Source organism: Oncorhynchus keta, chromosome 24, assembly GCF_023373465.1.
Source record: "Oncorhynchus keta strain PuntledgeMale-10-30-2019 chromosome 24, Oket_V2, whole genome shotgun sequence".
Classification (NCBI taxonomy): Eukaryota; Metazoa; Chordata; class Actinopteri; order Salmoniformes; family Salmonidae; genus Oncorhynchus; species Oncorhynchus keta.
The window spans coordinates 18,828,930-18,889,877 of NC_068444.1; the positions used below are offsets into that span (position 1 = coordinate 18,828,930).

At 42.7% G+C, this 60,948-nt stretch overlaps 1 protein-coding gene and 1 long non-coding RNA gene across 3 annotated transcripts; both read right to left on the bottom strand.

Moving 5' to 3' along the window:
* Positions 1–11,672: 11,672 nt before the first annotated feature.
* LOC118402623 (uncharacterized) lies at positions 11,673–12,684 on the bottom strand. Its single transcript, XR_004829514.1, has 3 exons — positions 12,471–12,684; positions 11,934–12,222; positions 11,673–11,795 (listed from the first exon to the last, which is right to left on the bottom strand). It is a non-coding gene; the product is annotated as an uncharacterized LOC118402623 (long non-coding RNA).
* Positions 12,685–25,429: 12,745 nt separating this feature from the next.
* Positions 25,430–52,627, bottom strand: LOC118402793 (potassium channel subfamily K member 1). Of its 2 annotated transcripts, none has more exons than XM_035801051.2 (3): positions 52,031–52,617; positions 48,147–48,542; positions 25,430–28,925 (listed from the first exon to the last, which is right to left on the bottom strand). In XM_035801051.2, exons 1-3 carry the CDS (start codon positions 52,440–52,442, stop codon positions 28,654–28,656), a joined length of 1,080 nt encoding a protein of 359 aa, XP_035656944.1. In that variant the 5' UTR covers positions 52,443–52,617; the 3' UTR covers positions 25,430–28,653. The 2 variants fall into 2 exon arrangements, with proteins under 2 accessions (XP_035656944.1, XP_035656945.1); XM_035801052.2 differs by having other exon boundaries at positions 28,910–29,036; positions 52,031–52,627.
* Between the last annotated feature and the right edge of the window lie 8,321 nt (positions 52,628–60,948).

The following is a 60,948-nucleotide window of genomic DNA, read 5'->3' on the forward strand; positions in this document are numbered from 1 at the left end:
AGAGCCACCTTTTGCTGCAATTACAGCTGCAAGTCTCTTGGGTACGTCTCTATAATACTCCAATCTCCGCTGTGGAGCTTGGCAGATCCTTCAGGGTTCTCTTTGGTCTCTCTGTTGCCTCTCTGATTAATGCCCTACTTGCCTGGGCCGTGAGTGTTTGTGGGCAGCTCTCTCTTGGCAGGTTTGTTGTGGTGCCACATTTTTTAATAATGGATTTAATGGTGCTCCGTGGGATGTTCAAAGTTCCTGATATTTTTTTAATAATCCAACCCTGATCTGTACTTCTACCCAACTTTGTCCCTGACCTGTTTGGAGAGCTCCTTGCCGCTTGCTTGGTGGTGCCGCTTGCTTGGTGGTGTTGCTTGCTTGGTGGTGTTGCTTGCTTGGTGGTGTTGCTTGCTTGGTGGTGTTGCTTGCTTTGGTGGTGTTGTGTTGCTTGGTGGTGTTGCTTGTGGTGTTGCTTGTGGTGCCGCTTGTTTGGTGGTGTTGCTTGCTTGGTGGTGTTGCTTGCTTGGTGGTGTTGCTTGTTTGGTGGTGGTGGTGTTGCTTGCTTGGTGGTGTTGCTTGCTTGGTGGTGTTGCTTGCTTGGTGGTGTTGCTTGCTTGGTGGTGCCGCTTGCTTGGTGGTGTTGCTTGCTTGGTGGTGTTGCTTGCTTGGTGGTGTTGTGCTTTGGTGCCGCTTGCTTGGTGGTGCCGCTTGCTTGGTGGTGTTGCTTGCTTGGTGGTGTGTTGCTTGGTGGTGCCGCTTGGTGGTGTTGCTTGCTTGGTGGTGTTGCTTGGTGGTGGTGTGGTGTTGCTTGCTTGGTGGTGTTGCTTGCTTGGTGGTGCCGCTTGCTTGGTGGTGTCGCTTGCTTGGTGGTGTTGCTTGCTTGGTGGTGCCGCTTGCTTGGTGATGCCTTGCTTGGTGGTGCTTGTTTGGTGGTGGTGTTGCTTGCTTGGTGGTGTTGCTTGCTTGGTGGTGTTGCTTGCTTGGTGGTGTTGCTTGCTTGGTGGTGTTGCTTGCTTGGTGGTGTCGCTTGCTTGGTGGTGCCGCTTGCTTGGTGGTGTTGCTTGCTTGGTGGTGTTGCTTGCTTGGTGGTGCCGCTTGCTTGGTGGTGCCGCTTGCTTGGTGGTGTTGCTTGCTTGGTGGTGTTGCTTGCTTGGTGGTGTTGCTTGCTTGGTGGTGTTGCTTGCTTGGTGGTGCCGCTTGCTTGGTGGTGCCGCTTGCTTGGTGGTGTTGCAGACTCTGGGGCCTTTCAGAACAGGTGTATATATAGTGAGATCATGTGACAGATCATGTGACACTTAGATTGCACACAGATGGACTTTATTTAACTAATTATGTGACTTCTGATGGTAATTGGTTGCACCAGATCTTATTTAGGGGCTTCATAGCAAAGGGGGTGAATATCTATGCAGGCACCACTTTTCAGTTTTACATTTTTATTTATTTTTTTCATTTCACTTCACCAATTTTGACTATTTTGTGTATGTCCATTACATGAAATCCAAATAAAAATCTATTTAAATTACAGGTTGTAACGCAACAAAATAGGAAAAACGCCAAGGGGATGAATACTTTTGCAAGGCACTGTACTGTGTACTAATCGTGCAGCATACTATTTAGAACATACTATTAAGTAGAAATGTTGAGCACCTGCATAAGGTAAGTCTGAATACCAACTACTGAGAAGTGCATAGCAAAGGCATAGATTTACTATGTCTGAATTGGACCCTTAAAGCTAAATTTAAAACATAGTATGTTTGTATACCGAAAAAGATTACTATTTATAACGCAAGGTCAGGTTTTCGGACACTACCAGAGAGAGGGGGAAAAAAAGAGAGAGAAAAGAGGGCGAGAGAGAGAAAGAAAAGAGGGTGAGAGAGTGAGAGACCAAGAGAGAGAGAGAGAGGGATGGGGTAGGGGGAGAGAGAGAGAGAGCGGGATGGGGTAGGGAGAGAGAGAGAGAGGGGGGGGGCAAGATGGGGTACTAAGAGAGACAGAGTGAGAGGGGTAGGGGGAGAGAGGGGGGGGGCAAGATGGGGTACTAAGAGAGACAGAGTGAGAGGGGTAGGGGGAGAAGATGGGGTACTAAGAGAGACAGAGTGAGAGAGAGACAAACAGAGAGTAGCCAAGCATCATAGAGGGAGAGATCCTGCAATGGATTTATATCCAGTATCAAGTGCACCTTCTCACCAAAGGAGAGGTCTAATGTTAGGTCTGTGTTTGTGCGTGTGTGTGTTCGTCCATGTCCTGTTTGTTTTTATGAGCAGTGTTTATTGAGAACAGGTGAAGCTAACCCAGAGATACATATATGATTTCTTTAGCATCAGCACATATCTCTGTGTGTGTGTGTGTGTGTGTGTGTGTGTGTGTGTGTGTGTGTGTGTGTGTGTGTGTGTGTGTGTGTGTGTGTGTGTGTGTGTGTGTGTGTGTGTGTGTGTGTGTGTGTGAGAGAGAGAGGTGGCACCCCAGTTTCAAAAGTGGTGTGGCAAACTCCGTACGTGTCTTTTCTTGGGCCTGGAGTTCATCGGGTAAAACTGTGGGTACTATTCGTAGGCTATGACATGGTCCAACGTTAACTTTTTTCCTCACAAACAGAATTTCTACTTGTCCGGACATGGTGTAGTATACTGAGATCATGTGACAGATCATGCGACATTTAGACTGCACACAGGTGGACTTTATTTAACTAATTATGTGACTGCTGAAGGTAATTGGTTGCACCAGATCTTATTCAGGGGCTTCATAGCGAAGGGGGTGAATATCTATGTAGACACCACTTTTCAGTTTTACATTTTTTGAGAATTTTTTGAAACAAGCCATTTTTTTCATTTCACTTCACCAATTTGTACTATTTTGTGTGTCCATTACATGAAATCCAAATTAAAAATCCATTTAAATTACAGGTTGTAATGCAACAAAATAGGAAAAACGGCAAGGTGCAAGAATACTTTTGCAAGGCACTGTATGTATGTGTGTGTGTGTGGGGGGGGGCAGCAACTGTTGTAATTTACAGCTCTTCATTTATAGTGACCAGTTAACTCCGAGGGAGGAGAGATGAGACTAAATCACACTTTCATGTGGCGCCATCATTTGGTGCATCTCAAATGGCAACCTATTCCTTATGTAGTCCATTACTTTTAACCAGAGACCTATGGGGAATAGGGTGTAGGGAATAAGGGGGTGCCATTCGAGATGCAAGAACAAAATGCCACTTACCAGACTGTTGATCAGAAATACAGAGGCTGTGGGAAGAGACCAGCGCCATCTCAACTGTGACTATTTGTCTATGAAACCAGAGAGAGGAGGACAGCATAAAGACCCCTGCGGACATGTTTACTTCATTTTAAAGGTGCTTTTAGTAACTTCCATTTTGTCTCCAGAATCTTGAGGTGTTAACACATTCAGCCAAGAGGCAGAAATAAAACTAAGAAACGTATCACATGGTTTCATTTAGAGTGGACAGATTAGGATTTTTCAATACCGATAGCGATTATTGGAGGACCAAATAAAGCCGATACCGATTAATCGGCTGAGTGTGTGTGTATGTATATATATATATATATATATAGTTGTAATAATGACAATTACAACAATACTGAATGAACACTTTTATTTTAACTTAATATAATACATAAATAAAATCAATTTAGTCTCAAATAAATGATGAAAAGTGTTCAATTTAGTTTAAATAATGCAAAAACAGTGTTGGAGAAGAAAGTAAATGTACAATATGAGCCATGTAAAAAATCTAAAGTTTAAGTTCCTTGCTCAGAACATATGAAAGCTGGTAGTTCCTTTAACATGAGTCTTCAATATTCCCAGTTAAGAAGTTTTAGGTTGTAGTCATTATTGGAATTATTTGACTATTTCTCTCTCTACCATTTTATTTCATATACCTTTGATTATTGGATGTTCTTTATAGGCATAATCTCTGGAGTTGAAAGGCTTGAAGTCATAAACAACACAATGTGTGAAGCACAGCGAAGAGCTGCTGGCAGACGCAGGAAAGTGCTTTTTGAATGAATGCTTACGAGCCTGCTGCTGCCTACCACTGCTCAGTCAGACTGCTCTATCAATTATCAAATCATAGACTTCATTATAATATAATAAACACACAGAAATACGAGCCTTAGGTCATTAATATGGTAAAATCCAGAAACTATCATTTCGAAAACAAAACGTTTATTTTTTCTGTGAAATACAGAACCGTTCCGTATTTTATCGAACGGGCAGGAAACCATAAGTCTAAATATTGCTGTTACATTGCACAACATTCAAAGGTATGTCATAATTATGTACAATTCTGGCAAATTAATTACGGTCTTTGTTAGGAAGAAATGGTCTTCACATAGTTCACAACGAGCCAGGCGGCCCAAACTGCTGCATATACCCTGACTCTGCTTGCACAGAACTCAAGAGTAGTGACATAATTTCCCTAGTTAAAATAAATTAATGTTAGCGGGCAATATTAATTAAATATGCAGGTTTTAAATGTACTTGAGTATTGATTTTAAGAAAGGCATTGATGTTTAGGTACATTGGTGCAACGACAGTGCTTTTTTTGCGAATGCGCTTGTTAAATCACCCGTTTGGTGAAGTAGGCTGGGATTCGATGATAAATTAACAGGCACCGCATTGATTATATGCAACGCAGGACAAGCTAGATAAACTAGTAATATCATCAATCATGTGTAGTTAACTAGTGATTATGTTAAGATTTATTGTTTTTTTATAAGATAAGCTTAATGCTAACTAGAAACTTACCTTGGCTCCTTGCTGCACTCGCATAAGAGGTGGTCAGCCTGCCACACAGTCTCTTCGGAGTGCAATGTAAACAGCCATAATCAGCATCCAAAAATGTTGATTACCGATTGTTATGAAAACTTGAAATCGGCCCTAATTATTCAGCCATGCCGATTAATCTGTCGATCTCTTGTTGCATTTGTCAACAACCAGACCCTCAGCACTTTAATTTTGAAATAAAATGTACAGCCTGAGCATCCACCCTGAAAGTAAAATATAACCCGTTAAAATTAATACATTTGTCATTTCATTAAATGCTATTTGATATATTTTGTAACTGATATGGTGTACTGCCAATGTCCAACCAAGTCTCTCTTTAAAATGAATATGCATTATGTACAAGAAAGTTGAAATGACATACTGTGAATAGTTCCAACCCTATATCAGCCACCTAGTACTGTGCTAGCACGTTTCATTTGAGACAGTATGTGACCCCTGACGTCTTTCTTTAGCAACTGATTGTAAAGTTGAGTTACAGCAGTACAGTTTGAGAAGTCAGGCAGAGTTAAGCCTGTCCTGGTTTGTGCCACGATCTACAGTAGCATTAAACATGATCAGTGTTGGGGAGTAGAGAACTACATTTACAGTGCATTTGGAAAGTATCCAGGCCCCAACCTCATTCTAAAATGGATTCAATTGTTTTTTTCCTCATCAATCTACACACAATACCCCATAATGACAAAGCAAAAACAGGTTTTTAGACATTTTTGCAAATGCATTTAAAAAACTGAAATATCACATTTACATAAGTATTCAGACCCTTTACCCAGTACTTTGTTGAAGCACCTTTGGCAGCAATTACAGCCTCAAGTCTTTTGGGGTATGACTCAACAAGCTTGGCACACCTGTATTTGGAGAGTTTCTCTCATTATTCTCTGCAGATCCTCTCAAGCTCTGTCAGGTTGGATGGAGAGTGTCGCTGCACAGCTATTTTCAGGTCTCTCCAGAGATGTTTGATCAGGTTCAAGTTCGGGCTCTGGTTGTGCCACTCAAAGACATTCAGAGACTTGTCTCGAAGTCACCCCTACATTGTCTTGGCTGTGTGATTAGGGTCATTGTCCTGTTGGAAGGTGAACCTTCACCCCAGTCTGACGTCCTGAGGGCTCTGGAGTTGGTTTTCTTGAAGGACCCCTCTGTAATTTGCTCCATTCTCTTTTCCTCTATCCTGGCTAGTGTCCCAGTCCCTGCCGCTGAAAAACATCATGATGCTGCCACTACAATGCTTCACTGTAGGGATGCTGCCAGGTTTCGTCCAGAGGTGACGCTTGGCATTCAGGCCAAATAGTTCAATCTTTGTTTGATCAGACCAGAGAATCTTGTTTCTCATGGTCTGAGAGTATTTTAGGTGCCTTTTGGCAAACTCAAAATGGGCTGTCATGTGCCTTTTAATGAGGAGTGGCTTTATGGCCACTCTACCAATAAAGGCCTGATTGGTAGAGTGCTGCAGAGATGGTTGTCCTTCTGGAAGGTTTTCCCCATCTTAAACTGGTCTAATAAAACTACACATTTTTAATAGTGAGTGAGCGTGGGCTATTGTGTGTAGATAGAAGAGGAACATTTTTATTTAATCCATTTTAGCTACATAGGACTACATACTGTCATGATAATATAATAACACATCCCACTGAGCAAAAACCGGTTGAATAAACTGTTTCCATGTCATTTCAACCAACAAAACAACAATGTGACGACATTGAATCAATGTGGAAAACGTTTGGATTTGCAAAAAGTCATCAACATAAGTGATTTTTGTATTTTCTTCACCCAACTTGCAACCTAAATCCAATTTTACACGGTGGCTTTTTTTTGTTGATTTCACGTTGAATTCATGTTAGCTAACAACTCAACCAAATGTAAATCAAAACTAGACATTGAACTGACATCTGTGCCCAGTGGGATGTCTCTGAGCAGACACTCTTTATTAAAGTGGCTGATATGACAGTGAGAGCATATCCTACATGTCTGTGTTCCTTATAGGATCTGACCCCATAATGAGGCTGACCCCATGTTCTTACAAACTGATCCACACAAGACCACATGATACTGTTGTGGTAATAATAAATTCCTCTTAGCAGACACCCTTTCTACTCCAAAACGAATGAAAATTTAAAATAAAAAAACATATGAAGAAATGTGACTTATAGATCTGTCATTCTTCAATGAAAGCAAGTCTAAGAAGAGGTAGATCTGTTCTGTCTGTTATTTCTATGCTTTCCATTTTTTTAAGTAGATTCTTTTGCATAATTTACTTTCGGTTTTGTACACGAGCTTCAAACGTCTGAATATACAGTGAGGAGAACAAGTATTTGATACACTGCCGATTTCACAGGTTTTCCTACTTACAAAGCATGTAGAGGTCTGTAATTTTTATCATAGGTACACTTCAACTGTGAGAGACGGAATCTAAAACAAAAATCCAGAAAATCATATTGTATGATTTTTAAGTAATTAATTTGAATTTTATTGCATAAGATAAGTATTTGATACATCAGAAAAAGCGGAACTTAATATTTGGTACAGAAACACTTGTTTTCAATTACAGAGATCATACATTTCCTGTAGTTCTTGACCAGGTTTGCACACGCTGCAGCAGGGAGTTTGGCCCACTCCTCCATACAGACCTTCTCCAGATCCTTCAGGTTTTGGGGCTGTCGCTGGGCAATACGGACTTTCAGCTCCCTCCAAAGATTTTCTCAGGTCTGGAGACTGGCTAGGCCACTCCAGGACCTTGAGATGCTTCTTAAGGAGCCACTCCTTAGTTGCCCTGGCTGTGTGTTTTGTCATGCTGGAAGACCCAGCCACGACCCATCTTCAATGCTCTTACTGAGGGAAGGAGGTTGTTGGCCAAGATCTCGCAATACATTTCCCCATCCATCCTCCCCTCAATACGGAGCAGTCGTCCTGTCCCCTTTGCAGAAAAGCATCCCCAAAGAATGATGTTTCCACCTCCATGCTTCATGGTTGGGATGGTGTTCTTGGGGTTGTACTCATCCTTCTTCTTCCTCCAAACATGCGAGTGGAGTTTAGACCAAAAAGCTCTATTTTTGTCTCATCAGACCACATGACTTTCTCCCATTCCTCTTCTGGATCATTCAGATGGTCATTGGCAAATTTCAGACGGGCCTGGACATGCGCTGGCTTGAGCAGAGGGACCTTGCATGCGCTGCAGGATTTTAATCCATGACGGCGTAGTGTGTTACGAATGGTTTTCTTTGAGACTGTGGTCCCAGCTCTCTTCAGGTCATTGACCAGGTCCTGCCGTGGAGTTCTGGGCTGATTCCTCACCTTCCTCCTGATCATTGATGCCCCACGAGGTGAGATCTTGCATGGAGCCCCAGACCGAGGGTGATTGACCGTCATCTTGAACTTCTTCCATTTTCTAATAATTGCGCCAACAGTTGTTGCCTTCTCACCAAGCTGCTTGCCTATTGTCCTGTAGCCCATCCCAGCCTTCTGCAGGTCCACAATTTTATTCCTGATGTCCTTACACAGCTCTCTGAGTCTTGGCCATTGTGGAGAGGTTGGAGTCTGTTTGATTGAGTGTGTGGACAGGTGTCTTTTATACAGGTAATGAATTCAAACAGGTGCAGTTAATACAGGTAATGAGTGGAGAACAGGAGTGATTCTTAAAGAAAAATTAACAGGTCCGTGAGAGCCGGAATTCTTACTGATTGGTAGGTGATCAAATACTTATGTCATGCTATAAAATGCAAATTAATTATTTTAAAATCATACAATGTGATTTTCTGGATTTTTGTTATAGATTCCGTCTCTCACAGTTGAAGTGTACCTATGATAAAAAATCACAGACCTCTACATGCTTTGTAAGCAGGAAAATCTGCAAAATTGGCAGTGTATCAAATACTTGTTCTCCCCACTGTACAATATTTTTGGTTATGGAAAAAATATTTCACAGCGGTTTAGATTGTACAATGATTTTCTACACATAAACTAATTAGGTGAACTATTCCATTTTTTTGCAACCAGGAAATGGTGGAGCTGTTTCTGCATAGTGCAAAAATAATATTCCCATCCAGAAATGAGCCATGGATCATGTACTGTAAATATAATGTAGCCCTACCTGTTAAATGAACCCTCCTGTCTTCCCTACAATGACTCAGCATGCATATTTCTCTCCCTGTGCCGTGCTCACATTTTGAATGCTCCTCGTATCCCTTTCCCGCCTAGAATATGACAGGCTGAATAATTGAATTGGCAAATTAAATTAAAAGTGGACAAGTTTTCATTAGATTAATTCCCATAAGCAAAGGTACCAGGTCTCAGCTCTACCTGGCTCTCGCTTGGATCAAAGGTGCCCCAAATGCCACCCCATTCTCTATATAGTCCACTACTTTGACGAGAGCTTTGTAGCCTTATGGATACAAAACTGTACTGCCATGATATCATACGGTACTTTAATAATATAATGCACAAAGTTTCCCCTCATCACAAATCTGGGATTACTCCTAATCCTAACCTAATGTCCTGTCCAGGGGTATACTTCTACATCAAACTGTGTCACGCTACAAAAACAGGAGATGCTAGATGCCCTATGGGTCGTTTTGGCTCACACAATTCTTACTTAACCTTAATCCTAACCATTAGAGAGAGGAAAACTCTGACCCTGTAACTAACCCTGAATCAGGTGGAACTTTGACCTACGATTTACGGGAGAGAACACAATACCACCATGATGTATGCCTTTGAATACATACAACAGCAGGTTTTAATCCACAATGTGCAGTACTGAATTATGTAGAATTATTTGCAGAGTTACCATTTGGTGATTTATATCAAAGCTATGCAATAGGCTAATGAATAGGCTACTGAATAGGCGACTGAATTGAATTGCATTGTCTTTGGGAGATATTGAATATATATATATAATTTGTTAATCACTTATTTTGTTCGGGTTCATTCATTTATTTACCCCCCCCTCCCCATCGATCCACAAACGTTGGCGCAACCTCCTCTTCTTTTGTCAATGCTCATCTTTGGTCTGGAGTTGGTATCTGCTACCATCTGCTGGACAGTCAGATAGACTTCCCTGTTGAAGTAGGGTGAGGTTGTCGTCACTAGGTGGAACCAGAGTACTTCTCCGAGTTCCCTACATCATCTATGTTATTATGTGAGTTTCTCCTAATACGCCCTCTGGTAAGGCCAAGGCAACTTCTACCCAAAGCTTTGTGTTAAAACAATAATTTAAGGCTAAAAAAATACCTGTCTTTGGTCTATGTAGTTGGAGGAGTTGGAGGAACGTCAGTAGGGTTCTGTCTCATGGACAGGCAGGCAGGAGGCAAAGGATAAGCTGTAAAAGTAGTCCTCATGGTTTTCATAACACAACGGTATTAATGATAACATGGTTAGAATAGGTAATAATGATGGCAAAGTAAATTAAATGAACGATGCAGGTATCATGGACAATATAGACACAGATATACAGCATTAATAGTATACAGTATATATTAATACATTTTTTAAAAGTTATTTAAGCATAAATTATCAAAGTTACCATAGATGATCTGTTAATTACCAAAGTTACTGAAGATTCCGGTAGTGGGTGAACCTATAATTCAGGGTAATAACAGGCACCTGTCCCATTCACAGATAGAGAGAGAGACTGACTTCCCTTTCAGTCGGTCACTTGGTATAATATACTATTGGGAGTCAACGAACAATCATGTTCACCTGAAAACTGAAATCACGCCCAATGAGCCAATGAATGCCTCAGAATTCCTGCCTTTCTGGCTATAATACCGGGGCTCGCATTAATTTCCTCAATTCTTCGCTCTTCAGCTATCCTGAAGGAAGAACGTCTCATGCAATTTACAAACTTTTCAAGCACACAAAGATTATGAGATTTGGCTTCGACTTAGGTGTCTGTTAGTGGGGATAGAGTACTCATCCCTCTAGATGTTTTGGATCTTGGTAATAACAGGCACCTGACAACCCCAGGTGCCTGTTATTACCAACCCCACTCCCGACAACCCCAGGTGCCTGTTATTACCAACCCCACTCCCGTCTCCAGTGCAGTGCCAGGGGTCAGAGTATTGGCCTATCTGAACCATTGGCTGGTCGTAGTGGAGTTGAGGGAAAGGTTGAGCTCCACACTTCTACGCTGGTTTCCCATATTCTGTCTTTGAAGATAACAGTGAATCACAAGAAAAGTTGTTTGAATCCGTCTCAGCGCATTCAGTTTCTGGGTCTCGTTCTGGACTCGGTTCTGAATCATGCGTTTTTGTCCCAACGGAGGAGGGTCACATTCCGTCTCTGTCTGGCACAGTTTCAGCTGGGGCATTCGGTGCCTTTACAGTGTTGCCTGTGGTTATTGGGTCTGATGGCCTATATGATAGCCGTGGTGCCTCTGGGACTTCTGTTTCACCTCTGGGTGATTGCAACGCTTCTGGATGCATCTCTCCACTACTATTGGTTGTTCAAGGTTTCCCTGTCATGCCTAAGGGTGTTGACTCCTTGGAAGGACCCGTGACTGCTGTTGCAGGGGGTTCTCATGGGTCGGGTATTGGTCCACAGGGTGATCACAACAGATGCATCCTTACTGGGACAGGGACACTGTGAGGGATTTGGTCAACAGCGCAAAGGTCACTGCATATCAATTACCTAGAGCTACTGACTGTTTTGCTAGAGCAGAGGCATTTCCTTCTGATGTTGGAGGGCCAGCATGAGCTACAGACTGTTTTGCTGGCACTGAGGCATATCCTTCTGATGTTGGGGGGCCAGCATGTGTTGGTAAGGTACGACAACAGGACAACGGTGGCGTACATCAACAGGCGGGGGGGTGCTCTCTCTATAACAACACAGGGTGAGACCCAGATGCAGACAAAGGAAGCAGATGGTTCAAGTCTCTGATATTTATTAATAGACTAGGATCAGGCAAGAGACAGGTCGAGGACAGGCAGAAGTTCGTAAACTGGGACAGAGTCTGATTGGTACATGATGGCAGGCAGGCTCGAGGTCAGGGCAGGCAGCAATGGTCGGAACCTGGAGGACTAGAAAACAGGGACAAGGAAAAGAGTAGTACGAAAAAACACGCTGGTAGGCTTGACGAGGCAAGACGAACTGGCAACAGACAAACAGAAAACACAGGTATAAAAACACAAGGGACAATGGGGATAAATGGGAGACACCTGGTGGGGGGTGGAGACAAGCACAAGGCAGGTGAAACAGATCAGGGTGTGACTCTCTCTCCTAAACCTGGCCCTGCTTGTTGAAGCAGTGAGCATTTCCTGTCGCTCTATGCGTTTCCTGATTCATGCCACCATGGAGAGGGTCCATTAGGAGGGTCTGTTGTTGATTCTGGTGGCTTCCCATTGGCCCAGACAACCCTGGTTGGCAGAGATCATCCTCCTGTTGAGCGGGGGGAGTTCCGTGTTGTGTCAAGATAAATCCTCAATCAATCAAGTCAATTTCAGAAACCTAGAGTAAAACGACATGCACTTTTATGACTCATTTGACACAGGGTTTGTTCAAAATTCCAGAAACCGTAATAAAAGGTCCCAGCTCAATCAATAAATATCACAAATTAATAATCACACAAGCAATTATGAATTGGATTAGATACCTCCAGCGCCCTTATCTAAACCCCTGCTGCCAATGCAATATTTTGTGTCTAATACAATTTTATGAGAATACAGCATTTAATAACAAGAAAAACGGTCTCTTACCTTCTACAACTATAAACAGTATTTTGTCGGCCCCCCTAAGGATGATCAGTATCTCAGTTGGTGATTCAAAATTCTAATAGCTACTTATAACTTCTATCAATAAGGTAACCTTAAAGATTCCTTCTAGAACTTTACTTTAACATTTTAAAGAAATAATAAAAATCTAAATATATATAAGCTAAAAAGCTACAGCTAAATTCTTATTCAGCAGACAATGGGTTCATTTAGCAAACCAAAATAGACTCTTCCGAACAAACAATTCCTGCATCATTTATATCCTAATGCTTGTCCTAATGATGCACTTATCGTTAACACCAGCTGCTCTAATGGCCTACCTCATTACTCCTCACCTAAAAACCCTTGTGGTTTTGCTGATCCCTCTACAAAATCTTGCACCTGCAAACTCGCTCCTGACCCTTAAAGGGGCTTTGTCAGCCAACCACTAACCACACCCTATGATCTCTAAAACCAGGCTCTAGCGAGCTGTGACGCAAGTAACCCCTAACCCACCAAGAATGATGCAGGTTCCAATACCAAATGATACAAGCCTCATCTCATAATGATCCAAGCCACGTATGACCAGGTTTTCCTGACTACTCCTTTTAGGTCTCTCCTTACTAGTCTGACATGGGGTTATTCTAGGTCAAGCTAGCACCCTTAAAGCTGCAATATGTAACTTTTTGGGCGACCTGACAAAGTTCACATGACTTACAGATATGCAATTTTCATTGATCTGTCATTCTCATAGAAAGCAAGCCTAAGAAGCAGTAGATCTGTTCTATGTGCATTATTTATATGCTTCCCCATGTTAAAGCTTGAGTTTTGCAACTTTTTACTTTGGGTTTGTATACCAGCTTCAAACAGCTGAAAATGCAACATTTTTGGTAATGTAAAATATATTTCACAGCGGTTAAGATGGTACAATGATTCTCTACACTATAATTGCTTGTTTAGTCACAACCTGAAATTAGGCAAACTATTATAATTTTATCAACCAGGAAACAGTGGAGCGATTTCTGCATATTGCATCTTTAATATATCTCTAACTAAACATCATCATCACTACTAGTTTTAAACATTAACACTTCTTATTCTCTTCAAATCAAGCTTTAATATTATAATTTCACTCAATTCTACTCCAGTTACATCTTTAACATTCAACATCCCATCATCCGATTATTTCATTTCATTTCACATTTCACTATCAATCTCCTACAAGCCCGATAGACATAGTCCAAATATACCCTAAAACAAGCAAACATCTCATCCTAAACCATTTTACTATATTACTTCAGTCACCCTTTAACAACCCCAATGTTTCCAACATTTAACATATTCAACATTTCATTATCATTTTTATTGCTTCTAAATTCCAATTAATATATTTTTCTTCTTTTCTATGGTCATTGTCAGTTTCCCTCAACCTTCATTCTCCTCTGTGCTCTGTGTGTGGGTGTGTGAGTGGGGCCTCCTGTCAGCACTTCCTGTCCATGCTTTATGCCACTAAAAAATGTCACAGAAAACTAGGCCCTTAGCCTGCCATTCTGACAGTCTTGAGGATCTATTGTCCCAGCCACACAGGAGAGTTTGGCACCGACAACCACAGACATGGGATCTGTGGGTTTGGCCCCTGAAGGTTGAATTTGACAGGGTTTACTCTTTACTCTTGAATGTGATTATGACTATACAGTTGGTGTCAGGTTAAATTAGCTCCTCCTTTTCAGAGCTATTTGGTGGACATTTTGATGTTCTTGCAAGAGATTTTTAAGCAGAGCCTTTCTTTTTCCACATTGAAGGTTTATATAGCAGACGTCTCATCGTGTAATGCATTGATTGACGACTCTACCCCGGGTGTCATTCTCTGGTGGTACAGTTCCTGAAAGGCGTGCATCGACAAAGACCAGTATCTAAGTTTATGGTACCGACATGGCTTTGGTCCTGAACGCTCTGTGTGAGCCTCCGTCTGAACCATTGGAGTCTGTGGATGTGAAGGTCCTTTTCTGCCAGACTGCCCTGCTCATGGCCTTGGTGTCGGCCAAGCACGTGGGGGATCTTTGCGTGAGATCAGTACACTCTTCTGTTTGGAGTTCACCGATGGTTACTCCAAAGTGATGTTACAAGCTTATGCAGCTTGTGCTCCCAAGGTTTTGCCTATGTCTTACAGGTGCCTGGTATTCGAGCTGTTCCCCTTCTCACCTCCTCCATTTGCTTCCAGTGAACAACAGAGGTTGAATGGCCTGTGTCCGGTGCTTGCTTTACACAAGTACACTGAACAAAAATCAGAGTGTTGGTGCCATGTTTAATGAGCTGAAATAAAAGATCCCATAAAAGGTCACTCTAAAACGTCTCTGTCACACCCTGATCTGTTTCACCTGTCTTTGTGCTTGTCTCCACCCCCCTCCAGGTGTCGACCATCTTCCCCATTATCCCCTGTGTATTTATACCTGTGTTCTCTGTTTGTCTGTTGCCAGCTCGTTTTGTTTGTGAAACCTACCAGCGTTTGTTCTCCTGCTCCTGCCTGTTTCTTGCTCCCGTTGTCTAATCCTTCCCAGTTTTGACCATTCTGCCTGCCCTGACCCTAAGCCTGCCTGCTGTTCTGTACCTTATCCCACCTTACCTGATGATTGACCCCTGCCTGCCCTGACCCTGAGACTGCCTGCTGTTCTGTACCTTACCCCACCTTACCTGATTATTGACCCCTGCCTGTCCTGACCCTGAGACTGCCTGCTGTTCTGTACCTTACCCCACCTTACCTGATTATTGACCCCTGCCTGCCCTGACCCTAAGACTGCCTGCTGTTCTGTACCTTACCCCACCTTACCTGATTATTGACCCCTGCCTGTCCTGACCCTGAGACTGCCTGCTGTTCCGTACCTTACCCCACCTTACCTGATTATTGACCCCAGCCTGCCCTGACCCTGAGACTGCCTGCTGTGCTGTACCTTACCCCACCTTACCTGATTATTGACCCCTGCCTGCCCTGACCCTGAGACTGCCTGCTGTGCTGTACCTTACCCCACCTTACCTGATGATTGACCCCTGCCTGCCCTGACCCTGAGACTGCCTGCTGTTCTGTACCTTACCCCACCTTACCTGATTATCGACCCCTGCCTGCCCTGACCCTGAGACTGCCTGCTGTTCTGTACCTTACCCCACCTTACCTGATTATTGACCCCTGCCTGCCCTGACCCTGAGACTGCCTGCTGTTCTGTACCTTACCCCACCTTACCTGATTATTGACCCCTGCCTGCCCTGACCCTGAGACTGCCTGCTGTTCTGTACCTTACCCCACCTTACCTGATTATTGACCCCTGCCTGCCCTGACCCTGAGACTGCCTGCTGTTCTGTACCTTACCCCACCTTACCCCACCTTACCTGATTATTGACCCCACCCTGATTATTGACCCCTGCCTGCCCTGACCCTGAGACTGCCTGCTGTTCTGTACCTTACCCCACCTTACCTGATTATTGACCCCTGCCTGCCCTGACCCTGAGACTGCCTGCTGTTCTGTACCTTACCCCACCTTACCTGATTATTGACCCCCCTGCCCTGCCCTGACCCTGAGACTGCCTGCTGTTCTGTACCTTACCCCACCTTACCTGATTATTGACCCCTGACCCTGAGACTGCCTGCTGTTCTGACCCCTGATTAGACTGCCTGCCCTGACCCTGAGACTGCCTGCTGTTCTGTACCTTACCCCACCTTACCTGATTATTGACCCCTGCCTGCCCTGACCCTGAGACTGCCTGCTGTACCTACCCCACCTTACCTGATTATTGTTGCCCTGTGAGACTGTTCTGTACCCCACCTTACCTGATTATTGACCCCTGCCTGCCCTGACCCTGGACCCTTTGCACCGTCTCTGTATTATTGCCACCTTCCTGCCTTTGACCTGTCCTTTGTCTGCCCCTGTATTAGAAATAAACGTTTGTTTCTTCAACACTGTCTGCATCTGAGTAATACATAAAATGTGATAGTCTCAAGTTTTGAGGGAGTGTGCATTTGGCATGCTGACTGCAGGAATGTCCACCAGAGCTGTTTCCAGAAAATGGAATGTTAATTTCTCTACTATAAGCCGCCTTCAACATCGTTTTAGAGAATTTGGCAGTACACCCAACCAGCCTCACAACAGCAGACCACATGTAACCACACCAGCCCAGGGCCTCCACATCAAACTTCTTCACCTGCAGGATCATCTGAGACCAGCCACTCGGACAGCTGATGAAACTGTGGGTTAGCACAACCGAAGAATATCTGCAAAAACTGTCAGAAACCATCTCAGAGACGTTCATCTGCGTGCTCATCATCTTCACCAGAGTCTTGACCTGACCTGACCTGTAGTTTGGCATCGTAACAGACTTTAGCGGACAAATGCTCACCTTCGATGGCCACTGGCATGCTGGAGAAGTGTGCTCTTCATGCATGAATCCTGTTTTCAACTGTACTGGGCAGATTAGCCTAGTGGTTAGAGCGTTGGACTCGTAACCGAAAGGTTGCAAGATTGAATCCCCGTGCTGACAAGGTAAGAATCTGTCATTCTGTCCCTGAACAAGGCAGTTAACCCACTGTTCCAAGGCCATCATTGAAAATAATAATTTGTTCTTAACTGACTTGCCTAATTAAATAAAGGTAAAATAAAGAAATGTCAGACAGTGTGTATGGGGTCATATGGCCAAGCGGTTTGCTGATGTAAACATTGTGAACAGAGTGCCCCATAGAGGTGGTGGGGTTATGGTATGGGCAGGCATAAGCAACGAATACAATTGCATTTTATAAATGACAATTTGAAAACACAGAGATACCGTGACCAGATCCTGAGGCCTATTGTCGTGTCATTCATCCGTAGTCATCACCTCATGTTTAAGCACAATAATGCATGGCCCCAAGTAGCAAGGATCTGTACACAATTCTTGGAAACTGAAAATGTCCCAGTTCTTCCATGGCCTACATACTCACCAAGCATGTCACCCATTGAGCACGTTTGTGATGCTCTGGATCGACATGTGCGACAGCATGTTCCAGTTCCTGCCAATATACAGCAACTTCGCACAGCCGTTGAAGAGGAGTGGAACAACATTCCACAGGCCACAATCAACAGCCTGATCAACTCTATGTGAAGGAGATAGAGTATGTCGCGCTGCACGAGGCAAACAGTGGTCACACCAGATACTGACTGGTTTTCTAATCGACGCCCCTACCTTTTTTTTAAGGTATCTGTATTCACACTCATGTGAAATCCATCGATTAGGGCCTAATGAATGTGTTTCAATTGACTGATTTCCTTATATAAGTCAGTAAAATCTTTTAAATTGTTGCATGTTGCATTTATATTTTTGTTCAGTGTATATGTATAGGACTAAGGATATCCACATATGTGACCAGCTTTTTGTCTGTTTCGCTAATTCAGCTAGGGGTAGGGCACTTTTGAAACAGCATCTTTCATATTAGATTGTGGAGGCTATCTCCCTGGTGTACGACAGCGAAGGACAAGGGCTGCCTAGCAGTGTGTGTTCTCACTCCACTAGAGGTGTGGCGGCTGCTTGTTGATATATTGGTGATATCTGCAGCGAGTTGGGGTTCCCGACATAGATTTGTGAGGTTTTATCGCTAGGACATAACTGTTTCCCAGTGTGGCTCATAATGTTCTTCAGCCACACTGTGTCAGGCAGCGGGCAGGTTGTATATTTATCCGGGTTTGAGGCTTGGACTTCAGCAGTATGTGAAGTGCTCATTATAAGGGTTACCACTATTCCCTGTGGGTTTGAGGCTTGGACTTCAGCAGTATGTGAAGTGCTCATTATAAGGGTTACCACTATTCCCTGTGGGTTTGAGGCTTGGACTTCAGCAGTATGTGAAGTGCTCATTATAAGGGTTACCACTATTCCCTGTGGGTTTGAGGCTTGGACTTCAGCAGTATGTGAAGTGCTCATTATAAGGGTTACCACTATTCCCTGTGGGTTTGAGGCTTGGACTTCAGCAGTATGTGAAGTGCTCATTATAAGGGTTACCACTATTCCCTGTGGGTTTGAGGCTTGGACTTCAGCAGTATGTGAAGTGCTCATTATAAGGGTTACCACTATTCCCTGTGGGTTTGAGGCTTGGACTTCAGCAGTATGTGAAGTGCTCATTATAAGGGTTACCACTATTCCCTGTGGGTTTGAGGCTTGGACTTCAGCAGTATGTGAAGTGCTCATTATAAGGGTTACCACTATTCCCTGTGGGTTTGAGGCTTGTGCTGCTGTAGTTCATTGACTCTGGTCGATGCTATGCAGCGCACATGTGCACTTTACCAAGTCACGACGGGTGTTCCATTGTTTTGGGCTTGCAGTTCCTCTTACAAGTTCTGACATTTCAGGCTCGCAAGGTAAGTATTATTCTTGGAACCGTGGGGTTTATGGACTTGGGTTGCAGTGGCAGCTTGTCAGTGCGCATAGCCAAGTTGCAGCAGGTTCTTGTTCCCTATATGGGGCTCTGACAGTTCAGGCCTCATGAGGCTCTGACAGTTCATGCTTCTCGGGTACGTTTTGGGGAAAAAGGTGGCTTCTGTAATCCCTTTTTGGAGCCAGTGGAACCTGTGCGTGCCTGGGCTGCTACGGGCCTCCTAGTTTGGTACCCTCTGACCTGGCTTGGGGTGTGATTGTTTGTTCCCATAGTATGTTATAACGAGTGATAAACTGAAAGGGAAATTACAGTTGTGAATATAACTACTGTTCCCTGAAGGAGGGAATGAGGTATTACATATTTTGGACCTACACAATCAGGTGATTTGGGCTCGCTAAAGAGCAATACTGAATTGAGGAAATTAATGCTCTCTCTCGCCAGGAAACGAGGCGAGAGAGAGAGAGAGACCATCTCTCAGTCTCACTCTATCTATATCAAAGGAAAATTCAACATTTTATATATATATTTATTTATAGGGGACAATGCACATTAATCAACATCAATATTACAATAATGCAACATCCATGTAAATGTGCCGGGGTTAGCCAAAAGATCATTTGCAATCGTAGTCTCAGGGCAGCTAAGGGCCTTAACTTATTTGGGACTGGGGGGCAGTATTAAGTAGCTTGGATAAAAAGGTGCCCAGAGTAAACTGCCTGGTACTCAGCCATTAAAGCTATAATATGCATATAATTAGTAGAATTGGATAGAAAACACTCTGAAGTTTCTAAAGCTGTTTGAATGATGTCTGTGAGTATAACAGAACTCATTTGGCAAGCAAAAACCTGAGAAGAAATCCAAACTGGAAGTGGGAAATCTGATGTTTGTAGTTTTTCAACTCATTGCCTATCGAATATGCAGTGTCTATGGGGTCATATTGCACTCCCTAAGGCTTCCACTAGATGTCAACAGTCTTTAGAACCTTGTTTGAGGCTTTTACTGTGAAGGAGGGGGGAATAAGCGCTGAATGAGTCAGAGGTCTGGCAGAGTGCCATGAGCTGATCACACGCGCACAGGTGAGAGCGACCATTGCATTTCTGCAATGACAAAGGAATTCTCCGGTTGGAACATTATTGAAGATTTATGTTAAAAACATCCTAAAGCTTGATTCTATACATCGTTTGACATGTTTCTACGGACTGTAACGGAACTTTTTGACTTTTCGTCTGGACCTAGTGTCACGCCTCATGAATTTGGATTACTGGGCTAAACGCGCGAACAAAAAGGAGCTATTTGGACATAAATTATGGACTTTATCGAACAAAACAAACATTTATTGGGGAACTGGGATTCCTGGGAGTGCATTCTGATGAAGTTCATCAAAGGTAAGTGAATATTTATAATGTTATTTCTGACTTCTGTTGACTCCACAACATGGCGGATTTGTTTTGTTTTGTTGTCTGAGCGCTGTACTCAGATTATTGCATGGTGTGCTTTTTCCATAACGTTTTTTTGAAATCTGACACAGTGGTTGCATTAAGGAGAAGTGGATCTAAAATTCCCTGCATAACAATTGTATCGTTTAGCAATGTTTATTATGAGTATTTCTGTAAATATCCCAGAGAAGTTAATCTGTCCATCGAATATGGGTTCTTCCCCAAATCTTGGAAGTCTGCTGCAGTGATACCCGTTTTAAAATCTGGTGACCCAACACTGGTGGAAAATTACCAACCTATAAGCATTCTTCCAATGCTATCAAAAGTAACTGAAAGATGGGTGGCTGATCATCTGACTGATCACCTCCTTCAGGGCAACTCAATACATCAAATGCCATTTGGATTCAGAACTAACAATTCTACCAAAACAGCCAATTGCTATTTTCTGGGCACCTTATTCATCCAAGCTACTCAATACTGCCCCCCAGTCCCAAAGAAGTTAAATCTAATCTGGACCTAGGTGGTGAAGTCAGTCTTTTTGGATCTTAAAAAGGCTTTTGTTACTGTGAATCATTAGGTCCTATCTTCCCTTACTGTGTCCACTGACGTGTCCACTGACGTCAGTAGTTGGATGTATTCTTATCTGGCAAACAGAAGTCAAAGGGTTTGTTTGGGGGACACTCAGTCAGACTCTCTTTACTATAACATTGGGGTCCCACAAGGGTCAATATTAGGCCCCCTTCTGTTTACCATTATATATAAATGATCTCCCACAAGTTAACATGCAGATGAATGCAGACGATACAGTTCTGTATGTACACAAAAAATAGACACCTAGCTGTTAACTGAAGCTATTGTACATGTTTTTAAATGGATTACTAATTATTGCCTTCATTTAAATGTCAACAAGACGGTTTGTATGTACTTCTCCAAGAAATCCATTGATTCTTCCCAGCGAGCTGTTCTTGTTAATGGAGAAAATCTGAAAGTTGTGTTTAACTTCAGGTATCTTGGTGTCATTTTGGTCTCCAACTTGACATTTAAGAAACGTGAAGAAGGTGATTAACACGGTCAAATATGGATTATCCAACTTTAGGTTTATAAGACATTTCCGTCTTCTGGAGGCCACACAACTATATATGCATGCTATGATCTTCTCACATCTGAGATTTTGCCTCACAAGCTGGTCACAAGCAGGAGCTACTATTCTGAAACCAATTGAATCCCTCTACAAATTGCGTTGTCCCTTTTCGACACGTTAAAATCGGTCAATCAGTCTTCTCTGTCAGAACTACAATATACTGGAATGCAATGCCCATAGACTTGAGAAGCTGCACTGATTATTGTACTTTAAAATTTAATTTGAAAACATGGCTCAAATCTATCCAAACCTGTACACGAGTTATCTGTGGTTCCTCATATGTAAGACGATGATAGATGATGATGATAGTGTTGTTGTCATTAGAATGATATATTATTGGATGTATTGTATTGATATTTTGTATTGTTTTAGTGAGTATATGTATTGTGACTGTGTTAACCTCTCTGTACACGGAACCCGGTAGCGGGATGAAATTCGACAACATACGGTGATCGCGACATAAATATTCATATTAAACATGAATGAAAATACAAGTGTCTCACATGTTTCGAAAGCCTAGACTCTTGCTAATCCAACTGCGTTGTCAGATTTAAAAAAGGATTTACTGTGAAAGAATACGATGCGATTATCTGAGTATAGAGCCCCATAAAAAACAACTATTTCAACCAGCACAGGCGTAACAAAATCACAAACTGCAATAAAATAAATAGTTTACCTTTGACGATCTTCCTCTCTTTGCAATCCCAATGCTCATTGTTACACAATGAATGGTCTATTGTTTGATAAAATCAATTTTTATAGCCTAACACAAAACATTTTATGAACCGCTTGTGTCGTGAATTACGTCTCATTCCATTTTCAACGACACACTTGAGGTAAATACACACACAGAACGTGACTTTTCCAGTCATGTTTGGTTTCATTGCAATCAACTGGTTTGTTTGTAACACAACCAAACCTGATGGGTCATTTCGCAGGACATATTGACTGAAAGAAACCGATTTGAAGACAACAAGTAATGATATCATTGTGCACCAATGATTTGCCCGCTGTTTCGTTGATTGACTGTATTTTAACCCAATGACCACTGATCGTCTTGAAATCTAGCTGGGTAGATAGCCAATGAGCTGAGGTAAACGGCAATATGTAATGTTTATGTGTTGGAAAACCAACCTATGTAGTAAACTCCAGCATAAAGAGGGTAATTCGCCATTGAAGTTTCATAACGGAAGGAGCAACGCATGTTGCGCACAGCATTGTTTTGGTAAAGCGCATATCCAGCTGTTTATATATCAATCAGTATGGCGACTAAGTCAGGGAAAGCTAAACATAAGTCTAGATATACAGATGTACACACAATTTTAGAATAAATTGATCGAGGACGATTAATTTAGCGATTCCCAAATGGAGGAATATTCTTTGAACGGAGAGGACATCATTTTGGACTGGTATGTTCTTCTCATGCTAATGCCGTTGTTTGAAATTAATAATATAAAATATTATTTGCGAAATGAAATAGCCTATTTGAGGCTATTGAGGGGATGGCAGGCCCACAACAATGGCCAAAGTGAAATGGAGACAGTAGATACAGCTGGCCTGTTGTAATATAATAAAGACAGTAGATCTAGCTGAAATGTCATAATATAAATGAGACAGTAGATCTAGCAGGTCTATAATAATATATTCAACCTTATGTTCCCTGTACTCTATATATACAGTGCCTTGCGAAAGTATTCGGCCCCCTTGAACCCCTCGACCTTTTGCCACATTTCAGGCTTCAAACATAAAGATATAAAACTGTATTTTTTTGTGAAGAATCAACAAGTGGGACACAATCATGAAGTGGAACGACATTTATTGGATATTTCAAACTTTTTTAACAAAACAAAAACTGAAAAATTGGGCGTGCAAAATTATTCAGCCCCTTTACTTTCAGTGCAGCAAACTCTCTCCAGAAGTTCAGTGAGGATGTGTCTGTGATCCTTTGCTCCTCGCTTCCAGAGTGCCTGCTGCTGTTATCCTCACAGAAATTATGACTGATAAGACAGCAGCTGATGCACTGAAGACTGTATCATTGTCAAATAACATGTTCTACCGTAGGATCGACGACATGGGCGTTGATATTGTTGAAAAATGATCATTTCTGTCCATTTTCTCTGCAGTTGGACGAATCGACTGAAGTTAGTGGGGAAGCCCAGTTGATTGCGTTTGTGCGATAGAGACATTTCGGCAATTAATGAGCACATTCTGTTCTGCTAGAAGCTAATGGGGAGAACTACAAGTAAGGATGTGTTTGGATTGGAAATTCTGTGTTCATGTGTGCATCAATGCCTGGGAGAGTGAAATGATTAATTGTCCACATAAAGTAAATCCCACTGTATCATTCACAGAGAGGCATTAGCCAGCAAGAGAATGAATCCTGAGTTACATTATGTTTTGAATGATGCAGTGAAAGTTATTCACTTTATCATCATAAATCCAGACCTCTGAACTGTACGTGTCGGGACGAGACACAGGCAGGCAGCGTTTCTCAGCCAGTCAATCATGAATCAGCTGGCATAATTTTGATGGATATAATATATATACACACAAAGAAATGTAAATTGAAAAAAGGTCAAACGAAACAAAGTGCAGCTAGTTTGCAGTCTTTCCAGCTTTCAGTTTGAAGATTGTGTTAGCTGTGTTGTTGGCTTGCTCCTCTGAACAACGGTGTCCTGATGAGTGAGCACATTTTCTTTGATTGTGTTAGCTGTGTTGTTGGCTTGCTCCTCTGAACAACGGTGTCCTGATGATTGAGCACATTCTCTTTGATTGTGTTAGCTGTGTTGTTGTGTTACGGTGCTGCACATTTTCTTTGATTGTGTTAGTTGTTGGCTTGCTCCTCTGAACAACGGTGTCCTGATGAGTGAGCACATTCTCTTTGATTGTGTTAGCTGTGTTGTTGGCTTGCTCCTCTGAACAATGGTGTCCTGATGAGTGAGCACATTTTCTTTGATTGTGTTAGCTGTGTTGTTGGCTTGCTCATCGGTGTCCTGATGAGTGAGCACATTTTCTTTGATTGTGTTAGCTGTGTTGTTGGCTTGCTCCTCTGAACAACGGTGTCCTGATGAGTGAGCACATTTTCTTTGATTGTGTTAGCTGTGTTGTTGGCTTGCTCCTCTGAACAACGGTGTCCTGATGAGTGAGCACATTCTCTTTGATTGTGTTAGCTGTGTTGTTGGCTTGCTCCTCTGAACAACGGTGTCCTGATGAGTGAGCACATTTTCTTTGATGGTGTTAGCTGTATTGTTGGCTTGCTCCTCTGAACAACGGTGTCCTGATGAGTGAGCACATGTTCTTTGCCAGGTGAAATCACGGCTCATTATATCATTATGTCTGTATCCAAATAAATCACTAAAAAAACAGCTTATGCAAAAGCACCTACTTTGCTGTTATTCTGGCTGCACTTTTTGATGTGACTGTAAGTTAACCGTGGTTGGCTAGCTAGCAAGCAAGGGATAAGAAAATTGTCAGCCAGTATGGCAATGGAACATTTAGATCTAACGACTGGGTTGCGTCCATAGATTCAGAACAAAAAGACTGAACGACTGGGTCGTGTCTCTGACAACCGACCCGATGAAACGAACGTCCAGCCGGCTTAGGTAGCAACGCTAGATTTGGGTTGGGACGATATCTTGTGGAAGGATGAAATAGAAATAATCAAAATAAATTTTTTATGAAAATGTCAATCAATATTTGAATATGTTGTATAAAAGTGATAATGCCCGAGAAGACGGTGTTTGGAGGATATATTGGCGAGGTTTGCCGGCCCTCGACTTAGTCTCGGACCTAACAACACCCGTGCCAATATATCCTCAAAACACCGGCTTCTCGGCCATTATCACTTATGTAGATGTCAGAGTGGAGTGCAATGACAATCATCGTAGCACAGTGATAAAGAAGTCATGACGAGAGCATGTTGGTGTTTCTCTACATATGTAATGGATTGAAAATAGAGCAATAGCTTTCAAACAATTTAACAGTAAATTTCCACGCTGCATTATGAGAGTCTAAATCTGCATTTATTTCTGAGAAACTAGACAGAGCACAATAATATACAGGTGTTGTTATTGCACAGATACACAGGCGACTGAAATAGCGCATGCACCACACAATAACATTGACAAGGACTTTGAAAGTTTTGTGTGCTATAAGACCAATGTGGCATATATATAAATCATTTAAAGAATAGACCAATGCATTTCAGACAAAATATTTATAACAGTAAAAATATCACTGCAACTGTCAACTCCCCTTAGCCATGGGGAGATTGTCATTCTCCCTTTTGACCAATTAACAAAAGTACCAACACGATTACATACAATTCCTCTGTTTGCTAAACTGGTATTCAAAACAAAACAATCTTGACAATGTTAAATAAAACAAAACATTCTTGACAATGTTAAAGGCTTCTACTCATTGTCATTGTGCGATGTAGAAGAGTTTTGTGGAAAGAACTACAGTCAAAACAAAAACCCTGAAACGTTCTTAGATGATCTATAAAACATAATTCTGCACAACACAACCATATGTTGAAAATTAAACGTCTACATTCTCAAGAATGGACAGCAGTTTCCTGTCTGGTACAATACAATCAGGTAGGATTTGGTGCTATAAACGAAGTCTGTCCCATCTGAAAAATGTACTCATATAGTATGATTGAGTAGTGTATGATATAGGCTAGTCTGTCCTACAGATGTAGGATCTTAATTTGATCTATATTGTCACAGCAAAATAATCCTGCAGCAACAGGATTTGAACGTTTAGTCCATAATGTTGCTTGATCAGTGGTTAGGCTATTAGCTGGAAAAAAGTAGGCCACATAAATCACAAAGCTCATCTTCAAATTCTCTGAAACAAAAGGGTCATCAAATTAAGATCCTAAATCTGTAGAAATAATATTACCAGTATGTACACAAGCAAATCAGCTGGTACTGTAGGCTACAAGCAAATTACTTCCAAATACAGGATGACATTAAGTCAGGAAAAATATGTACAAGCAAATCAATTAATGTTCCTTGATGGACATCTTAACTTAAATGTTAATATAGTACATTTTTTGTAGATCTTTGGACAATATATGTCAGATAACTCATTATGCAGCTATTGAAAATCAGTTTGAGGTTTGACTGCATTGCACTGTAAAGCAGTCCTGTCTGTCAATCAGTGTTTCCTATCTTCAAGTTTCTCACAATGACGCTCTCATGGAGTACCTTTACTTGAAATCATCATCTGCATAAATCATAAATACACTTTTGTAAACACTCCACTTTACATTCTCCAAAAATACTAGTCTCTTTTTAAATGTGGTTCAAAAACTGTTCATTCCAGAATCAAACAATGTCTTGTGTCACAGAGCAGTCCTTAAGTTTTATACAAACTGCCAGCCTACTAACATTACTTATGAATTCAGTTGTTAACCCTCTTTGTCCTCTCACTTAAAAGATGCACTATGCAGAAATCGATCCCCCATTTCTTGGTTGGCAAAATTCAGATAGTACACCTAATTTCAGTTTATATGGTTACAAAACAAGCAAGTATAGTGAAGAGAATCATTGTACCATCTAAACCACTGAAATTATGTATCATTTCCATAACTAAAATGTTTATTTTCAGCTATAAGCAGCTGGTGTACAAATCCTAAAGTAAAACTAAACTTAACGGGAAGCATAGACATAGCACACATAGAACAAATCTTCTTAGACTTGCTTTCAATTAAAGATCTATAACTTATTTATATGTGAATTTGGTCAGGTCGCCCAAAACGTTCCATATTGCAGCTTTAAATCTGAGGTACGGGAAATTACTTTTGTACTTTCCAGAACCAATTATTTTCATACAAAATGTTCAACCCAGTAATTTCCCATTTCCGAGTGGTGTCACATAAGATGAACAGTAACCTGCTGTGTTCAAATAATTTATGAAAATACACTGCAACAAAAAAAATGAAGGGTGCTTTGTGGTTCTATACATAATCTTTGAGGGACATGATATGAGCAACTGGACCTTTGTTTTAAATAGCAGCATTTCTTCTAGCAGCGTACCCTGCTTGGGGTCTGCCTCATTCTTGTTCCCCCTTTAAGTAAAAAAAAAAAAAGCTTTTATAAATTGTCACTAACGTTCAATAAACCACATATTACACAGTAAATCCCTTTCTTTTAGACGAATCAACATGATAAATACACAGTACAGCGCGAGACATGAAACATTTAACTACCTTAAAATAACATTGCAAGTTGTACTTTTAAACTAGCATCAAACAAATGTCTTACTGTAATTAATACACAGAGCATTTACAACGATGAAATGTGCTACTGTTGTATACCTGATACAGTTAACCTGAATAAATGCGTTCCATTAAACTGCTGTAAAATAGTACTTAAGGTATATGTATACAGACACATTACGGCACAATGTGATATTCAGTTACATTTTACAAGGTGGATGTCCCATTAAATGTTCCCTATGTGCTATTGTCAAGTCAGTTCTATGAAGCCCATAACTGTGCTTATGTATTACGACTGCCTTATAACTTGCGATGAGCGAGTTCATAATGCATTATAGATACAGTATGTGCTTAAATGTTATTCCATCCATGAGAACAGCTGATAGAACAGCCATGCTGAGCGAGGACTTTGACAATGAACTATAGCAGGCGTTTCCCTTATCATTAAGTTGACCAGCGTACATATCAGTTATACATATGAAGGCTATATTAAGTTTTTCCTATGTCAGTGAATACAGATCTTGTTAATGCAGTATAGCACAATATGCTCATTTTTCATCATTAAGAGAGTGATAGTTAAGTTTCTCATGGATGGTAAAGGGCTAAAAGACAATCGTTCAATTTCAACATTACTAACAATGGTTTGAAGTTGAGCTTTTGTTTTTAAAATGCATCCTTATGCTGAAGCTTAAGTTATAATGTAGTCACAAATATCCTTCTACGAGAGTCCTCTGTATCACCCTCCCATAGGTTGCATCCCAATTCTCTACCCTTTTCATTAAAAAACATTGAATTGGTGTAAGCATTCACTGGGGAGAGAGTTTCAGCTAACGTTAAAGTTTCACCTAGAAAATTAATGCTAGGCAGTGTACACTTCAAAAGAAGGATAGCAAAATGGGATGCAAACTTGGTTTCACCATCCCCCCTTCAGTACTCTCCTTTTCCTTCCCTATTTTCTTGCCTATTTCACCACAACATTTGTAACTATTTCCCCCCCTCTAGTTGATCATGGGGTCATCTCCACCAGGCGAGGCCAGCACGGGGCCACTAACGAAGGGTACGTCCTTAATCTTGTCCCCCTTGAGCGAGGTGGAGTTGGACTGGTGGGACACGGAGGTGAAGGACAGATGGTCGTGCTCCAGTATTGCCAGGCGGTCCTGTGGTTTCTCCTTCTTCAGATAGAACATCTTCCTCAGGGTCTTCAGCTGCTGCAGCTCACAGAAGGTCTCCAAGACAACCAGCATCACAACCAGGCCCAGGAGGAGGTAGACTGGAGAGAGAAAAGGAATAATACAGACAAGGGGTTACTAGAGGAACCATTATCAATCACAGAAGGTCTCCAAGACAACCAGCATCACAACCAGGCCCAGGAGGAGGTAGACTGGAGAGAGAAAAGGAATAATACAGACAAGGGGTTACTAGAGGAACCATTATCAATCACAGAAGGTCTCCAGGACCACCAGCATCAACCAGGCCCAGGAGGAGGTAGACTGGAGAGAGAAAAGGAATAATACAGACAAGGGGTTACTAGAGAAACCATTATCAATCACAGAAGGTCTCCAGGACCACCAGCATCAATCAGGCCGGGCAACAGGTAGACTGAGGGGGGCGGCAGAGATGGAGAGAGCGATGTTGCATTTCATTCAAATAAAATCTTTAGCAATATTTACTCATGGATTTCATGCCAATGAATTGAGAGGGAGAGATGAGTTAAACCAACACTAGCTGAGACGGAGAAAGGATGTGACCTTACCAGATGCTCTTATCCAAAGCGACTTAGTACATTCATCTTAAGATAGCTAGGTGGGACAACCACATATCACAGTAAGTAAATTTTTCCTCAAAGTAGCTCCCAGCAAAGTCAAAGCTAGTAAGATAAAACAAAATGTGCGTGTTAGTTCACAAAAGGGGTGCTGTGGGACTTTTTAAAGATGATCTTTAACGAGGTAGTCTTTCAGATGTTTTCAGAAGATGGGCAGGGACTAATTGGGGTGCCAGGACAGAAAAGAGCTTGGAACTGTGCTGAGCGGGAGCTGCCCTCCGGGTAGGGTTGCGAGGGCCAAGAGACCAGAGGTGGTAGAATGGAGTACTAAGGTTGGGTTGTATGTTTTGAGCATAGCCTGGAGGTAGGGAGGGGCAGTTCCTCTTGCTGCTCGGTAAGCAAGTACTGTGGTCTTGTAGTGGATGTGAGCTTCCTTGGGAATGTTGAAAACCAGGCAGTCTGCAGCATTCTGGATAAGTTGCAGGGGTTTGTTGGCACAAGCGGTGAGCCCAGCCAACAGAAAGTCGCAGTAGTCCAGATGGGAGATGACAATGCCTGGATTAGGACCTGTGCCCGCTTCCTATGTGAGGTAGGGTCATATTCACAGATGTTGTAGAGCATGAACTGCTTTGATATCTGCAGAGAATGACAGGGTGTTGTCCAAGGTTATGGCAAGGTTCTTATCACTCTGGGATGGGGACACCATGGAGTCAACCATGATGGAGAAGTCTTTGAGCAGGCAGGCCTTCCCAGGAAGAAGAGCAGCTCAGTCTTGTCGAGGCTGAGGAGGCGGGGCAACATTCAAGCGGAGATATCTGCCATGAGTGTTGCCATGTGGGTGTCAGAAGGGGGGAAGGAGAAAAGTAGTTAACGGGATTTCAGCCGTAAGAAGTTAACAGGATCGCTTTGACAACAGCCAGTGAAAGTGCAGGGCGCCAAATTCAAACAGAAAACTCATAATAGAATTCCTCAAACATACAAGTATTATACACCATTTTAAAGCTAAACTGGTTGTTAATCCCACCAGTGTCCGATTTCAAAAAGGCTTTACGACGAAAGCATACCATACCATTGTTAGGTCAGCGCATAGTCACAGAAAAACAGCCATTTTTCCAGCCAAAGAGAGAAGTCACAAAAAGCAGAAAGAGATAAATTAATCACTAACCTTTGATGATCTTCAGATGGCACTCATAGTTCATATTTATATCCAAAAATCTCAGTTTACATTGGCGTGTTGTTCAGTAATGTTTCGCTTAGAGCCACAGAAATACTATTCATAAATGTTGATGAAAATACAAGTGTAATGCATGGAATTAAAGATATACTTCCCCTTAATGCAACCGCTGTGTCAGATTTCAAAAACTCTGAGCAATAATCTGAGTACAGTGCTCAGAGACCAAAACAAGCCATACAGATACCCGCCATGTTGGAGTCAACAGAAGTCAGAAATAGCATAAATATTTACTTACCTTTGATGATCTTCATCAGAATGCACTCCCAGGAATCCCAGTTCCACAATAAATGTTTGTTTTGTTCGATAAAGACCATCATTTATGTCCAAATACCTCCTTGCTTGCGCGTTTAGTTCACAAATCCAAATTCACATGTCAAACAATGTATATAATCAATCTTTAAGATGGAACATTATTGAAGATTTATGATAACAACCGGACAATTCATTTGTCTTTAGAAATGAAAGGGAACGCAGCTCGCCCTCACGGCTGCCGCACGAGACTTAGCTCAAGACATTCTGCCAGACACCTGGTTCAAACAGCTCTTATTTGCTCCCCCTTCACAGTAGAAGCCTCAAACAAGGTTCTAAAGACTGTTGACATCTAGTGGAAGCCTTAGGAAGTGCAATTGGTTAAAATTTTACACTGTATATTGGAGAGGCAAAGACTTGAAAACCTCAGATTTCCCACTTCCTGGTTGGATTTTTTCTCAGGTTTATGCCTGCCATATGAGTTATATTATACTTACATACATCATTCAAACAGTTTTAGAAACTTCAGGGTGGTTTCTATCCAAATCTACTAACAATATGCATATATTAGCTTCTGGGCCTGAGTAGAAGGCAGTTTACTCTGGGCACCTTATTCATCCAAGCTACTAGATACTGCCACCCAGCCATAAGAAGTTAACAATTCCTGGAAGTGGCGCATGGATATTTATTTCCATTTTCAGTGATCAGATTTTCCTGCACTTTTCAATGAAACGCACATTCTGTTATAGTCACAGCAGTGATTTAACCAGTTTTATAAACGAGTGTTTTCTATCCACACATACTAATCATATGCATATACTATATTCCTGGCATGAGCAGCAGGGCGCTGAATTGTTGCGCGATTTTTAACAGAATGTTCGAAAAAGTAGGGGGTAGGAGTAACAGGTTAAGTGTGATCCGCATTGCAATGATAGGAGAAACCATATCATTGACGGAACAAAGAGGGCCTAGAAACGAGCCCTGGGGGACACCAGTCATGAGAGTACGTGGTGCAGACAGGAGCAGCCTGTAATCAGAGTGTGCGGTGCCTGAGATGACCAGCCCTGAGAGAGGGTGGAAAAGAAGAAATTATGGTTCTATCTGCTGCCTTCGACACCGAGATCTAAGAGGATGAGAACAGAGGCAGTGCGGAGAGCCTCCGTGAGGAAGAGCAGTTGAGTGACCATTCTTGAATTCAGATAGAACGATATTAGTGACGATAACATGAGAGAGAGTTGGTCAGAGACAGCACGCTCAAATGTTTTGGAAAGAAAATAAATAAGGGATACCGGTCTGTAGTTTCTGACGTTAGAGTCAAGTGTTGGTTTCTTGAGGAGTAGAGCGACTTGGGCCATTTTGAAGTCAGAGGGAACACAGCCAGTGGTCAGAGATGAGTTGATGAGGGAAGTGAGAAGGTCTCCAGATATAGTCTGAAGAAGGGAGGAGGGGATGGGGTCGAGCGGGCCTGTTGTCAGGCGGCTGGACCTCACTAGTCTCAGAAAGGGGATAGTGTGAGTCATAGGATGCGGAAAGGGAAGAGTAGGGTTGAAAAGGCAGAAGGAGACCGGAAGGAGAAGGATTTAGCAGAATGGAGAGAGCATAGAAGAGGAGAGCAAAGATTGTGACAGCTTTTGACCATCTGGATAGGGCCTGTGGCTAGGGTTGGAGGACAGAAAAGAGACAGAAAAGGAAACAAAGTAGTGATCATAGACATGGAGGGCTGCAGTGAGATTAGTAGGCGAACAGCCTCTAGTAAAGATGAGGTTGAGCGTATTACCTGCCTTGTGAGTGGGAGGGGACTGGGAAAGGGTGAGTTCAAAAGAGGCAAGCAGGGGAGTTGGAAAGAAATTAATCGAAAAGCAGACGTCTGGAGGTTGAAGTCGCCAAGTACGAAGAGTGGTGAGCCATCGTCAGAAAATGAGTTCATCAAGGTGTCAAGCTCATTGAGGAATAACAATTTAAAAAAAGAGCCAAATCTAAGCGCACCTGGTGGGTGACTATTGTCATCTATGTTACACTTGAGTGGACATGTGACTGTATGTAATTCAAATGAAGAGATGGACAGGTGAGGGAGAAAAGAGAAAATTTCCATTTAGGAGAAATGAGGCTGTTCGCCTACTAATCTCACTGTGCCACCACTGCGATGAACAGATGCTCTCGGACTATGAGGGAAAACATAGTGAGATGAAGAGAGAGCAGCTGGAGTATGTGTGCGCTCTGGGGTGATCTAGGTCTCCATCAGGGCCAAAAAGTAAAGGGACGGAGGGGCAGCATAAGCTGAGATGAACTCTGCGTTCTTGACTTTAGATTGGCAGTTTCAAACGCTGCCAGAGACCAGGAATTCCACATGGGTTGTGTGTCCACTAATGTAGAAAGGTTGCAGCCAAGGGGTGGGGTGCGTCTGTAAAGTCTACAGGGAGAATAGTGAACTGGGATAGAAAACACACACACACACACACACACACACACACACACACACACCAAGCTACAAATAGCTAAAATAAAATCAGAAAATAAGTACCGTAATAATTTCTGGACTATTAGGCGCACCTGAATATAAGCCGCACCCACTGAATTAAATGTTTTATTTATTTTGTACATAAATAAGCCGCACGTGCCTACCGGTACATTGAAACAAATTAACTTTACACAGCCCTTAAACGAAACACGGCTTGTAACAAAAATAAAAACAAATAGCAGTAAACAGTAGCCTACCAAGAAAGTAATTGGTCACCATCTTCCTCCTCCTGTGCACTGAAACCACTGAAGTCATCTTCTTCGGTGTCGGAGTTGAATAGCCTCAGAATTGCTTCATCCGATGTTGGATCGTTTTCATTGTCGCTCTCGTCACTTTCATCCGGAGGCAAATTCCCCGTTGAGCTCATGCTGCCTTCTTCAACACGCAGCAGTCCAGCCTTTCGAAACCCGTTGATGACAGTGATTGACAATTGCTCCACGTGGTCAGGACCCACTGGCAGACTTGACCATAAGTTGCTCTTCGCATGCGGCCCGTTTTAGTGAAGGATTTCTCTCCACTTGTCATCCAAGCCTCCCACTGGACACGGAGCGCCACCTTGATGGGAAGTTTGAGCGCGCTCGATTTACTTCACATTATGTGACGGTGCTCAGTTTTTTGGCGGCATGAATCTTGTGAAAGCGGGAAAAATCCATAAATTAGCCGCGTCATTGTATAAACCGCAAGGTTCAAAGATTGGTAAAAAAGTAGCGGCTTATAGTCCGGAAATTACGGTAGGTAAAACACTCAAATGAGAGTTGTGGCGCCTTCCTCTCTTTCCTTCCTCAAACAACTCTGCTGAACAGTCTTCGGTTCGGCGACGGTCTTAGTTTTGCGACGAGACCTCTGCTGACACGGCAGCCGCTGAACTTAAAAGAGGAAGCAACACTAGGAGAGGTGATCAGATTCTCAAGAGCCAAAATATTATTTTCTCCATAATTACACAAAAACAGATGAGTATGCTTTCTAAATGTTTCAAAAACAACTAAATGTATTACTATCCAGTGTTGGAGTCGTGCTTAGCCACTCAGTCGTTGGTGAACAGGAGGGGACTAAGCACGCACCACTGAAGGGCCCCGGTGTTGAGGATCAGCGTGTTAGGTGTGTTGCCTACCCTTGCCTCCAGGATCCAGTTGCAGATGGAGGGGTTTAGTCCCAGGGTCCTTAGCTTTGTGATGATCTTCGTGGGCACTATGGTGTTGGACGCTGAGCTGTAGTCAATGAACAGCATTCTCATATTGGTGTTCCTTTTGTCCAGGTTGGAAATGGCAGTGTGGCGTGAGATTGAGACATCTGTGGGTCTGTTGGGGCGGTATGTGAATTGGAGTGGGTCTAGGGTTTCCTGGATGATGGTGTTGATGTGAGGCATGACAAGCCTTTCAAAGCACTTAATGGCTAACGTCGTGAGTGCTACAGGGCGGTAAACATTTAGGCAGGTTATCTTCTCTTCCTTGGGCACAGGGACTATGGTGGTTGCTTGAAACATGTAGGTATTACGGACTCTGTCAGGGAGAGGTCGGCGCATGCCCGGAGTACACGCCCTGGTAATCTGTCTGGCCTCGCGGCCTTGTATAATAAATAAGTCAAGTCCTTCTGGTCACCCGATCTAGAATACCTCAATCAAATGCCAACCGTATTGCGTCCCAAGAGAATTCTCTCCGGTTATCGTCAGAACCGTGTTTATCCTCCCTCAATCCAATACCATGACGGCCCTCAAAGAACTTCACTGGAAACCAAATATCCTGAGGCCGCATCTATTGTAGCTGGGGATTATAACGAAGCAAATTTGAGGAAAACACTAGCGATGTTCTATCAACACAATCAACACTCCTTCCAGACTCACATCAAACATCTCCAATCCAAAGTAAAATCTAGAATTGGCTTCCTATTTCGCAACAAAGCATTCTTCACTCATGCTGCCACAAATACCCTCGTAAAACTGACCATCCTACCAATCCTCGACTTCGGCGATGTCATTTACAAAATAGCCTCCAATACCCTACTCAACAAATTGGATGCAGTCTATCACAGTGCAATCCGTTTTGTCACCAAAGCCCCATATACTACCCACCACTGCGACCTGTTACTAGTCGCCAAAACCACTGGCTCCAGGCCATCTACAAGACCCTGCTAAGTAAAGTCCCCCCTTAGCTCGCTGGGCACCATAGCAGCACCCACCTGTAGCATGCGCTCCAGCAGGTATATCTCTCTGGTCACCCCCAAAGCAAATTCCTACTTTGGCCGCCTCTCCTTCCAGTTTCCTGCTGCCAATGACTGGAACGAACTACAAAAATCTCTGAAACTGGAAAATCTTATCTCCCTCACTAGCTTTAAGCACCAGCTGTCAGATCACTGTAAATAATGATAATAATGATAATTTAGCCCAAACAACTACCTCTTCCCCTACTGTATTTATTTTGCTCCTTTGAACCCCATTATTTCTATTTCTACTTTGCACATTCTTCCACTGCAAATATACCATTCCAGTGTTTTACCTGCTATATTCTATTTACTTCGCCACCATGGCCTTTTTGCCTTTACCTCCCATCTCACCTCACCTGCTCACATTGTATATAGATTTATTTTTCTACTGTATAATTGACTGTATGTTTGTTTTACTCCATGTGTAACTCTGTGTTGTTGTATGTGTCGACCTGCTTTGCTTTATCTTGGCCAGGTCGCAGTTGTAAATAAGAACTTGTTCTCAACTTGCCTACCTGGTTAAATAAAGGTGGGGGGAAAAAAAATGACTGTATTCCCTGTGCTGAGAACACACTCAACCACTGCGTCTCTCTCTTCCGGGATGCCTACAAGGCCCCTCGCCCGCCCTCCCTTCAGCAAATCAGATGACTCCATTTTACTTCTCTTCCTATTAGGCAGAAACTCAAAACACAAAGTACCGGTGCTAAGGTCTATTCAACGCTGGTCGGACTAATTGGAATCCATACTTCAAGATTGTTTTGATCACGCAGGCTGGGATATGTTCCGGGTGGCCTCTGAGAATAACATTGATGTATACACGGACACAGTGACTGAGTTCATCAGGAAGTACATCTGTATTCCCTCTAAGGCAATCAAACAGGCAAAACGTCAGTACGGAGACAAAGTGGAGACGCAATTCAACAGCTCAGACACGAGACGCATGTGGCAGGTTCTACAGACAATCACGGATTACAAAAGGTAAAACCAGCCACTTCAGACACCGAGGTCCCTAAACGAGTCTTCAGAGCATTTGCAGACCAGCTGGCTGGAGTGTTTACGGACATATTCATTCAAATCAAATCAAATGTTATTTGTCACATACACATGGTTAGCAGATGTTAATGCGAGTGTAGCGAAATGCTTGTGCTTCTAGTTCCGACAGTTTAGTAATAACCAACAAGTAATCTAACTAACTGTAACTGACAGTTAGACTTACAGGTTATGTCGTTGTCTTTTGTTTGAATTGTTTATGTGTCCGCTGTGCGGGGGAAATGATAATACAAGCGGAACTACGTAGCTAATACTGTTGTAACGGGGATCCTTATTGTAGCAACACACCTTTGGAGGGAAGGCAATCCTGCGCTGCGTAAGCTAAGTTTTCATGTCATCGGGTGTAGTTCATAAAGGTTGAAGAGTGTATGTTAGGATGAAGTGTGAATTCATGCCAGGAATAATAAGTGTGAAGTTTGATTTCCTCCCTTCTGTAATAAGCAGCCAATGAGGTATTTGTTCCTTTATTCATGTGTTAATCTGAACCTGTTATAACGCCGGTTAAACTGTTATGTATGTAAGCACTTCAGAGTTATACCAAGCTAATAAGTCACTCGTAAGATAAGGTCGTAAGAGTGTGCTTAACTGTATTTTTCATTTACTTTATAGTTCTCACGGAAGGTGATAATTCTGACAAAAACTACAGAATAAAGCCGCCAGTTAAAATCAAGGAACGGTTGTGCTCGTGGTTACTGAAGGGAGCTATAGTGAGAACTCAATGCTCTTCACGAGCAAGAGAGAAAGAAGAATCTCATCCAGCTGTAAAACGTCTACAAGATTCCCAAATCCTGGTAGACCCTGTCATCTGCCAGATAAGAGTTTTGCACCTACCTGCAAACTAAGAAGAACATCTCCACATAAGGAAGCATCGTGAGGCAACATAAGGTCAAGACTAACAGGAAAGTCAGACACGCAAGTACAAGTCAAGGTGTTTGAAGGTGGTCCTAGCCTTCTGAACAGCTAATAAGAGACTTTAAGATTACAATTCGTAAGGACTGGAGATAGTTTTCTATTTCATAAAGACTCTGGTATTATGCATTTGCTCTTTCTATCTTAATGTATCGCTGGTATGTGTATTACTGAAAAATATTATTTGATACTTACTAAATATATATATATATATAGTCACAAACATTAAGGGTCAGCGTACACCTATTAATTCTATTTTCACCTGTAAGTTAATAGTGTAATTGTTTGGTAAGGTGTTTGTTCAAGCCTTTGTTTCAAGCATTATACATGTTTATACCACGTACTGAGGTATAAATTACAGTGAATTAGAGTATAAATTACCTACTCACTTATCCAAACCTTAGCTAGAATTGATTTGACTTGATTTAAAATGTCAGAAAGAGGTAGTTTCACTAAAGGTGATAGAGATGGGGTGGGTCAAGTTGAGCAGCTGCAGCAACACCTCGCAAACTTCGAGCCTTCATCAGAACAAACAGAGCAGCAGGAAGAGGTAGCACAACAAGAGCCACGAAAAGGTGAGAGGGTCCGCAGGTTAACTGAAAAGGGCAGAGAACTGCGCGACGAAAGGTGGAGACAGCTCGAACAACGTTTCAGGGTCAGCTATGAGAAGTGGAAGGCTCTGGTAAAGGAAGCAAAACTGTCACTGACAGGTTGTTGCTCTGAAGACCTACTAGAAGACCTCTTAAACAAGATTAGCCATACCTCTACAGAGCTAAACCGTGTCTATGTAAATTTGCGTCAAATCGACATTCCCGACAACGATATACGATGCAGAGTTGATACTTGTGAAGCAGTTACAATGTCTATTATCAAGACTGTAAGGTGTCATTTAAAAGGCAGGGAAGAAGGTCAAAGTAACCAGATAGAGTTGCACTGGAAGGACAGCAATTCCTTGTGCATGTCCGAACTCTCACATAAGTCAAGTCTCAACTATCAGCCCTCAAGTGCTTCCTCCCAGTCTCAAAGCAACTCAAAGGTCAACTCCAGATGCTCAAGCGTGTCATCTGTCAAGAGACAAGAGGCTGCGGCGGAAGTTGCTGCTAACCAAGCAGCTTTAGAAGTAATGGTTAAGCAAGAACGCCAACTAGAAGAGCTTCAGCGACTCGAAGATGAAGATAAGAAGAGGACAGCGGAGCAAGAAGCTGAGGCTGTGAAACGCAGCTTAGAAGAAGCTAGGCTGCGAGTCAAGTTAGAGGTAGAAAATGCTGCCAGACGAAGGACACTAGAAGACAAGCGTAGAGAGTTAGAGCGCCTAGAAGTGCTCAAGAAACTAAATGCTGCCAAGGCGCGAATGCAAGTGTATGAGCAAGATGAAAACTCAGAGGACGAGAAGAGAGAACTACTCTCTAACTGCAAATATGTGAAAGAAGTCATGCACAGAAGTGGCTCATTTCACAGTCTCTCACCACAACATGTTGTGACAAGCACACAGCAAGAAGATGGCACCAAGACCATGTTCAGGTTACTAGCGGAAGCAATCAGTGAAAGCCGCCTCCCCATACCAGAACCAGTAACATTCAATGGAGAGCCTCTCTCGTACACTGACTGGAAGGTCTCCTTTCAGACTCTGATAGACAGGAAGAACATACCAACAACTGAGAAGATATATTACTTAAGAAAATATGTCGGTGGGCCTGCCAAGAAAGCCATCGAAAGTTACTTTATGTTAGGAACAGAATCAGCCTACCATGCTGCTTGGACCATTCTTGAAGAAAGGTACGGAAACAAATTCTTCATCGCCAAGTCTTTCAGAGATAAGCTCAATGCATGGCCTACGATAGGATCCAAGGACAGTCTTGAACTTAGAGACCTTGTAGACTTTCTTCGCAGCTGTGAAGCTGCTATGTCTCAGAATAAGGGCCTGGAGGTGCTTAATGACTGTAATGAAAACCAAAAGATCCTCGCTAAACTTCCAGATTGGCTAACTTCAAGATGGAATAGAAAGGTCACAGACATCTTAGAAGAAACGGAGATCTTTCCTAGCTTCAGTCAGTTTGTGAAGTTTCTCACAAGAGAAGCCAAGATTGCTTGCAATCCTGTAACATCCCTTCATGCTTTGAAACCAAGTGAAGATGGGAAACTTAAGACGCCAAGGATTCAAAACCCCGGAGCAAGGGTATTAGCAACTAACTCTGATGAGAAAGATACTGTTACTAGTTGTGTCTTCTGTGAGAAGTCAGGTCACAGTCTCCACAAATGCTGGAAGTTCATGGATAAGCCCACCGCAGAGCGACAGAAGTTTGTTCAAGAGAATAAATTGTGCTTTGGCTGTTTAAGGCCTGGGCATCGATCGAAAGATTGTGATAACAGGAACACCTGCGACACGTGTCAGAGGAGGCATCCATCCTGCCTGCACGAAGATCGTACTAAAGAAAGGTTAAGGGATAGGAAGACCTCACAAGATAAGGGGACAAGAGCGTCAAGTGAGGCCATATCTAACAGAGTCGTAAGGGACATTAACACTCACACCTCCACAATCATTCCAGTATGGGTGTCAACCACAAGTGAGCCAGATCGTGAAGTTCTTGTGTATGCACTTCTTGACACCCAGAGCGACACCACTTTTATCCTTGAAGAGACAACAAAGGCTCTCAATACAAGGAAGGAGCCAGTCCAACTGAAACTCTCTACAATGGCTTCAAGAAATACCACTGTGCCCTGCCAGAAGCTGTCTGGTTTGCAGGTTAGAGGGTTTTACTTGGAGAAGAAAATCCCTCTGCCAACGACCTACTCGAGAGAGTTTATTCCTGCAAACAGAGATCATATTCCTACTCCAGAGACTGCAAGAGCATGGTCTCATCTTGAACACATTGCAGAGGAGATTGCTCCTCAACAGAGCTGTGATGTCGGTCTCTTAATTGGCTACAACTGCTCCCAGGCTCTCCTTCCAAGAGAAATTGTGTCTGGTAAGGGAAATCAGCCTTTTGCTCAGAGAACAGATCTTGGCTGGAGCATAGTCGGCTATGGAAATCCATGTATCGACTATGGCGACCCTATTGAGTGAGTCATCGGGTTATCGTTAGACAGGTGATGCCAAGCCTTCAATCTTCTTCCAACCTCACAAATCAAGTACACTATGTTTGTAGAACACATGCAAGAGAGGTAATCACAACACTGGACATTATCAAGACGCTTGAATCTGACTTCAACGAGAGAGCTGCAGAAGAGGACCTCATATCTCAAGAGGTTATCCGGTTCCTGAAGAAAATGAAAGAGGGCATCAGACGTAAGGACAATGGACATTATGAGATGCCGCTGCCGTTTAAGGAAGAAAGACCCAATCTGCCGAACAATAAAACATGTGCAGTTCACCGACTCAAGTGCCTGGAAAGGAGCCTAAGGAGAGACAAGCAGTACTACAAGGACTACACAGCATTCATGGAAGAGACTATAGCTTGTGGAGATGCTGAGAAGGTCTCTAAAGAGGAAATTAACAAGCATCCAGCATGGTATATCCCACACCATGGAGTTTATCACCCACAAAAGCCTGGGAAGATACGAGTCGTCTTTTACTGCTCAGCTAAGTTTCGAGAGACGTCCTTGAATGATCATCTCCTTACCGGTCCAGAGTTGACAAACACATTGCTGGGCATCCTTTGTCGTTTTCGTAAGGGTCCAGTTGCAATCATGTGTGACGTAGAGTGCATGTTCCACCAGTTTCATGTGAAAGCAGAAGACCAAGATTATCTACGGTTCCTTTGGTGGGAGAACGGAGATCTAGAGTCTCAACCCTCAGCGTATCGTATGAAGGTCCACTTGTTCGGCGCAGCTTCATCTCCTGGTTGCGCCAACTATGGTCTCAAACATCTTGCTGCCGAAGGACGAGGAAGCTTCAGCGAGAAGTCTATCCAGTTCATACAAAGGAACTTTTATGTTGATGATGGGTTGACAAGCGTATCGTCTGAAGCGGCCCAGCTGGGGAAAGAAGCAAGAGAGCTTTGCAGCATCGGCAAACTTCGGTTGCACAAGTTTATCTCTAACAGCAAGGAAGCCACAATTCCCAAGGAAGAACGTGCCAAGGGTGCCAAATACCTGGATATGGCTCTGGGTGAACCACACATGGAGAGAGCGCTTGGTGTACTGTGGTGTGTCGCATCAGACGAGTTCCAGTTTAGAGTAGTTGTCAAGGAACGCCCACTCACAAGAAGAGGAGTGTTGTCTACAGTAGCCTCTGTATATGATCCGCTTGGGTTTGTGGCACCCTTTGTCCTGGTGGGGAAGCAGATCTTGCAGCGGATGTGTCGTGACAGAATCGACTGGGATGACCCCTTCCAGATGACCTACGTTCCCAGTGGGAATTCTGGCTCCAAGGTCTACAAAACTTGTCTGAAGTAAGGATCCAACGAAGCTACTTGCCATCAAGTTTCAAGGAGGTGCAGAGTTATGAGCTCCATCACTTCTCCGACGCTAGTACCTCAGGTTATGGAGAGTGCTCATACCTCAGAACAATCAGCACCGCAGGAGAAGTTCATTGCTCCCTAGTTATGGCAAAGTCGAGAGTCGCCCTTCCAAGGTTACGACCATACCACGACTGGAACTTTCAGCAGCGGTGGTAGCTGTTCGAACAAGTGACATGCTCAAAAAGGAGTTAGAGATACAAGGTCTACAGGAATACTTCTGGACAGAGTCGAAGGTAGTTCTTGGCTACATCAACAATGAAGCCAGAAGATTCCACGTCTTTGTAGCTAACCGTATTCAACGCATTAAACCTCAAACACAGACAGAAATGGAGTAAAGACAGAAGAAACGCAAGGATTAATGACATTGTCATTTTGCAAGATGATACTGCACCACGCAACCAGTGGAAATTGGCAAAGGTTACAGAAGTGTACCCGGGACAGGATGGCCGGGTGAGAAGATTGAAGTTACTGATCAGCGACTCAACCGAAGATGAGAGAGGTAAACGCATCACCAAACCCACGTGTCTGGAGAGGCCCATCCATAAGACAGTCACCCTCCTGGAAGCCGATCAAGAAACCTGCAGACCCCTTTCACAGAAATCACTGGTGATTGGTGGGAGTGTAACTGACAGTTAGACTTACAGGTTATGTCGTTGTCTTTTGTTTGAATTGTTTATGTGTCCGCTGTGCGGGGGAAATGATAATACAAGCGGAACTACGTAGCTAATACTGTTGTAACGGGGATCCTTATTGTAGCAACACACCTTTGGAGGGAAGGCAATCCTGCGCTGCGTTAGCTAAGTTTTCATGTCATCGGGTGTAGTTCATAAAGGTTGAAGAGTGTATGTTAGGATGAAGTGTGAATTCATGCCAGGAATAATAAGTGTGAAGTTTGATTTCCTCCCTTCTGTAATAAGCAGCCAATGAGGTATTTGTTCCTTTATTCATGTGTTAATCTGAACCTGTTATAACGCCGGTTAAACTGTTATGTATGTAAGCACTTCAGAGTTATACCAAGCTAATAAGTCACTCGTAAGATAAGGTCGTAAGAGTGTGCTTAACTGTATTTTTCATTTACTTTATAGTTCTCACGGAAGGTGATAATTCTGACTAAAACTACAGAATAAAGCCGCCAGTTAAAATCAAGGAACGGTTGTGCTCGTGGTTACTGAAGGGAGCTATACTAACAACTCCAAAACTACCGTCTTATACACAGTGTAAGGGGATAAAGAATATGTACATAAGGATATATGAATGAGTGATGGTACAGAGCAGCATAGGCAAGATACAGTAGATGGTATCGAGTACAGTATATACATATGAGATGAGTATGTAAACAAAGTGGCATAGTTAAAGTGGCTAGTGATACATGTTTTACATAATTACATTCTCTCCCTATCCCAGTCAGCTGTCCCCACTTGCTTCAAGATGGCCACCATTGTTCCTGTACACAAGAAAGCAAAGGTGACTGAACTAAATGACTATTGCTCGTAGCACTCACTTCTGTCATCATGAAGTGCTTTGAGAAGCTAGTTAAGCAGCACATCTACCTTACACCCTCGACCCACTTCAATTTGCTTCCCGCCCCAATAGATCCACTGACGATGCCATTGCACTGCACACTGCCCTATCCCATCTGAACAAGAGTAATATCTATGTAAGAACGCTGTTCATTTACTATAGCTCAGCATTCAACACCACAGTTCCCTCCAAGCTCAGCATTAAGCTCAGAGCCCTGGGTCTGAACTCTGCCCTGTGCAACTGGGTTCTGGACTTCCTGACAGGCCACCCCAAGGGGGTGAAGGTAGGAAACAACATCTCCACTTCACTGATCCTCAACACAGGGGCCCCACAACGGTGGGTGCTTAGCCCCCTCCTGTACTCCCTGTTCACCTATGATTGCGTGGCCACACATACACACCTCCAACTCAATCATCAAGTTTGCAGACGACAAACATTGTAGGCCTGATTACCAACTATGGCGGAGGTGAGGAACCTGCCGGAGTGGTGCCCGGAAAATAACCACCCTCAACGTCAACAAAAATGAAGGAGCTGATTGCTGGTTTCCTGAAGTCCACAGAGGGAACACACCCTTATCCACATTGATGGCACCGCAGTGGAGAAGGTGGAAAGCTTAAATTTCCTCGGCGTACACATCACTGAAGATCTTAAAATGAAGAAATTTGGCTTGGACCCTAAGACCATCACAAACTTGTACAGATGCACAATTGAGAGCATCCTGTCAGACTGTATCACCGCCTGGTACGGCAACTGCACCGCCCACAAACGCAGGGCTCTCCAGAGGGTGGTGCAGTCTGCCCAACGCATTACAGCGGGCACACAACCTGCCCTCCAGGACACCTACAGCACCCAATGTCACAGAAAGCCCCCCCCCCCAAAAAAAAAAAAAATCAGCAAGGACATCAACCACCCGAGCCCCGGATTGTTCACCCTGCTATCATCCAGAAGTCAGCATCAAAGCTGTGACCAAGAGACTGAAAATTAGCTTCAATCTCCAGGCCATCAGACTCCTCCTCTGCATTTCACAATGACACAATGGTTGGAACCCAAAATCTAAAATTTGGACTCAAAACCAAAAGGACAGATTTCCACCGGTCTAATGTCCATTGCTTGTGTTTCTTGACCAAGCAAGTCTCTTCTTATTGGGGTCCTTAGTAGTAGTGGTTTCTTTGTAGCAATTCGACCACAAAGGCCTGATTCACACAGTCTCTTCTGAACAATTGATGTTGAGATGTGTCTGTTCCTTGAACTCTGAAGCATTTATTTGGGCTGCAATCTGAGGTGAGGTTAATTGCCGATTTCCGAGGCTGGTAACTGTAATGAACTTACCTTCTGCAGCAGAGGTAATTCTGGGTCTTCCTTTCCTGTTGTGGTCCTCATGAGAACTAGTTTCATCATAGCGCTTGATGGTTTTTGCGACTGCACTTGAAGAAACTTTAAATTCTTGAAATGTTCTGGATTGACTGACCATGTCTTAAAGTAACGATGGACTGTCAATTCTCTTTGCTTCTTTGAGCGGTTCTTGCCATAATATGGACTTGGACTTTAACCAAATAGGGCTCTCTGTATACCACCCCTACCTTAGTCACAACACAACTGATTGGATTAAATGCATTAAGAAGTTAAGAAAATTCCACAAATGAACTTTTAGCAAGGCACAACTGTTAGCGTCCCACTGATCCGTTAGAAGTGAACGTCCCATTTCGACAACTTCTGGTGAAATAAATTACTATAAATATTAAACTTTCATGAAATCACAAGTGCGATGACGCGGCTAATTTATGGATTTTTCCCGCTTTCACAAGATTCATGCCGCCAAAAAACTGAGCACCGTCACATAATGTGAAGTAAATCGAGCGCGCTCAAACTTCCCATCATTCTGATTACGGTATTTTGTCACCGTCATCATGGCAAAGACACGGAGAAATGCATATGATGCAGCTTTCAAGTTGAAGGCGATAAATCTGTCTGTTGGAAAAGGAGCTTGGCCTTAATGCTGCATGGGAGCTTGGCCTTAATGAGTCGATGATAAGACGTTGGAAACAGCAGCGTGACAACAAAAGCTTTCAGAGGGAAGAAAAGCAGATGGCCCAAAGTATTTGCAGCCACTCGACATCAGTGTAAATCGCGCATTTAAGGTGGCGCTCCTTGTTCAGCCTCTGGATGAAAGTGACGAGAGTGACAATGAAAACGATCCAACATCGGATGAAGCAATTCTGAGGCTATTCAACTCCGACACCGAAGGAGATGACTTCAGTGGTTTCAGTGCACAGGAGGAGGAAGATGGTGACCAATGACTTTCTTGGTAGGCTACTGTTTTAATTTTTGTTACAAGCTGTGTTTCGTTATAAAGCCTATTTATTTTTGTTACAAGCCGTGTTTCGTTTAAAGGCTGTATAAAGTTATTTTGTTTCAATGTACCGGTAAGCACCTGCGGCTTATAGACATGTGCGGCTTATTTATGTACAAAATACATATTTTTTAATAATTCAGTGGGTGCGGTTTATATTCAGGTGCGCTTAATAGTCCAGCAATTACGGTAATATCTTTTTCATTTTCACAGTATGCGTTTTTCTATTGCTGTGACCCAATCTTACCACTAGGGGGGAGTGAGCTGCTGATCACAATTAGCAGAATGAAGTGGAACGGTTTTGGTTTTCCCCTCACTGATCATAATGATTATTGAACTAAAATGTAGATACACTACATGAAGTTAGACATCAACACAATAGGCTTTGCCAAGCCTTTCCCTTGTTTCCAATGTAACCAACTATACTGATCGAGAAAGATCATTTTAAGGAAAGATATGTGAAGATTCTCAGAGTCAAACTTAACAAAACATGCCAGAAGTACTGAAGGTAATTCACATCAAATATACAGAACACCCTTTTAAGTTAAAATCAGTCTTTTTCTCCATTCTTAGCCTCAAGATGTCTTAAGCCTGAAGCTTCTAAACAGAATGAGAAACTGTCCAAGAGAATGTTGTTGCTCTCTCTATATTTGTCTGGATGTTTGTTTGCTTTAAATCAAAGGCAACCAAATATGGTATCATTCATCAAACTTTAAAGTGATGAATCTGAGATTCGGTCAACAGCAGCCCCACCACTTTTCACTATAGAGCTGAGGGACACAGTTGGAGAAATGTAACCTCTCTCAAATCCGTAGATTAAGCTATGGATGTAAGGACTGTCTGACAGTCCATGAGATCAACATGATATTAAACAAACAATGTATTGCTTCAGCACCAAGACATTGTTTACAAACAATGGAGTTAAACAGAGGGGTATACTACAAAGCAGGATCAAAAAGTCAGCCAACTAAACTTGCCTAAATATTGTAAAACATTTTTATATCATCTTGAAATGGACATGGTCTAATTTACTCAAACAACATTTCTAAGCTTAGCTTTCTTAAAGCTGAAATATTTAACCTTCTGGGCAACCTGACCAAATTCACATTGATATATCATTCTCATTGAAATCATGTTTAACTTCTTCGAGATAGGGGCGCTCTTTTAATTTTTGGATAAAAAACGTTCCCGTTTTAAACAATATATTTTCCAAAACTGCAAAGATATTATCTGTGAGTGCCCCAGAACTAATGCTACAGGCGAAACCAAGATGAAGTTTCATACAGGAAATGCCCCAGATTCTGAAGGCGCTGTGTTCCAATGTCTCCTTATATGGCTGTGAATACGCCAGGAATGAGCCTGCCCTTTGTGTCGTTTCTCCAAGGTGTCTGCAGCATTGTGACGTATTTGTAGGCATATCATTGGAAGATTGACCATAAGAGACTACATTTACCAGGTGTCCGCCCGGTGTCCTGTGTCAAAATTATTGCGTAATCTTTAGGTCCATGCACCGTTCCATTTCTTCAGAAGAGAAAGTCAACTGCCACGATGGATTTATCATCGATAGATATGTGAAAAACACCTTGAGGCTTGATTCTAAACATCGTTTGCCATGTTTCTGTTGATATTATATGGAGTTAATTTGGAAAAAAAGTTTGTGTTTTAATGACTTAATTTTCGTTTTTTTTCTTACCCAAACGTGATGAAGAAAACGGAGCGATTTGTCTCCTCATTGAAAACATCTGAAGTTCTTCAAAGGTAAATTATTTTATTTGAATGTTTTTCTGGTTTTTGTGAATGTCAGGCATAATCCTATGCTAGGCTATCAATACTGTTACACAAATGCTTGTTTTGCTATGGTTGAGAAGCATATTTTTCAAAATCTGAGATGACAGTGTTGTTAACAAAAGGCTAAGCTTGAGAGCAAATAGATTTATTTCATTTCATTTGCGATTTTCATGAATAGTTAACGTTGCGTTATGGTAATGAGCTTGAGGCTGTATTCACGATCCCGGATGGCTCATCGCAACAGGTTAAGAAGCGGTAGATCTGTGCTATGTGAGCTATTTCTATACTTCCCATTAATTTTCATTTTTGCGGCTTTCACATCAGCTTCAAACAGCTGAACATACAATGTCCAGTTATTTCTGGTTCTTTATCAAAGTTAGCTAACTCGTTGATCATGCTTAGCAGTACACCCCTCTGATGTTCTTAAAAAATAAATACAATAACAACTCACCAGTTATTCCGACTTTATAGAGCTGTCTGAACCTCTGGTTGAAGGACTCCCCTGGTACGTAATCTCCCAGTCCGATGGTACTTAGTGATATAAAACAGAAGTAGATGCTCTCCAGGAAGTTCCAGTTCTCCTCTAGGGAGGAGAAGATGGCCGCCGGGATGAGGAAGAAACAGGAAGCAGCCAGGATGGCGAGGAGTGTGGCGTGGACCACGGCTACGAGAGGCTTGGACAGGCCCCAGCGGGTCGACACGTACATGACTGGACGGCGCGTGCTGAAGACCATGATGCGTTGGACCACGGCGGTGAGGAAGAGGAGGGTGAAGGGGATGCCGATCACAGAGTAGACGATACAGAAGGCTTTGCCTCCATCGGAGAGTGGAGCGGTGTGGCCATATCCTGGTTGAAACAAAGGGACATGGACAGGTTAGTTGAGATAATGAGCAATGGAAATGTAGCCTATAGAAAACTCACATTTAAAAGGATTTCTGGTTCTTAATTAACAAAGCCAAAAATATGCCCATTTCACATGTGGCCGATGTGAAATGGCTAGCTAGTTAGTGGTAGTGCGCGCTAATAGTGTTTCAGTCGGTGACGTCACTCACTCCGAGACCTAGAAGTAGTTGTTCCCCATGCTCTGCAAGGGCCGCAGCTTTTGTGGCGCGATGGGTAACGATACTTCGTGAGTGACTGTGGTTGATGTGTGCAGAGGGTCCCTGGTTCGAGCCCAGGTTGGGGCGAGGAGAGGGACGGAAGCTATACTGTTACACACTAGAGGTCGACCGATTATGATTTTTCAACACCGATACCGATTATTGGAGGATAATCCAATAATGTTATGTCAGAATTACGTAAAATTCTGGCAAATTAGTTCGCAATGAGCCAGGCGGACCAAACTGTTGCATATACCCTGACTCTGTGTGCAATGAACGCAAGAGAAGTGACAATTTCACCTGGTTAATATTTTTTACATTTATTTTACCTTTATTTAACGAGGCAAGTCAGTTAAGAACAAATTCTTATTTTCAATGACGGCCTAGGAACAGTGGGTTAACTGCCTGTTCAGGGGCAGAACGGCAGATTTGTACCTTATCAGCTCAGGGGTTTGAAATTGCAACCTTCTGGTTACTAGTCCAACGCTCTAATCACTAGGCTACCCTGCCTGCTAACCTGGATTTCTTGTAGCTAACTATGCAGTTTTAAAAAGATATACTTCTGTGTATTGATTTTTTTTAAAGGCATTGGGTGTTTATGGTTAGGTACAGTCGTGCAACGATTGTGCTTTTTTCGCAAATGCGCTTTTGTTAAATCATCCCCCAACGTTGCATCGATTATATGCAACGCAGGACACCCGAGATAAACTAGTAATATCATCAACCATGTGTAGTTAACTAGTGATTATTATTGATTGATTGTGTTTTATAAGATCAATTTAATGCTAGCTAGCAACTTACCTTGGCGTACTGCATTTGCGTAACAGGCAGGCTCCTCGTGGAGTGCAATGAGAGGCCGGTGGTTAGAGCGTTGGACTAGTTAACCGTAAGGTTGCAAGATTGAATCCCAGAGCTGACAAGGTAAAGATCTGTCGTTCTGCCCCTGAACAAGGCAGTTAACCCACCGTTTCTAGGCAGTCATTGAAATAAGAATGTGTTCTTAAATGACTTGTCTAGTTAAATAATGATTAAATAAAGGTGAAAAAAAGGCAAAATCGGCATCCAAAAATACAGATTGTACCAATTGTTATGAAAACTTGAAATCGGCCCTAATTAAAGATCGGCCATTCCGATTAATCGTCGACCTCTATTACACACACACCCAATTAGTGAAAGTGCTGCCCTTTAGAGAACTTCAGATTTTCAGCAAACTGCTTAGACAAAAAGAAGAGCTGCACCCTTTCCTTTTGTTTAATCGGTTTCTGAACCACAAAACAAGATATCTATTGTCAGTAGCTTAAGTCTTTGTTTCTTTGGTAAAGCCTTATATGCTTCCAACATTATCATCTTTTTCCACATCTAGAAGGCAGTAGTCATGACAAACGTCTATTGCTGGTTTTAGAGCTGTTCACAACAATAAGAAGGAGCAACAGAACATAATATTATCTCATGTAGACAGGCAAACCAGCATAGCCATGACGGCAGAGGGGATTGAGCACGCTGTTCTGTTGCTCATGGCACGGACACGAGAAGGTGCCATTAAAAGAAAAGAGAATATAGCATGTTTTATGTAGCAAGTGTTGCTAGCATGTAGCAAGTGTTCCTAGCATGAGTGGTTTAAATGCAATGGCCCTCCAACACAACCATGCAGATTGGGAACTCAACTAAGCTACTGTATGTCAGAGATGGCCTACTATGATACATTGTCATTGATATCTTTACTATGTCAAAACGTATTACATTTTTTTGTCAGGAATGTTATCCTGCAGTAAAAGTATCTATCAAGTAATGTGATGAACGGTTATAAAGTATTACCCTGGACGATTGACCTGACACCAAAAAGTAAGTTCCCCTATGAGAAAAGAAAGTTATTGCAAGTCTAAACCACCTCTTTACTACAGTAATAGGCTACTACTACTACCACCATAGCTTCTTGTCAAGAAGCAACGTGGTGGATTGTAAGGACCCGAACTGAGAGAGTGTTTCTATACCACCTGTGAAATGAATACCTCGACACCATAGCTCCCCTTGTGCTTTACTTTTTCATGGATCTCTCTGGCTGTATTGTGACTATTGTATATTTTCTTGTGTTTCATTGTTGCAATTAAAAACTGACAGATGCCTGTGTGAGGAAAAGGTGACTGAGAAGGAACTGTGGTTGGAGACTTGAGTCATGGAAGTATTAAATGACAATGGGTGCCTAATCTTGTCAAACCGGATTGTCTGCAATCGGCACACCCATATTTCCCAGCTTTAGGCCTATCCTTGTGGCTCTGTTCTATTTACATGGGACCACACACTAAAGGCTATGTATCACCTGGGACTCTAAGGTGCAACATCAACTCAGATAACCAATTTCAAAATGGCCTATATGTTGGAAGCACAGTCAAAGATAACTTCTGAGCGTCTTTATATCACTTGGGTTAGGACCAAAGTTCTACAGACACATGTAACTAATGTAGGCCTTTTACACAATAGGCTATATGATAAGGAGGCTGTTATACGTAACACCTATTCAAAAGAAACGCCTTTGCTGTCTGATCTGAAGCATGTAATGTTGGTATCCCATCCCTAAACATTACTTATGTTAGGCCTACATAAAATTACATCTGTTGTAACTTGAAAAGTTAGGCTCAAACGGATTGACAGTGTTTTCTTTTAAAGTCGGTAAACATTGGTGAGAGTGTCAAAAACTACAGACCCAGGTTTGTAGGCTTTTTTAAAGGATAAATGTGTTCAGTGTGTGAGAAAGAACGTGCCCTTGCTCAATGCATAAACACAGACGAGCAGGCAGACAGACATTGAGGACATACTGTATATTATCATGACAGAATGCTGAGTTCGGGTAACGTAGGCAGGTGTTAGTTACTTGGGTGTACAGTGTCGCGAAAGGATACATTTCAGTGTCACAGGCAACAAAAATGCCAACCTGCTTTCAGGAATGTCGTGTGCCTACCTAACAAGACGCGTATGACAATAATCAACTATATTACCACTAGACACGACTACGTAAACAAGCAACTCCCTTATTTTTTCTGGAAATAGACCTATTAAAAGAAACACATTTCTGAATTGCTCCTATTCATTTCTGGGGGCGATGCGCCGACGCAGAACGCGTTTTTGACGCGGAGGCTGCATCACCTCCTTCAAGCCCCGTATGTCATTCAACGTTCCATCGAGAGATGGCTGAAAAGCAGTAGTCTACACTTAAAAATGGGCCACTGACTGACTCACCTGTGGTAGACAATACAGTACTGGCGAAAAACAGCGAAGAGGTGAAGTCCCAATTCCAATTTGCCGATGCGTTGTTGAGAATGGACACTCCATAGTTACTGGCCTCGAGCGCCTTCTCCAAAAACTCCTCGAGGCGTTCTTCCGAAAGACATTGGTTTTCTTGGAGGAACTGTTTTTTGATGGTTCGGAGCTCCTGGCGTAGAAGGTCTTCATAAGGCAGTTCCACCGAGGAAAAGACAACAGCTCCGAATATAAGATACAGAATATAGCCCAGGACTAAAAACAAAAAATACCATGTCGATTTGTGACTTTCGATCAATCGCACACACGAATTGCTAGTTAGAGATTGTAGCATTTTCCAAGAGTTCTCGAATCGACAAGTTGATGGGCTACAGTTGATAATCCTTGTCATAAACAATGAATAGCCTAGACACCACAAATGTTACAATGTCTCCTAGTTTCTTTTCACACGCGCTGTCCTTAGCAACAGCTAAGCTTATGATGACAATCGTTTTTTTCGTCTGTCTGTCGGGAAAGCTAAATGGACACGCCTGGTGCCCAAATTGATGACGTTGTCGTGCAGCGAGAGTCGAGTGGAGACGAACAGATTCGGTTCAGTCAGTTAAATCTGTCTTCCTGATGAGCCCTTCCCAGCTAGCTACGTTAGACGTTAATAATGCGGTACTTATAGGCTACATTTTCGATGAAAATCACTACAATAAATATGTTTTAGCTGTCACCCTGGCCTGATAGATAGTGTAGCCAATATCAACACTGAACAAAAATATAGACGCACCATGCAACAATTAACGATTGTATTGAGTTACAGTTCATATAAGGAAATCAGTAAATTGAAATGAATTCATTATTTTATTTAACTTTTATTTAACTAGACAAGTCAGTTAGGAACATATTATTATTTACAATGACTGCCTACCAAAAGGCAAAAGGCCTCCTGCAGGGATGGGGGCTGGGATTAAAAATAAATAAATACAAATATAGGACAAAACACACATCATGACGAGAGACAACATAACACTACATAAAGAGAGACCTAAAATGACAACATAGCAGGGCAACATAGCATGGCAGCAACACATTAAACACTCATCTATGGATTTCACATGGCTGGGCAGGGGTGCAGCCATGGGAGGGCATAGGCCCACCCACTTGAGAGCCAGTCCCAGACAATCACAATGACTTTTTCCCTACAAAAGGGCTTTATTACAGACAGAAATACTTCTGTTTCATCAGCTGTCCGGGTGGCTGTCTCAGACGATCCCACAGGTGAAGAAGCCAGATGTGAAGTTCCTGGGCTGGCGTGGTTATACATGGTCGGCAGTTGTGAGGCCAGTTGGACATACGGCCAAATATATTTTTTTAACGACGTTGGAGGTGGTTCATGGAAGAGAAATTAACATTAAATTATCTGGCAACAGCTCTGGTGGACATTCCTGCAGTCAGCATGACAATTGCATGCTCCCTCAAAATTTGAGACCTCTATGGCATTGTTGTGTGACAAAACTTCATATTTTAAGAGTGGCCTTTTATTGTCCCCAGCACAAGATGCACCTGTGTAATGATCGTGCCGTTTAATCAGCTTCTTGATATGCCACGCCTGTCAGGCTCACTAACAGGGGTGTACACACATTTGTGCACAACATTTGAGATAAATAAGCTTTTTGTGCCTATGCAACATTTATGAGATCTTTTTTTGCGACCAATGGAACATGGGACCAACACTTTACATGTTGCGTTGATATTTTTGTTCAGTAAAGCTGCAGTACTTCCCTCTATTTACTGCAGCAAGTGGGAGCTAAGGACACGGTGACCCGTGTTGCTGTGTTGTTGGCTTGCAGCACAACCTCTCCCTAGCATCCCGGTGACATCCAGATGGTTACTATCAATAGCCTATTACAAGTAATTTATCGTGTAGGCTGCTATCAAGTGGGATGGAACAAATTAGAGATGGTGACCAATACTCCCAAGTTATTTCCCCATCGATATAAACACAACTTTGCTTTATAACTAGCACAATGCCGCCGCTGTTGCCAGCTTTAACAAGCTTGACTGACTGAACCGAATCCACCCACGACTTTCCATTGCGCGACATACGTCATCCATGTGAGCACCAGGCGTGCCTGTATAGCCTCTCTTTCCATACTAACCTACTCTTGTCTATTCAGTTCATTTTCACGGAGAAGGGTCGAGCTGCTGCTGAGAGGAGGTTGATGTGGCGGCGGAGAGAATGTGCCTCTCTTATCTCTTCCCAGGTGAAACGCATTGAAAGAGAGACACTCGGGCGTAGAGCGCTAGTCTATAGCACCTCTTTGGCTATAGCTATTGTTATCGGAATTAACAGACGGTCAACGAGAAAGCCAAGGGCGTAGTGAGATCACACATTTTGGCTAAAATTAGATGCTATTGCTGAAATTGAAATTGGGGGTTGGCTTTTTTTTTGTGTTAACCTACCCAAAGAGAATGACTGACATTGGCAGGGACAACTTCATTATTTTAGTAGGCTGTAGCCTGTCACATCCCTCTTTCTATAGGCTGCATGTATGTGTGTGTGTGTGTGTGTCTGTCACACATAATCGCCAAACCATCTCATTCCACTCCCCAACTGTCTGACATTATAACCTTCATTTGAACAAGGATAAAAGGCCAGTTGCCAAGTAGGCTAGGCTCCTTTCCAGATCCTGTATTGTGTAATGTTTTCTCTCTACTAAGTTAACAACCTATTAGACCGAATATTTTCTCTTTCAAAATAAATAGATCAAATAAAATTGAATTTGTCACAACAGGTGTAGACTAACAGTGAAATGCTTACTTACAGGCCCTTCCCAACAATGCAGAAAACAGAAATAGTAAAACATAACACAAAGGATAGAGCAGTTATAGAAAGATAATAACACAAGGAATAAATGCACAATGAGTAATGATAACTTGGCTATATACACGGGGTACAGGTACCGAGTCCATGTGCAGGGGTACGAGGTAATTGAGGTAGATAGGTACATATTGGTAGGGATAAAGTGACTAGGCAACGGGATAGATCATATCAGTAACAGCAGAGTATGTGATGAGACAAAACCACCCTTGCTGTCTTTGCCTGGCCTGGCTCCCCTCTCTCCACTGGGATTCTCTGCCTCTGACCCTATTACGTGACCTCAGTCACTGGCTTACTAGTGCTCTTTCATGATGTCCTTAGGAGGGGTGCGTCGTGACCGTTTTTTGTTGTTGTTGCTGTACTTAACTTGAGTGGGTTGAGTCACTGATGTGATCTTCCTGTTTAGTCTTGCGCCCCCTCAGACTTGTCTCAGGGTAGTAAGTTGGTGGTCTGTTGATATCCATCTGGTGGTGTGGAAGCTGTGCTTTGGTAAAGTGGGTGGGGTTAAATCCTTCCTGGTTGGCCCTGTCCGGGGTATCGTCAGACAAGGCCACAGTGGCCCGATCCACCTTATCTCAGCCTCCAGTATCTATGCTGCAAAAGTCTATGTGCCAGGGGTCTAGGGTCAGTCTGTCATATCTGGTGAAATAATATTGTCTTATCTGGTGTCCTGTGTGATCTTAAGTATGCTCCCTCTAATTCTCCCATATCTCTCTCTCCCCTCCCAGAGGACCTGTGCCCTAGGACCATGCCTCAGGACTACTTGGCCTGATGACTCCTGGCCGTCCCAGTCCCCAGTCAAACTTGTTATGCTGCTGCTCAAGTTTCAACTGTTCTACTTGCGTTCTTTGGCTGTCCAAAGTTCTACCTGGAGATATACCTGGAACCAAAAATAGTTCTTCAAAGGGTTCTCCAATGGAGACAGCCAAAGATAGATAGCACCTTTTTTTCTTAGAGTGTAGTCTTAGAATCTCCACCCGGCCCAGCCAGAAGAGGATTGACCACACCTCAGAGCCTGGTTCCTTTCTAGGTTCCTGCCTTTCTAGGGAGTTTTCCTAGCCACAGAGCTTTTACATCTGCATCGCTTGCTGTTTGGGGTTTTAGGCTGGGTTTCTGTATAAGCACATTGTGACATCTGCTGATGTAAAACAGGCTTTATACAGTTGAAGTTGGAAGTTTACATACACTTAGGATGGAGTCATTAAAACTAGTTTTTCAACCACTCCACAAATTATTTGTTAACAAACTATAGTTTTGGCAAGTCGGTTAACATCTACATTGTGCATGACACAAGTCATTTTTCCAACAATTGCTTACAGACAGATTATTTCACTTATAATTCAATGTATCACAATTCCAGTGGGTCAGAAGGAGACGTGTTATGTCTCCTAGAGATGAACATACTTTGGTACGAAAAGTGCAAATCAATCCCAGAACAACAGCAAAGAACCTTGTGAAGCTGCTGGAGGAAACAGGTACAAAAGTATCTATATCCACAGTAAAACGAGTCCTATATTGACATAACCTGAAAGGCTGCTCAGCAAGGAAGACGCCACTGCTCCAAAACCGCCATAATAAATCCAGACTACGGTTTGCAACTGCACATGGGGACAAAGATCGTACTTTTTGGAGAAATGTCCTCTGGTCTGAAGAAACAAAAATAGAACTGTTTGGCCATAATGACCATCGTTAAGTTTGGAGAATAAAGGGGAGGCTTGCAAGCCGAAGAACACCCTCCCAACCGTGAAGCACGGGGGTGGCAGCATCATGTTGTGGGGGTGCTTTGCTGCAGGAGGGACTGGTGCACTTCACAAAATAGATGGCATCATGAGGAAGGAAAATATTGAAGCAACATCTCAAGACATCAGTCAGGAAGTTTAAGTTTGGTCACAAATGGGTCTTCCAAAAGGACAATGACCCCAAGCATACTTCTAAAGTTATGGCAAAATGGCTCAAGGACAACAAAGTCAAGGTATTGGAGTGGCCATCACAAAGCCCTGACCTCAACCCTATAGAAAATTTGTGGGCAGAACTGAAAAAGCATGTGCGAGCAAGGAGGCCTACACACCTGACTCAGTTACACCAGCTCTGTCAGGAGTAATGGGCCAAATTTCACCCAACTTATTGTGGGAAGCTTGTGGAAGGCTACCCAAAACGTTTGACCCAAGTTAAAGAATTTAAAGGCAATGCTACCAATCACTAATTGAGTGTATGTAAATGTCTGAGCCACTGGGAATGTGATGAAAGAAATTAAAGCTGAAATAAATCATTCTCTCTACTATTATTCTGACATTTCACATTCTTCAAATAAAGTGGTGATCCTAACTGACCTAAGACAGATAATTTTTACTAGCATTAAATGTCAGGAATTGTGAAAAACGGAGTTTAAATGTATTTGGCTAAGGTGTATGTAAACTTCCGACTTCAACTGTAAATACATTTGATTGATTGATTGATTGATTGATTAACAAAATAAATTAGTGCCAAAAGGGTCAATGCAGATATTCTGGATAGCTATTGGTTAACTATTTAATTAACAATTTAGGAGTCTTATACTTTGGGGGTAGAAGCTGTTCAGGATCCTGTTGATTCCAGACTTGGTGCATTGCTACCGCTTGCCATGCAGAGTCAGAGGGAACAGTCTAACTTGGGTGGCTGGAATCTTTTACAATTTTTAGGGCCTTCTTCTGACACCGCCTGGTATAAAAGTCCTGGATGGCAAGGAGCTCGGCCCCAGTAATGTACTAAGCCGTATGCATATCGTCTGTAGTGCCTTGCTGTCGGATGCCAAGAAGTTGCCATACCAAGTGGTGATTCAGCCAGTCAAGATGCTCTCAATGGTGCAACTGTATACCTTTTTGAGGATCTAAGGGATCATGACAAATCTTTCCAGCCAACTGAGGGCGAAGAGGGATTGCCATGCCCTCTGCGTGACTGTGTTGATGTGTTTGAACCATGACAGTTCCTTAGTGATGTGGACACACAGGAACTTGAAGCTCTCGACCTGTTCTACAACAACCTAGTTGATGTGCCTACTACATACTTTATCTATTTTACCAGGTGAGTTCACATTCTAATGTTCCATCTGCAGGCTATGTACACTACCCTACTAAGTAGGGGCATCATGCACCCCAAAAATCTGAGGGCATTAAGTGTGGATGGCTGGGGGTAATTTGGAGGGATTTTTCTAACACCTGAAACAGATTTTTCCTGCAATCTAGAGAAATAATCATTACGCTTCTATGTAAAAAATAAATAAAAATAAAAAAAATTCTGCATACCTCTTGAGCTGTCTATCCTCCTGACAGGTGTTTTTTTTTTAATGAAACCAGCTGTGCTTTTCTGCATCAATGCTAAAATCTGGGTAAAATATTGAAAGGAATGTGAGTCTTATTCATTTCATTTAGTTGTTGCTTGCTTTTCTAAAGTCTACCAACCTTGCTAGCTGGTATGCCAGCTAAGATAGACACGCTAGCTACTGTAACTTGATTGATAGCCTGAAATGGCTTCTTGGTAGCTAGTTATGAGGTTGGGAGATTCAAATGAAATGTCATTGGTCACATACACATGGTTAGCAGATGTTAATGCGAGTATAGCGAAATGCTAGTTCCGACCATGCTAGTTACATTTAACATTTACATTTAAGTCATTTAGCAGACGCTCTTATCCAGAGCGACTTACAAATTGGTGCATTCACCTTATGACATCCAGTGGAACAGCCACTTTACAATAGTGCATCTAAATCTTTTAAGGGGGGTGAGAAGGATTACTTTATCCTATCCTAGGTATTCCTTAAAGAGGTGGGGTTTCAGGTGTCTCCGGAAGGTGGTGATTGACTCCGCTGTCCTGGCGTCGTGAGGGAGTTTGTTCCACCATTGGGGAGCCAGAGCAGCGAACAGTTTTGACTGGGCTGAGCGGGAACTGTACTTCCTCAGTGGTAGGGAGGCGAGCAGGCCAGAGGTGGATGAACGCAGTGCCCTTGTTTGGGTGTAGGGCCTGATCAGAGCCTGGAGGTACTGAGGTGCCGTTCCCCTCACAGCTCCGTAGGCAAGCACCAGTTCCAACCATGCAGTAATATCTAACAATTAATCTAACAATTTCACAAAAACTACCTTATACACACAAGTGTAAATTAATGAATATGAATATGTACATATAAATATATGGATGAGCGATGGCCAAATGGCATAGGTAAGATGCAGTAGATGGTATAGAGTACAGTATACACATATGAGATGAGTAATGTAGGGTATGTAATCATTATATAAAGTAGCATTTTTTAAAGTGAATAGTGATACATTTATTACATTCATTTTTGTATTATTAAGTGGCTAGAGATTTGAGTCAGTATGTTGGCAGCATCCACTCAATGTTAGTGATGGCTGTTTAATAGTCTGATGACCTTGAGATAGAAGCTGTAGAAGCTGTACAGGAGAGGGCAGAGAACGCACCCTTGTGGGGCCCCAGTGTTGAGGATCAGTGGGGTGGAGATGTTGTTTTCCTACCCTCACCATCTGGGGGTGTCCCGTCAGAAAGTCCAGGACCCAGTTGCACAGGGCGGGGTCGAGACCCAGAGTCTCGAGCTTAATGACGAGATTGGAGGGTACTATGGCGTTAAATGCTGAGCTGTAGTTGATGAACAGCATTCTTACACAATTTGCTTACTTCCCCCAATGGGTATTCCTCTTGTCTAGATGGTTTTGGGCAGTGTGATTGCGATTGCGTCGTCTGTGGACCTATTTGGGCGGTAAGCAAATTGAATGTGGATATATTTCTGAGAGCTCCCTTTCGTGCATGAATATCAGCAGCTCAAGCAGGGTCATGGTCTTCGATGGCAAGTCAGGCAAGTTCTTCAGTTCCTGTGCAAGCTCTCTGCCATCCAAGTCTGAGTGTTCTTTATAGTGCAGTGTCATACTAAGGACCTCACATTGCTCTGTCAGCTCCTCATTTGAGAGACTTTGGAAGGTTGACAGCACTCCAAACTTCTCCCCACATTTTCCAATGTGGAAAATCTTTCCTGAAGGGCTGAGGTTGCGGCATCAACGATGACATTGGAAAAGGTCCCATCCAGCTTCTTCAGGGCATCACTGAAAGGCTCATCAAATGATCCGTATGAAATGTCCTGCTTTGTGGACCTCAGACTTTTTGTTGTAGAACGGCTTCTACATTCATAGCCTCGCAAATATCCTTGGCTGACGTTTGTGCAGTCATAAAGCCTGTTGCCCTGTAGTTGCTGAGACCTCTCTCTGTCTTTCTGAGAAGACTGACTGCAACATCCACACGCATACTGAGAGACTGCATCAGCTTGCTCACATGTTGGATCTGGCCCCAGATGTCATACCACACCACTGTACAGATGCTGAAGCAGTATGATCCCACCTCCTCTGACAAGGACTGGGCCTCAATCTTTATCACAGGGTCTTTGGTTTGATCCCTCACCTTAATCAGTGCCTCTCTCACCGCTGCTGCCTGACACCTCAGTGGCTTGAAACTCTTAACTTTCCTCTCCCACCTTGTCTCAGTCCACATGTTTTTTTCAGGATGGCTCATCGCTGTGTGGAGGCTGAGAACAAGGTGTACAGTTTGTGTAAGATGCCAAAGTAACCTGTAGCATCGACAGAGCTTTTAGCAGCATCAGACACAACCAGGTTCAATGTGTGAGCCCCACATGGCACAAACAGAGCTCTTGGATTCAATTCCAGGAGTCTGGCTTGGACACCTTTGTTTTTGCCTCTCATGTTGGCCCCATTATCATAAGAGTGTCCTTGTCACGCCCTGATCTGTTTCACCTCTCCTTGTGCTTGTCCCCACCCACTCCAGGTGTCGCCCATCTTCCCCATTGTCTCCTGGGTACTTATACCTGTGTTCTCTGTTTGTCTGTTGCCAGTTCATCTTGTTTGTCAAGTCAACCAGTGTTATGTTTCTCAGCTCCTGCTTTTCCCCAGTCTTTCTTTTCTCGCCCTCCTGGTTTTGACAATTGCTTGTTCTGACTCTGAGCCCACCTGCCTGACCAATCTGCCTGCCCCTG

Bases quoted from the DNA above. Each gene is read 5' to 3' on its own strand.
- LOC118402793 (XM_035801051.2), bottom strand. From the start codon at position 52,442: ATGACAAGGATTATCAACTGTAGCCCATCAACTTGTCGATTCGAGAAC. The intron at 48,543-52,030 runs GTGAGTCAGTCA...TGTTTCAACCAG, and splicing joins TACTGTATTGTCTACCACAG to GATATGGCCACACCGCTCCA. The intron at 28,926-48,146 runs GTGAGTTGTTAT...TTCTCTCTCCAG, and splicing joins CTATAAAGTCGGAATAACTG to TCTACCTCCTCCTGGGCCTG.